General features: G+C 41.5%; 4 protein-coding genes across 4 annotated transcripts; 2 read left to right on the forward strand and 2 right to left on the reverse strand.

Annotated features, from left to right (window-relative positions):
- The first annotated feature begins 6,240 nt into the window (after positions 1-6,240).
- LOC138589569 (photoreceptor-specific nuclear receptor-like) lies at positions 6,241-15,473 on the forward strand. Its single transcript, XM_069659924.1, has 8 exons — positions 6,241-6,334; positions 7,335-7,485; positions 7,810-7,913; positions 8,938-9,228; positions 10,346-10,524; positions 10,676-10,916; positions 14,175-14,280; positions 15,341-15,473. The coding sequence occupies exons 1-8, from the start codon at positions 6,241-6,243 to the stop codon at positions 15,471-15,473; spliced, it is 1,299 nt and encodes a 432-aa protein (XP_069516025.1).
- Positions 15,474-19,315: 3,842 nt separating this feature from the next.
- LOC138589558 (receptor for retinol uptake stra6-like) lies at positions 19,316-33,769 on the forward strand. Its single transcript, XM_069659913.1, has 17 exons — positions 19,316-19,416; positions 20,848-20,914; positions 22,612-22,697; positions 22,784-22,923; positions 23,182-23,348; positions 24,224-24,331; positions 25,709-25,776; positions 26,306-26,385; positions 26,551-26,612; positions 26,710-26,872; positions 27,125-27,200; positions 28,878-29,011; positions 29,131-29,248; positions 29,348-29,449; positions 31,489-31,652; positions 31,795-31,932; positions 33,510-33,769. The coding sequence occupies exons 1-17, from the start codon at positions 19,316-19,318 to the stop codon at positions 33,767-33,769; spliced, it is 2,034 nt and encodes a 677-aa protein (XP_069516014.1).
- A 2,819-nt stretch (positions 33,770-36,588) lies between these two features.
- LOC138590151 (immunoglobulin superfamily containing leucine-rich repeat protein 2-like) lies at positions 36,589-39,995 on the reverse strand. Its single transcript, XM_069660730.1, has one exon. The coding sequence runs from the start codon at positions 39,993-39,995 to the stop codon at positions 37,851-37,853; it is 2,145 nt and encodes a 714-aa protein (XP_069516831.1). The 3' UTR covers positions 36,589-37,850.
- Positions 39,996-43,075: 3,080 nt separating this feature from the next.
- Positions 43,076-49,312, reverse strand: LOC138591770 (uncharacterized). Its single transcript, XM_069662462.1, has 9 exons — positions 49,203-49,312; positions 47,866-48,071; positions 47,299-47,464; positions 46,818-47,225; positions 46,443-46,505; positions 45,453-45,518; positions 44,714-44,781; positions 44,566-44,609; positions 43,076-43,804 (listed from the first exon to the last, which is right to left on the reverse strand). The coding sequence occupies exons 2-9, from the start codon at positions 48,067-48,069 to the stop codon at positions 43,741-43,743; spliced, it is 1,083 nt and encodes a 360-aa protein (XP_069518563.1). The 5' UTR covers positions 48,070-48,071; positions 49,203-49,312; the 3' UTR covers positions 43,076-43,740.
- Positions 49,313-71,930: the final 22,618 nt, after the last annotated feature.

The following is a 71,930-nucleotide window of genomic DNA, read 5'->3' on the forward strand; positions in this document are numbered from 1 at the left end:
TTAGTATGATAGTATGTGGTTTCGGACACACCGCGTGATTTTTGAACTACAACTTGACAATTGAATTTCACCCTGGGTTTACATGGCTGTCAGTGTACATACACATAATTAGCCAAACACTTAAAACAAGGAAAACAAGCTTGACAAATGTAACATAAACATTTAAGCAATGAGATCTTTCAAACCAACTTAGGATGTTTGTTTTACAAGAGAAACAGCTGCAGGAAAGAAATTTGTCAATGTAAATATGTAAAAATGTTTAAACCCAACCAGCATCTTCCTCTAATTATCATCAGTTTTCTAATAATTATAAATGAGGTAAACACATGAGGGTTTGCAAACAATCAGCTGCACCCTTTTTTACATCTCTCACAATATTTGAGAGGTTAATACTCATGATTTCAATAAATAATAAAGCAATAATGCTTTCACTGAGGAGGTCATTTAACTCATAAAATATTAAAAGGCAGCAGCAGCACATTATGAGTGAATTAAAGCTGCATAAAACATGAAGAAGAGATGAGTCGGTAAATCATAGACTGGATTAAATGCTGTTTGTAACGGTTTTAAGCATGAAGAAAAATCCTCAGATATATCAGATATAGACAGACACTGTAGTCTGTTATTATTCCAAGTATAACAAATGAAATATATTATCATAATACATGTAGATTAAAAGTTCAACAGGAGGAAGCAGATAAAACATATTGATGGAGGTGTATGGGTGCTTACAGAGCCTGGGTGCAATAAAATAGTTCTAAAATATGGAGGCAAGGGTTAACGAGCTACAACAGACCAAGATGTTTATATGAGGAAAAATGTGCTCCAACCAAGGCTGCCCATAAAGGAGGGAAAAAGGGTAAAGCTTCCTCTGGCCCAGCCGCTAGGGGGGCCCAGGAGGTCAGCAATCACATGGCTCATCCTAAATTTAAGCAAAGACATCTAAACTCTATTCTGAACCTAAATACTCACCAATACGCACAATCATTGATATTATTAAATCAGTGTTTGAGCATGAGCTTTTGAGGGGCTGCAACTTCAGAAATAATACCAGTACCAGGACACAATTCCAGAGCAAATACAACTATGGAAAGAAAGCTGAATCCCACACAGCTGACACGCCGCAAATACAGAAAAGATGCAAAGTAAAAAATGTTTAATATGAGCTGCAGAAAGCTAAAACATCATCTTTCTATTAGTGGAAATGTTTTCGGCTGTTGTGGCGTGTTTTCCCTTGTAGGCCACCGTACTTTACACACCAAATATTCACACTGTTGATACATGTACCTGTTAAATGTCAAATCAAAACAAAGCAGGTTACGCAATCAGTACAACCTACTGTATTCTGACAGTCTCACACACCTATTTGCTGAATTAGTCCACAAAATGGAGCAGCTGTGGTTCAGTGGTAGAGTCCGTCATCTTTCAATCAGAAGGTTGGTGGTTCGATCCCCAGCTCCCTCAGTCTACATGTCGAAGTGTCCTTGGTGAAGACACTGAACCCCAAATTGCTCCTGGTGGCAAAGCCGTCGGTGTGTGAATGTGAGTGTGAGAGGGTGAATGTGACATGTAGTGTAAAAGTGCTTTGAATGGTCGCAAGACTAGAAAAGCGCGACATAAGTGCGGTCCATGTACCATTTAAAATCGATCAATATCTAGAACATTTCAAGAGTCTGCCCCTGAAGTTTTCCAGAGTGTCCCCTTTCGCACATGCTCCTTACAGCAGGAGATTTTCCCTGTCAGACAGGGTTGGGAGGATCTCATGAAGCAGGACATGACATGAAAAATGTCAGCCCGCGCAGCTAGAAGCTCCTAGATCTCTTCATCCAGTTTGCACACATCTTTGCTGTCGATCCCTTTTCTTCAACATCGAATGTTTTTATTCATCCTGTTATGTGTCGCTCTTCTGGTTTTGCAGCGGTCGCATGATATAAACGTCGCGGTGAATGTTCCGGAGTGTTACCTGCTGCATTTACACATCGGCTCACCCCGACTTCTTGTGGACATTTTACCAGGAGGCTGGCAGGAAAAGTCGGGATGAAAGATCAGTCCGTTTGTGTTTACACATGCTACCATTCGGACAGTGTCGGGACATTTTCAGGAGTGCAGTGCATGTGTGGAAAGGGCTTTACAAATAGAATAAATATATGATGAAAATAATGTGCAAGTTTTGGTTCAAGTTTTGGTACAAGTTGTAAATCAGTGCATGTTTCCATCAACTGTCTAATGTGTTTGAAACATGAGGATTAGTACCTCTGAAACACCGAGGGATTCTCTCTGTTCCCCAAAGAGTCTGGAAAAAAAGACGGCATCCTGGAGGTCCAAAAACAGCCAACTATCACCTCATGTGTGATGTCATGAAGTGCACGCAATGATGTGTTTCTTTCTCTTTTCCGAAACATACACAACTCCATATCCACATCCGTAATCAGCGTGTAATTGGGTGAATTGAACACTGATCTCAGAGGACTAATTAACTGTTAAATCTCTGAAAGGTCAACAGTTCGTGTCGATCCGGGGTGAAGACAGCAGCCACCATATGGCTCAAGATGCCCACCAGGAGTGTGTCTTCACTGCTCTTTTAATCTTTTGAGCTAATTGTGTGTCTCCCTCCCCTCCTCCTCCTCCTCCTCCTCCTCCTCCTCCTCCTCCTCCTCATCGTCTCCTGGTGCCCAGGCAGACAAAATGTGGTCAAACTCTAATCTACTTATCGTCCCTCCACTTTGTTTTCCATCGTGAAGAGTTATCGTGTTGTCGTCCAGCCGGGACTCGCTGACATCGACATTAATTCTGCTCTCAAAGCAAAATATGTACTTAGAGTTGATGACACGGTTGTGGCTTTAAAAACTGTTGTTTTAGGTGTTTTTTTATGTACAGATTATTTAACAAATGGTCAACATGTTGCTCATTGTCAGGATTTAGTCAGGATTTAAAAAATACTGAAAGTCTACCCCATCGTTAGTCAGGATTAAAGTTGTACATTTACACACTGTATATGTGATTGAGTAAACATATAGGCCTACATATTCTCGGGTTATTGTAAAATTTAGAACCTTAATGTTGTGAAACCCACATAAAATCCTTAATATATCACAGACGATGTGATTCCTGCGTCCTCGGTGAAATGGGGTTTGGTCTGGAAGCTGTTTTTTGTGTTTTTTAGTTCATTGTTTTGGTTTTCTGGCCGACAACAGGAAGTTGTTACCAGCGAACACACTCTCATACACCTGCTCTTCACTACCTGCCCAGCACCAAACAGCAGACACAATTCAAGAACAAGAAATAGCTGAAGACGTGGAACACTTAGCGGTAAAAGAACAGTTGGTGTGGGACATTACACTGTTTACCTGTTAGGATTCATATTCCATCCTAGACTACATCATGCAAGAGGTTTTTTTAGGTACATCATCTCGCAAGTACGAACACTATAAATAGCCTTTTTTGACATTCTAAATTAGTTAAATTAATCTATTATCTATACCACTTATCCTGTTCAGGGGGGTCAAACCCAGCTGTCATTGGGCGAGAGGTGGGGTTACACCTGGACTGATCGCCAGTCAATCACAGGGCTGACACATAAGGTGCTTTTCGACAGCCGGAACCTTCCCCAGGAACTAGGAACCTTTTGAGGAACTCTGCGTTTCGACAGCAGGAACTTTCCCCAGGAACTAGGAACCTTTTGAGGAAATCTGCGCGTTTCGACAGCAGGAACTTTACCCAGGAACTAGGAACCTTTTGAGGAACTCTGCGTTTCGACAGCAGGAACTTTCCCCAGGAACTAGGAACCTTTCGAGGAACTCTGCATGTTTCGACAGCAGGAACTTTCCCCAGGAATTAGGAACCTTTTGAGGAACTCTGCATGTTTCGACAGCAGGAACTTTCCCCAGGAACTAGGAACCTTTTGAGGAACTCTGTGCGTTTTGACAGCAGGAACCAGGGTCTACATTTAGTAGTTGACTTACCCCCTGAAAAGTCCCTGCTCAGGGAGTTGGACTTTCCAAAGGTCCAGGAACTTTCAGGGCGGAGCCTGCAGTGCTGATCGTTTCTGATTGGTCGAATACTCACAGCCCTTTATTTCACCCACTAGGGTGATGTGCTATTGGAAAGAAATACATAGAAATATCTTTGTGTTTGTTATGTGATATTTATTGTGAAATTAAAAAATACAGAAAATTAGACCAGATTAATGCAGTGTGTTTTCATGAGCATATTAACTATTAACAATCATATTTATTATTATTTGGGACTTTTATTTTCCTTTAACATAACAAATCCCCCCTTTTACTTAAGACACCCTTATGAAAATGTAGAGATAGTTCAGGTGCAGCGACACGTTTCCTTATATAATAAACACAAAGAGACCTGTGGGCTGCTGCTGTGTTTTACAGTTTCTTCAGACGTCATCAGTCTGATCTGCATAATTTTCCCGGGACTTTAGGCCACTGTGGAAACGCAGACAACAATGGGCCACAGGAACCATTAACATTTACACCTAGGGCAATTTAGAGTCACTGATGTACCTAACGAGCACGACTTTGGACTGTGGGAGGAAGCCAGAGTACCTGGAGGGAACACATGCATGCACAGGGAGAACATGCAGACTCCACACAGAAAGGCCCACTACGTCTGCACCGGGATTCGAAGCAGGAAGTTACCAAAACCAGAAATATAGTTACAATTTTTTCATTAATTCTTAGAAGTTAGTTTAATTCAATTATCTTTCATTTTTGGGTTGTTTTAATGCGCATTACAGATTGATTGATGATTATTGTTGCTGCAAGTCAGCTGGATGCAATTTTTTCAGGTGATAATAAGAGTTTGGGCATGAGCTTGTTCCTCTGTGAAAGCTCCGCTGTCCACTGAAAGATCAGAGTCCTGAGCTCAGTTTTTAACACACACTACAAGCACAGAACCAACAGAAAAACAGACAAAGAGTCAGGACAGATCACAACAGCTCATGTACTGTTCAGATTACAATTGCTCACTTGGACTGTTCGACTTTGTCAAGAAACAAACGATGGAAATAAACAGAAAGTTTCAGGACCTTTAAAGGACAATTACACTGTCTATGTTTGCTTTGTTTGACACCTGCTTTGAGTTTAATATTCGACACGGATCTTCCAAGACTTTGTTCGAATCTGATTGTGGCACTTTTTTGAAGGTGGTACTCTACATTTAGCCCCAAATTGTCGCGCGTTTTTCATTTTCATTTACATGCTGCTTTTCTGCCTGGTTTTGGGTCCTCGTGTCTACAAACTGCTGCCTGTGTAAATGCCAAATGTAGGATGATTTTAGCTCCTTAATAATAAATAAGAGACCCTCCTGAATGAGCCGAATTAGTGCCGACTAAAACATCAACCATTCAAAACTCCATTACTCCCTCTGTGACCTTTTTCTGCTGTCAGTCGGAGGGAAGCGGATGATCTCTAGTTTGTCAAAAAATGAGCTAAATTGGAGTTAATGTGCAGCTCCTCTGCAAACACTGAGGGTCATTATGAACGGGAGGCAATCACACAGATCAAATATACAGCCAGGGGGAACTGGAGCTGGAATCTGGAGGGGAAATACAAATTAAAGAGGCTGGTAAATATAATAATGCGGCCTCATGTAATCATCGCTTAAATGCAGATACAGAAGAGGAGTGTTGAGTGATGGCTGACAGAGGAGATACGCGGGGACGGAGCAGGACGGGAACTGGTTTAAAGTTACAACCAGAGTTTTAGGAGTCAAAATCATCCTTCCTGTTTGTGCGTCTTCTGTTTTTGTTTGCAGACACATGAAGATGTGAGCCCGGGCAGCACCAATGTGACTGATTGATCCAGTAGATGAACAGTAAAGATTAAGAGGATGACAAATAAGCATGCTGCTTACACAGCGCGTGGGGCTAATCCTCCCCCCTCCATCCTCCCCCCGTCGGGCTCCCTTTTGAGGAGCTGCCACCGAGGAGCACCCACAGACACTGACAGACCCCAGAGAGAGGACACTCAACCTGTTGAACAAGTGTGAGCTCGAGCTGATGTCAGGACCCCGACCCATCTGCAGCTCCACACAGTAGAGGCTCCGCAGGGGGACCCAAGCCACCATCTGCCTGCTGTGATCACCGGAGGCCTCACAGCGACACATTTCTCTCTGAGAGGAACTTTTTCTGTGTTTTTTCAGGACATTTTATCTCCACAGAAGAGGACTAATAGTTTATTTTCTTTATTCGTAATCACTTCAAAGACATTTATAATAAAGAAAATGATGGAGGATCACCTGTCGAAGATCCCCATGATGTCGTCCTCGTCCCCCGCTGAGTCCTCAGTGAGCGGCGGCACAGACGACAGCAGAGGAGGTAAGAGTTTCACACGGGAGCAGCAGGTGCTCATGAAACCTGAAAGAAGGGGCACAAACTCGGCCTACAGTCAGAGAACAGCAACTTTTTGATGCTTTTAATAATATATTTTATTTTTACATTCCCATTTTGTGCCTGTTTAAATATGTAACTAAAAAATAATCTGTTAAAATTAGCAAACGCTTCTTTAACATCACACGAGCATGAGGCAAATTTCAAATATCATAAATAAATATATTTTAACATTTTTACTACATTTACAATTTTTTTTACAATGTATTCTTTATTCTTTTTTTCTTTTTTTTTCTTTTTTTGTATATATATTTTTTACTTTAAATGTTTCTTGCTTTTTACGATTTTTTCTTTTTTTTTAATGATTTTTTCCATTTGTTGTTTTACAAATTGTTCTAGTGTTTTTTTTTTACGATTTTCTTCTTTTTTTTTAACATGTTTTTCTTGGCTTTTTTCGATTATTTTTTTCTTGTTTTTTTTTGTACTTTTCTTTTCTTTTTGTTTTTTTAAGATTTTTTAAAATCTACTTTTTTCACATTAATGTTATACATGTATGTCTGTGTGGTTGATCGCATATGGTGAATGTTATATTTGCTTGAGGAGATTTACAGCAAATTTCGTGGTACAATTTGCGTCATATTCTTATTTTAATATCAATATAAATCCCCTTTTATGAAATGAAAGTTCATTAAAGTAGAAAAAAAGCCCAAATCATTGTGTATTATGCCACTGAAAGCACTGCTGTTTGAATGTATATATGAATCATTTTTTTATTTGGATTAATATCTATATTCTAGCATTGTTTGTTTCAATCTGCCTCCAGCCATTAATTGTTATCATTTCCTGATAATCCACTAAATGAGACTTCACATGTTGTAACACTGTGCAGCTCTCTGCGGGCCGAGCTGACGGTACAGATGGCAGGCACATGTATGAAACAATAACATGAATGGCACTAACCGACCTGCCCTGTGTGTTTGACTCACAGCCAAGAGTCCGGCCCCGGGGAAAGCTCTGAGCCCGGCCCTGGTGTGCAAAGTGTGCGGCGACACCAGCAGCGGGAAACACTACGGCATCTACGCCTGCAACGGCTGCAGCGGCTTCTTCAAACGCAGCGTGAGGAGGAGGCTCATCTACAGGTAAGAGGAGGCTGATAACCCACAGTGTTTCAGATGTTTAGATCCTCATTTAATAACTGTAGAATAACAGGGTCTGCCTCACATCAAAGCCAGTTAGTGTAGAGGTGCATTATGGGAGAAATTCAAAGAGTAAAGATTGCATTTGTTTTTCAGCCTTTTTACCAAATCATTCTCACACACATCATTTTTTTTAATATCAAACAAAACACTGAACATTCTGTATAATTTCTGTTCTAGAAATGATGGTAAGTGAAGTTTTTGTAACAGTTTACAGTTGTTTTTTGTGTGTACTGTTCCTTTAAAGTCTTGGTTGTGCATCAACAGGTGTCAGGCTGGTACCGGCATGTGTCCCGTGGACAAAGCTCACCGCAACCAGTGTCAGGCGTGTCGGCTGAAGAAGTGTCTGCAGGCGGGAATGAACAAGGACGGTGAGTGTAAGAACTGACACTGGGGTTACAACAGTACAAGTGTCTGTCTGTCTGTCTGTCTGTCTATCAATCAATCCATTCACACATTTGAAAACCATCCCAGAAAGTATCTTGGTTTCTTAGCTTCACAGTATACAGTTTTAAAACCAATACAGAAGTAGAAGAAACAGACTACAAATTATTTATTACTGTACTTTTCAGGTATGTGTTCTTCGCTTGGGTGTTTACTTTGCAACATAACATTTAAACACAAATACATTTATTTTCTTCTCCTTACATTTTCGAAACAGGCTTGTTACTTTAGCTTTAATGTTTAGATTATCTCTTAATATTCTGTTCTTCTACTTCGTTAAAGGGATAGTTCAGGTTTTTTGAAGTGGGGTTGTATGACGTACTTCGTACAGTAGATAACAGGGCGTCAAAAATAAAAAAATACAGCGACACTTAAACTGAAATGTTTGTTTATATGTAGGACTCTTTTAAGTGGCTAAAGAATGCGGTACTCCTGACCCCTTCTGCAGCGGTGCTTAGCTTAGCTTCTGTGTAGGAACTCAGGCTGGCTTCTCCTAACAGGGACCGTGCTGACTGTTATCTACTGTACGTAGGACACTTACTATTGATAAGCACCTCATACAGCCTCACTTCAAACAATCCAAACTATCCCTTTAAAGAATGAGTGTAGTTTTCACCTCCGCACAATTAAAGTTATTATCAGTTAAAAGAAATTTGGCTGAAAAAAGTGCCTTTTAAAGAAGACTATCTCCTGACAGACTCAAACATAAAACCGTTTTTATTTGAAGAATATTTAAAAAGCCAAATTTTTGTTAAATTAAGAAAGCTGATGAAACCATTTAAACAAGAGAAATTAGGTGAAGAAAAGAACCGGGACCTTTAGAAACAACTAATCTACCTTAAGAAAATGTCTGACTTTAGCAATAAATGAAGCAAACTGTAATTCCTTTTAGCAACATGTGATGATTCTGTGTTCGCTGACCTCGTTTCCTCCTCCTCTTCCTCCCAGCAGCAGTGCAGAACGAGCGTCAACCCCGCAGCACAGCTCAGGTGCGTCTGGACTCCATCGACGTCGACCCGGAGAAGGAGCACCTGGCCACCACACGGGAGCCCGCCTCCTCATCCTCCTCTTCCTCCGCCTCGTCTTCCTCCAGCTCTGTCATCACGTGGCCCCACATCAGCTCCTCCATGTCCATCACCTCCTCCGTGGCCCCCCAGCGCTGCGTCAGTCCTCAGAACAACCACCGCTTCATGGCCAGCCTCATGACGGCCGAGACCTGCGCCAAGCTGGAGCCTGAAGACGGTGAGCAGGGTTTAAGTGTTTGAGGGTGGAGCAGATCGGACTGAACAAAAGACACAGGAAGCAGCTTTTCAAGAGCTGGTGTCATGAACTGAATTATTTATGGTTCAGAGATCAGAGATGGTTTAACTTAATTTACTGTTACAGCACGGGAACAAAATGAAAGATATAAAGGCCGACTGTTTTTAGGAGGGAAAGATACATTTGATCTCATATTAAAGTGTTCAAGTGTTCAGCTTTTGTAGAGTTTGACGACTGTGGATTAAAGATCCAAGATGTTTATTGTCGCTCCAGTTATACAAGTACAGTTGTGTGAAATACTTACGTTCTGATTAGAAAGGGTAAAATATTAAATATAGAGACATAAAATAGAATTAAAAATATAATAATAATAAAATAAGGAAGCAGTAATGAAACAGTTACATAAAATCTAACCTCACTAACTAAGCACTAAGTTACCTACAATAACCTAAAAATAACTCAAACTAAGCCCAACAAGTTGGAGTTGACTTCCACTTCCAAATATTCAGCATACAGAGCGATTTAAAACAGACTTAACGGTCATGACTAAGGGAAGCCGAGGTGCTGTCAGACAACTTCCGTAACCTGGCAACAGTAAGCACCGGTGAGAAGCGCTCTGAGATTGAGGTCGTGGGCGCTGGTCGGCGTACGTGGACACGTGCCATTGTGCTAGCATGACATGCTAACAGGTTTAAGTTAAATGCTAGCTTAGCTATGAGTGTGAGTTACTATTTTTGTTACAACATGATATTGTATTGACGATATCCGTCACATATATCAACAAAAAGCAACTAATATATGATTTGACATTTTTTTTATAAACTTTAACAAACATTTAAAGAAAGAAACGTTTTTTTCAACTATTAGATGGTGTATCTTAAAGATGACGATATGAATCAATGTTTCACTTATTGTGAATATTTATGTCGAAGTGCTTATTATTGAAACAGTATAGTGATCCATAAAGATGAATTGTTAAACTAATCTTAGTTTGGATCCATAAACTACTTTGAGTCGAATGTGATAGCAAAACAACACCTGAACTAAGGTGCAGTCTTACCCTAAACCCTTCATCCTAACCTCGCCTTTTCTGTTTCAGTTGACGAGAACATCGACGTGACCAGCAACGAGCCGGAGCGAGCGTCCTCGGAGTACCACATGGCTCTGTACCCGTCCAGCTCCGAAAACGTGTACGAGACGTCGGCCAGGCTGCTCTTCATGTCGGTGAAGTGGACCAAGAACCTGCCTGTGTTTTCCAACCTGCCCTTCAGAGACCAGGTGAGAAACTAAGACATATTCTTATACTGACACTATATTTTTTTTAACTTAAAAATGAATAGCGATCAGTTGAAACTTATTCTTCTGTTGTTTTAAGCTAAAAACAAAGCTACATCTGTATCTTACGACTCATGTCTTCATGTCCCACCAGGTGATCCTGCTGGAGGAGGCGTGGAGCGAGCTCTTCCTGCTCTGTGCCATCCAGTGGTCTCTTCCATTCGACAGCTGCCCGCTGCTCTCTCTGCCCGACCTCTGCCCCGGCATGCAGGGCAAAACCAGCTACACCAGCCTGGACCTGCGCCTCCTGCAGGAGGTCTTCAGCCGCTTCAAGGCCCTCGCTGTCGACCCCACTGAGTTCGCCTGCCTCAAGGCCATCGTGCTCTTCAAGCCAGGTGAGGCCACAGTATTTGAATGATGATATTCTGAGAGCCCAAAGGAGGGGCTGAGATAGTGAGCTGATTAGCTTGATGAGTAATCCTTATTTTAATTCAATTTCACTTGTACACAAGAAATAAATATAACTGGTAGATTAACATAACATTTAGTGAGCCAGCCAACAAATATGGCAGCTTGGTCAGTGACCCAACACGTAGAAATATGAAGCTGTAGGTTTCCCTGTAGCTGGTGGGGGTTCAAACAGACAAGGGGCTTTCATCCAGGAGAGCGGGGTCTGATTCCTGTGTGAAACCAAAAGTCAATTAAATTTAAGTAGCGTGATGTATGTTAGTGATGTAAGTTATCTACGTAACTAGCATAAATATACTAGACAATTCCCCGTTGGGAAATCGCGAGAGTGGGCTGTGCTGCGCTGCATGTCTGTGTGCGCGTGTGTGTGTGAACCCCACGTACATTGAACATATGATAACATTTAGCTAACAGTCTAGACAGACACATTCTGTACTTATGGATAGCCTATAGCTTTGCTAACCCCTGTTGGGAAATTTCCTATGGAGATCTGTTCAGGCCGAGACTAGAATCATGCATGTGAAATTTGAAGCTGATATAACATTGTATGTAACAGGTAGTACTGGCTCTTGCCAGTAGGTGGCGCTAAGAGTATGAGCGAAAAATGATTATGTAGAACTGTTCAGTCCGACACTGTAATCATACATGGGAAATTTCAAGCTGATTGAACATTGTATATGAGAGTTACTACTGGCTCTTACCAGTAGGTGGCGCTGTGATTATGAGTGAAAAATGAATATGCAGATGTGTTCAGGGCAGTACCCTCATCAAACCTGTGAAATTTGGTGGAGATTGGACAATGTATATGAGAGTTGATACAGGCTCTGCCCAGTAGGTGGCGCTATGACTATGAGTGAGAAATGTATATGTAGATGTGTTCAGGGCAGTACCCTCATCAAACCTGTGAAATTTGGTGGAGATTGGACAATGTATATGACAGTTTATACAGGCTCTGCCCAGTAGGTGGCGCTATGACTATGAGTGAGAAATGTATATGTAGATGTGTTCAGGGCGGTACCCTCATCAAACTTGTGAAATTTGGAGCAAATCAGACAATGTATATGAGAGTTGATACAGGCTGTCACCAGTGGGTGGCGCTATAGTATTGGTAAGGAAAGGAGTGTGTAGATCTGTTCAGGGCGGGACTCTGATCAAGCATGTGAAATTTGGTGCAGACAGGATGAAGTACAGGCGAGTTATCGCAGCCTAAATGTCATGGCGAGGCATCATGGCGAAGGTTATATGCGCCGCGCCGCCAGGGTCACGCCCTCTGTTGTAACCTGAACAAGTTTTGTCACAGACCTTAATCAAGGTCTTAAGAGTTTCCTGACATGAATTTGAGGTTAACATGTTTTACCACCTTGGAGGAGGGGCTTGTAGAGTCACATATGTCACTTCCTGTTTCCAGTAGCGGGCGCTAGGCCTGATGGGAAATATTTTCATGTAATTGTGTTCAGGCTGGGACTCTTGTCATACACGTGAAATATGAAAGACCACACACACACAACTGTCCAATCAGAGTCCTCCTGTGTTGTCTGTCATCTGTATCCGAGGTGATTTGTCCAATGAGATCGATCAGCACGGAGCAGAAGGTTATATCATGGCAGAAAAAACCACACACACACAACTGTCCAATCAGAGTCCTCCTGTGTTGTCTGTCATCTGTATCCGAGGTGATTTGTCCAATGAGATGGCTGATATCTGTGCACTTGACACAGACGCCGGACGATCATACTCTGCTGCAGTCTCTCTGTCTGTGTGATTTACATTGGAGTGAATGGAGTAGTTGAGCGCTACTCTTGTCGGTTACAGGCAGATCAATCAAAAACCATAAGTCTTACTGATAAAGTAGACAGATTGGGAGAAAGAAGACAAGTGTGGCTACAACTTTGTGAAAAATCACTGTTCTACTGTGTAATTTGTGGCTGGGGTGAGTCACGGAAAGAGAGAATTTCTGAGAGTTTTTTGGAGTCTGAAGAATTAATTGGCCCAGCTGAGCTCGGTTGCCGCGGAGATGGTTGTCGTTACTCCCTAGCAACGACCAAAGCTGGTGTCTGTGGCAGCTGATCTGAGCGTGATTTCTGGCTCACATTTAGGACGTCAAACTACTGCCATTTCTTCCAAACCAAACATGATATCGGCAAAATTTCTTCACCATCAAGCCAGAAAGGCCTTAAAGAACACAGACATAAGTTTTTGTGGTCCTAGCTTCTAAAATGTGGTAATAGGAGCGAGTTAAAAACAGGTGCACTTTCGAGAATCCTGGAAAATCCTCCTCCCGATTAACATTGGAGTAAATGGAGCAGTTGAGAGCTACTCTTGTCGGTTAGGGGCAGATAAATGAAAAACCGTACATCCTACTGATAAAGTAGACACATTGGGAGAAAGAAGACAAGTGTGGCTACAACTCTGTGAAAAAATCACAGTTCTACTGTGTAATTTGTGGCTGGGGTCGCGAGAGAGAGACAGAATTTCTGAGAGTTTTTTTTGAGTCTCCGCACTCTGTCAGTTAGCTCTGCACGAACATTCCGCAATACACACCCATTATAAATCCTGAATTTTTCCAAAATAACTCACCATCTTTAAAGGGTCACCGTTCAAAAACGAAACATGGTAGGAAAAAAGTTCAAATACAACTTAAATAGACAAGACCCGTGCCTACATTTTAAAGTTTGAATGGTGTTTCTAGGTGAACGTAGGCCAGAGCAGGAGATGTTTGAAAAACGTCTCCGATTTTCGAGTTTTTTTTTCCTCGTCCCATTCATTCCAGATGGGAATTTTTTCCCAGTTTTTCGCGTCTTACGACGCGAAAAATTAATATTCTGGAGATAAAAATAATAGCACACCGAGTCCGAACGAGCCGCACGTTTTGATGTATTTTTTATTTGTGTGCGCTCAAAGCTGCGGGGCAAGAAAGAAACCGAAAATCTGGTAGGAAGAATAATAATAAAAAGAGGCGCGGTGAAGAACAATAGTGGGCTGTGCTTCGCACAGCCCACAATGGACCCCTATAGCTACGCTATAGAGGGGGCCATTGTGGGCTGTGCTGCACAGCCCACTAATTAGTACGTCTTACAACCCAAACCAAGAAATTGCCTAAATTTTACCAAACTGACCTTTTTGCAACATTAAACATTTTATTTTTCATTTGTGTGACTCACTTCTGTGTCTCCGTTCTTCTGCAGAGACTCGAGGTTTGAAGGATCCAGAACAGGTGGAGAACCTGCAGGATCAGTCTCAGGTGATGCTGGGACAACACATCCGCTCACACTACCCCAGTCAACCTGCCAGGTAACATCACAACCTTAGTGCTGCATTAATATTAAAAAATCCACTTTTAACTATTTTTACTATTTAAATCTGATTTATCTGGGATCTCCTCGATGTTCAATTTACTGACTTTAAATGAATCCTTTTTCTGTCCACCTGCCTCCGGGACTTTGTATTAAAGTGACGTAGTTCATTTTTTTTAACACTCAGAGAGATTCATAGTTTATTTCCTTCAAATGTTACAGTACAAATTCATTTCTGTGTCTTCTCCTCCAACTATTTTTTTCCCCTTTAAATGCTTTTTGGGCTTTTATAGAGACGATTACCAGAATTATTTTATGTACACGTTTAAAAGTCATAACATTGAAGTCCTGTTCAATCAAAGTGTTTATTGAAGTAAATACAAACTCTTTGTACTTCCATAGTTTAGGACTTAAGTTGACTTGAGGGGAGACTTGGAATAATTTAAGACTCAAGGTTTGACCCGTCCACTTCATACAAGTGTAGGCAAACATAGAATTGGATAGCCCAACAGTTTGCATATACAGAATTTATTTGGCCTTTGCACTGGAAGGTATTAGTTCCAGCTATTTTTGTAATAACAGTTCCAAAATGTAAAAGTTCAAATGTTTTGCCACTTTAATGGTCGGCATTAAGACCTGAAAATATTTGCTTAATATGACTCTGTATCTCGTATACACTCAAAGTCTTGCTGCAGCCTGAATCAAATACTCTAAATACCCATTATGTTTCCCGACATACAATAAAGTGACCTAAATCTAAGTGTTGTTGTCACTCACTGCATTGTACTGCTGTATATGAATGCTTGATTAGTATGCATACTGTAATATTTCCATTAAAATAGTAAGAATTTTATGAATCGGTATTGACATACTGACATGAGCATGCTTAAGTTTCGTATGCAGCATCTTACTTGCATGTGCTGTTGCAGGCTACATATGAAATTCCAACTTGCATTGGAATTTGCCATTGCACTTTTTTCTGTCAGTTGAATCTTGAACTCGTGACATCCCTGTAGCTGCAACATGCATCACGATTTCTGTTTCTTGTGTGTTTACAGGTTTGGAAAGCTGCTTCTTCTTCTTCCCTCTCTGCGTTTCGTGAACTCGGAGCGGATCGAGCTGCTGTTCTTCCACAGGACCATCGGAAACACGCCCATGGAGAAGCTGTTGTGCGACATGTTCAAGAACTAAAACCAGAAACCCCGAAGCCCATGCAGTCATCGAAAAACCTCCGGGATTTAGAAGGAGGATGTTTGCTTTACATATCAGAGATTCTGCGTGCTGTCATTTTTTTTAAAGCCACTTTATTTGTTTGTGAATGAAAATGCGATTCAGTTCTGATCACCATGCTTGCTGTCTATCTGTATCATACTTAGACTTTTATTGTGTCTAGTGTTTCATTGTTTGTGTGTTTTTGGTGAAAATTAAATCTTCATTTGTTTGTTGATAGAACTGTACGTCTCTGCTGTCATTAATGTGACTGCTTCATCATGTCGTCATGCCTTGATAAAGAAACAACACTTTCAAAACTGTTCTGTTTTTTCTCAGAAAAAGGGGTTAATCAGGCCTTCAAACTTTCCCTAATAAATAAATAGTTTAAATTTAAAGATACAAATGCGTGAAAAAGATAAAACGCATATTTAGAGAGCAGCTTTAACAGATGATGAGTTCACTGAGACATGGACTTCTGTAGCACAGAGAATCAATCAAACAGTGCCCTCTTCTGTCTGCTTAAATATACATAAAACCCTTCACACACACTCACACACACACACACACACACACACACACACTAAAAATACTAAAGGTCCCCTCATGTGAGTTGCAGTTTTTTTTAGTTCACATGATTAGTAAGAAACTTTGAAGACAGCCAATTTCTTCTTGTTCTGTATAATTACTGTAGGAATGGGCAAACATATTGAGTTAAGGGCCTGTTACGAGTCCAGTCTTTGGGTAATAAACCTGCACAGACAGGATCTGTGCTCATCATCTTCAGAGATGGATTGATAGATTCGGAGATGTGGGTCTGTATAGGGAACATGAATGATGTTGACCAGGCAGAAGGAGCACGAAGAGCATCAGACTTCCACATCAGTCCACCGCTGTTTACATCCATTTTTCAGCAACAGTCCATGTTGGTTTCTTGTAACCATCACTGACATATTTCCTAAACCTTTACCGAGTAGCTTTAGCACCTAAACTTTACTAAAACTTTACATCGGAAAACTCATGTAAGAAACATTTTCAACGGGCATTAGCGTTTTCAGACAAACGACCTTCACGTGTCTGCTACCATAAACACTCTAGAGAAAAAAACTGTTCAACAGTGGCTGCATCATTCATAGCTTGCGTAGACCACTAAGGACAAACTGAAATGAGACGGTCTGGTCTACGGAGGACTTCCTGTTTGCGTCACCAGCTGTTCCCGCCCTTACCCTTGAATCACAAAGCGCTGCTCCTGTCGCCTAGCAACAGGTAGCTAGCTGGCTGACATAGCTAACGTCGCATAACTTAACCTAACATTTTAAAGACAATTTAAAGTACCAAGGCCCCTTTGCTATTTGATTGAGTTGAAATCAAAAACCTCTACATTTAAAGTTTATTCTTGGCCGCGAAAGAGTCCGCCATCTCGTGTGAATCTCAGGGTACATTGGGCCGTGAAGGATGCACTCGACAGATCCTTCATGGCCCGGGAAAAGGAGGACGCATTTGTCAACCGTGTCTGAAGGAGCCTTCGAATTGGGACAGCCTTCGACGTGCCGATTTGACGCAGTAGGCCTTCAAATACATCCTTCGAAGGATGCAGCTCCTAGATTAGGACACAGTTTATATGGCCAAAAATCAATCTTGATCTTAATTTTACTAAATTTATGCTGCACTAGTTTCTGCAGAATATATCTAATGGATGGTTAATACTGCACTGGCCACATCTTTGGCTAATGTAATGAGGTCATAATGTTATATACGTAGGAACAGGAAAATTGCACGTTACGACTGTCACAAGTTACATATTAGGTGGATTCTCTCTACTCAAAGGACTTATGGCTCATGTTTAACTGCTATAATGTTTACCATCTTAGTTTAGGATGTTGGCAATCAGTCCAATAGTTGTTGAGATATTTTAAGTCCGGACCAAAGAGGTAGAGGGACTGACCAACCCACAGTGCCATTAATGTAGCCATGCAGCTAGCATCTAGCATTTTAAAACACACTTCCAATCTGTTACGCACTGTTCCACATATCTACAGCTTTGCAGTAGTTTGCAAATAAAGTATTTTCCACTTTGAAATGGGACATGAAATCAGACGGTAGTATTTGAAACAGGTCGTGGTCTACTTCAACCAAATGTCAGTTTGATAAGAGACGTCACTCAGTATTACTCCGCCTTCAAACACATGAAGAAGCTCAGAGGAGCCGAACTGCACGCATCAAATGCTCCTCTTACTTTCAGACGACTGTGCATGAGAATTCAAAGCTCTGCTGTTAGTGTAAGTATTTATCATTGAGCTTTAATTCAGCTGCTTCATAGGTAAGAATAGCATCCACCACATGTTGAAATAGCAGCAGTTGTGGGTCCTGCTCAAGCCTCTTGGACGTCAGAAAATCCAGGGATCAAATCAGCTGGGCCTCTGCGGCCTCTGTCATATGAGTGAGCTCACACGTCCAGATTAAGAAACTTTGAACTCACACAGCAAAGTGTGCTGCAGAAAAAGTGTCCTGTGGCTCCTTAAAGTGTTCTTTATGATGCACTTATTCAGCAGTGGAAGACTTTAAAGTCGATCCTTTTACTTAAAGTTGTAGTTCTGTGTTCTGTTTGTCCTCTGATCAGAAAATCTGCTCCAGCACTGACCGCTCTAAATGTTTTTCCATCCTGTCTTCTTTCATTATGATGAATTTAAAACAGAAGTTTGGAGTGGTGCTAAACTAAAGCTTTACCACACGTGTAAAACGATCAACATTCTCACTTTGGCCTTTGTCGAGCTCTTTCCACACAAAGGTTTCCCCTGTTTCAATCACAGGTTTTCATCTTATTATGAGATTAGTCTCTTAAGTAACAGGCGGAGGGAGGCAAACAGGTTAAAGGCACGTTGCAGGGCATAATTGACATAACTTAATCTCACACAGAGGGCTGATATTTCAACAGGAAAACACCAACGATGAAAATAAAAGTAATAAAGTAACCCAAAGCTAATGAATGGAATATTTATTTTCCTGTTGGTGTCTCACTCGATGAGCCGGCTTTACGAGCAGAACTTTTAAAATAGTCCAGAGGGATGTTCAGTGGTTTCACACACAGATTTAGGTAATCACCAGGGTTGTAATAAAAACTGTCCATGCATGTAAAGGCAGGAGATTTTGTGTACTTCATCTGGACAACTTAGAGATACTGGTGGTTTATTTTTGCAAAGATTGATCGCTCCATAAGTTACAAACTGATGTTCTAAGATACTTTCTTTCCCATTGGTTGCAAAAGTTCACAAGAAACTAAAGCAACAACTAAAGCTATCTAAACCTTTTGCTAGTTTCGACTAACTTTACACTCTCCGCTAGCAGCGCAAAGTTCTCCTTGAACTTTCGAATGCAGTTTTTCCTATTTGCATTCATTTTATATTTTTTTCATGTAAGCTGTAAGACATTATGGTATCTCATTGGTGCATTAACTGGCGTACTTGCAGATACCGTATTGTAGGTAGTATTAGATTAAATATCATATCAAGAAGAAACACTATCACTTCAAGGCGCACCAGGGGTCACTTTTTGTCAGTTTCTTCCTCCACCTCCTCTCTTATTGACTGTATTACTGAACCTCTCTCTCTCCCTCTTCTTACTCCCCTCTGTGCAGTTGTTAATCTGCAGTGTTTGAGCTCTTAGTTTGACTGGAATGTGCCGGAGCACTTGGGCCAAACTGTCCCAACACTTTACAGCAAAACCAGCAGATCACCAAACGAGGCTACCCAACGGTGGGACAATCGGGAGTCCTGTGGATCTTTAACCATCCGGCTTCACCTGTTTGACTTGACTGGACAGCTGTGATGAATCAAAGCAAGGTGGAACCTGAGCCATTTGAATATTCATACTATGACTATTCAGACTGGTACTCGAACAATGCAGAGCCAACGAAACCCCCCAAAGAGTGAGTATAAGAGTCCTTTGAAGATTCACTTTTCAAGTCAGAACTGACAAAAAAAACAAAGCACATTTCCATTCCTGATACTACTGCTGAGAAATGTTTCAATGTCAGGAGCTGTGTGGGAACACATTTGTAATAATTCAGACAGGGGGAGATTGGGTTCTTTTTGCTACGACCTTTAGGTGTTCCTCAGGGAAGCTGCCTCGGCCCTCTGCTTTTTTCATTAGACATGCTTTCTTTGGGTGATGTTTTTGGAGAACATAATTAAATTCCCCAATTATGCTGATGACACACAAATGTATACAACCAACAACTGGTTTGGCTGCAGTTAACAGGTGTATGTAGATTCATTTCTGGAATAAAACTGGGAAAAAACTGAAATTTTATTAGATGATGCGCGAATAAAAATAACAAATTCTCTACAAATTTGTTCATGGGAATTTTCTACAGGTCAAATCAGTCTCAACCATGCGTATTATTCTGGACTTAAACTGTAAATCACATTTATTTAGGGTGACAAAAGCAATTTTCTTTATCTTTTATATTGCAAAGGTTTGGCTGTTCCAATCCCAACAGAAGAAAACACTTGTTCATGCATCTATTTCATGTAGATTAGGCTATGGTTGTGCTCTTTTCATTGGTTTTCCAAAACAATCCTTTGATAAAATACAATAAATAACTCTGCTGTCAGGTTTTTCACCGTAAGCACATCTTTAGCAACCTGCGCTGGATCCCAATGTAAGGATTGATTTTCAAGTTCTTTTACTAGTTTACTACATTCTTTATGGTTTGGGATGGTTGTTTTTTAATCCATAACAGCCTCTTAGATTCTCTGCAGCGAGTTTTGTAAACACAAACAAGAACATTTCAGCCTTTCTCAACCATGCCAAAAACTATGGAACTCCTTACCCGAAGCTCTAAGAGATGCAAACTTATAATTATAATAAGTATAAAATCAAAAGTGCCTTTGACAAGCTGCCACCCATCCTTTCTTTTTTTATTGAACCGTGTCACATTTTATCTTTCTCACGCATTCCTTTGTTTTTACATCTTTAGCATATGTCATTGTTCCAAGCATATTCCTGTTTTGTTTTTTTGGTGCCTGTTTAGTTTGTTATTCATTTTTTGTTTGGTTTTGCATATTGGCGCTTGTTTTAATTTGCTTTGTTTTGTTCTCTTGTTTCTGTTTTGTAAAGCACTTTGAACTAATCCCCCTGCATGAAAAGCGCTAGATAAATAAAGTTGTTCTATTGTTATTAACGCCCAATTGCAAAATCATAGCAAAATATTTGCAGTTGCCGTTCTTGGACATTTAAATATTGCCTCACAGATATAAACAGTTTTTGTTATTAAGTAAATAGTTAAATGTATTGTGCAGTTCATCAAAGCACTGACCTTTAGATACATTTGATTGTGGTTGCCTTTTTGTCACAGAGTCATCCTACCATGTGACCCAACAGTGGACGACAAGCTCTTCAACATATCCATGCTGTCGGTATCTGTAAGTATACAAGTCAAAGAAATAACTAATTATGTCACGCGTTGTCATACAGTATATTGTATGATGCTTCCAAACGTCTGTTTCGTACAGCCTCAGTCAGAATCAGAATTAGTTTACCAAGCAGATTTGCAGCACACTGGTTTGTTAAGAGTTAGTAGGTCTCATTAAAAGTAACACAGGATAATTCCTTGAAAAAATTGACTTGTAAGTAGTTTCTAAAGAGACACAGACATTAAGAAGTCGTGGACATACTAAAAAGTTTTTCCTTATCTGAATCGAGGGTCTCAGGATAAGCTCTGCTTCAGGGAGACTTTAGTTTAATGAGGTTTGACATCATTTTGCCCTCACCCAATTATAAGTAAATACCACTTTATAATGTGTAATGGACTAAGACAGCTGGCCCACTGCAGCTGAACAGAACTAACAAGACATTGTTGTCTGAAGAATGTTCTCCGCAAAATGAGGCTCTTTATCCGAGGCTGACATGACTCATAGATTGCTCTCTCCTGACTGACCATTGCAAACTGTATAAAGCTGCTTTGTTTGTTACGGTCCTCTCTGTACTCTGTTGCCTTTGCTCCTCTTCTGTCTTCTTGCTTTAACTTTATCTTAACTGTAGCTTAACTTGCTGTTGTTCGGCTTTATTGTTTAGATTTCTGTTGCTATATTGCCGTCCTGCCTCTTCTTTGTTTGTCAAAGCAATCCACATGGGTCGTTTGTAACTACTATAGACTGTATAAATAAGCTTAGAGAGCTAGTGGAATGTAGCAGACTTGCTAGCCAGGATCTCCGGTGAGAGAGTGTTAGGTGAACGACACGTCTTCTCGTCGCTACGGTCTGCCGTAATCTCTCCAGGAAAAAGCCAACAGCAATCCTGGCTCCTGTGCATCGGCTGATGAATAAATACATGTGTGATAAACACTGAACAAGCTAACAAGCCAGGTACGAGCGCAGTATACCTGCTACTCTAGGATTTCACTCACCCAAAAAGTCAGCATCAGCTGTGTTGATGCCTGGCAGACAGCCAGCAGTCAACCTGTCACTCATAGTGACCACGCCCCTAATTATGCATAATATTAGGCTTAATACAATTAGAACAGGTGAGTTACTGTATATAAAAATTCGTTCCATGTGCCGTTGTCATGACTACAGAAATGAGCTATAGAGACCAAAACTGTTTGTTGTACCAGGCTGTAAACATGTTTATTTCTGCTGTAAAGTTGGACATTTTAACATGGAGCTCTATGGGGATTGACTCACTTTTGGAGCCAGCCTCAAGTGGACACTCGAGGAACTGCATTTTTTTTTTTTTTTTACATACTGTCACATGGACATTTTTTAAAGTCAAGAGTTATGTAGTAGATATTGGCCTATCAGATAATGATTGTCTAGACAAAATGTAATTGGGTATGTAAGTTGAGCACATTAAAGTTAAACTGTGTGACCAATTCTTGAGTTATTCTGCGCAAAAAACAATCAATTTTCCCTCGAGGTATGGGTGCAAAATAATATCTGTGAATCAGTTTTAAACCAGCCTCATTTGCAACAAACTAACTTTATGAAGTCTGTCTCAAACTTATCACTACTCTGTGCCAAAAGGTTGCCCTGGTGAAAAGACTGGAGATTTTTATTCCAATATGTATATGTGCAATAAATACATAAATGTAAGTCTTAATGGGTTTAATCTCTCCCTGTAGTTGGTGGTCATGTTAATCCTAGCAGTGCTCTCCAGGAAAAACAAATTCTGCCAAGGGTTTACCCGAGGATCCTCCAGCATCTTCAGGTGAATTTGGGAATTCTAGACATAAATGTGACTTTAAATTTTAGGACGGTCTCATAATATTGAAATGTTTCTGTTTGATCTTACAGTCCAGCCAACTTCCTGGACCAGACTCAGCACAAAGGCCTGGCCATGGCTGTTTTTGGACTGGTGTTCAGCAAGCTGTCAATGCTGGTGATCGCCCCGGACCCTCTGCCTTTCTCCAAAGACACGCCAGCGGACATTAAAGGTGGACAATTTAGTGATTTATTTGTCCTCTCGGTAAACAATGTTTAAATATTTCTAATTCTGCTGCAAAGTTATTTTAGTATAAGGCCAAATGGGGATTGACTCACTTTTGTAGCCGGCCTCTAGTGGCCACTTGAGGAACTGCAGTTTAAAAAGAAAAAAGCCCTTTTTTCAGCTCTCAGCTCTCTCTAACTGTTCAGTCAATCCTTATCAGCTTATTGTAGGTCACTTACCATGAAATGATATGTCTTTTTTCCAGAGTACATGAAGATACTTGCCATCTTCTACTACCCGCTCCTGTATTATCCTCTGTTGCTCTGTGGCACTCTGCAGCACAAAGTCGGTTATGTTTTGGGGATGCTGCTTTCCTTCTGTCACTTCGGGGTCCTGGTGTGGCAGAAGTTCGACTGTCCGAAGACTCCAGAGGTTAGACACCTTGTTAATGCCTCAGATTAGCTGTGGGCCAAATTAATTAAACTGTATAAAATCGTTACTGTCAAACACAATCAGAGCTGTTGTGGCAAAAGCTGCCTTTGTATTAACAGAGGATCTTTTGTGTCATAGTTTGTATAATCATGTTGTTAATCCCCAATCTACCTTAAATTTTCAGCACATTACATAATGTTTTAGCAAGATTCAAATATGTTTAACATTGTGATATGTAGTGATGTTTTTTTTTTTACCTACATTTGGACTCCTGGGGGCAGCATATCAAACTTTCAAGTCAACTGTCAAGTAACTTAACCTATTATTTTAAAGCTAATTAGTTTCAAGGCCCCTTTAGTTTTTCTCAAAACCTGTATCGCTAGCAATTCGATTGAGTTGAAACCAAAAACTGTATTCCTTGGTCGCTTGAGAGTCCGCCATCTTGTTTGAATTGCCGCGCAATGAATTTTGGGATATGTTAGGCCACGGATGCACCCAATGGATCCTTCATGGCCCGGGAAAAGGAGGACCCATCTGAAAGGGTCGTCAAAATTAGACAACCTTCGACACACCACCGTAACACAATCGTCCTTCAGATACGTCCTTCGAAGGATGCAGCCCCTGAACTGGGACACCGCTTTAGTCTCTCTATTGTTCGGTGGTTTTATGAGATATTTTTTGTTGCAAACATCTGCCCTGCGGTGCAGCTTTAATCTTTGGTAGACAATGAAAACTGTCGAGTCTTTCAGGTTATTTTCTGTTTGTGTTTTAGCGTCTTACACATATACATCCCACTCAGCTGAGACACACTAACCTCCAAATTTCATCCTAATTGGTGCTTAAAAGTCTCTATTTTTCCATGTTCCTCCTCACAGATCTATAAGTACTACGCTCTGCTGGCCAGTTTACCTCAGATGGGCTGCCTGGCGTATCTCTGTGTGCAGTTTCTTCTGCTGTTTGTCAAAGGACCAAAGACTGACGAGGTAAGAAATGTCAGAGTACGGACATCAACATTCAGCCTATACAAAAGTACCATTAGAACCACTGATGAAGCATTGTGCAGCACTTTATCTGCCTTATGATAAATGAGTTGATATAAACTAATCTGTGTTTGTGGTGCAGCTGAAGAAAGACACATGAATTTCAGCTATGTAAAACGTGATTACTGTAAGCAGCTTGTGCAGAAAGAGAGGGTTTATCTCAGCGTCCTTGAGCAGATTATGACGATGGAGGAAACATTAATACAACAGAGTTTTTGTTTTAACAAAAGGTTTACTTATTAAGCAAAGAACAAGATAAAAACTAATATTTAAACTTTATTTCACCTTAAAGTGATAATCCCGAAAGTTTTCATGTAAATACGGACTCAGAAGAAGATCACACAGACGGGGTAAAGGACAAAAAAGGGTATTTATTAACTGAAAGTGCACTAGATGGATCTCAGGGGCGGGTGAGTTTGAGACCAAGATTAATGCTGAAGAGGAGGGGACGTGGAGGAGGGTACTGGGTTCTGGTGGTCCGATGGTGGAGAGACGAGGGCGAGTGATACGGTTGAAGCGTGGAGAGGCTGGGCGGTGTAGCGTGTGGAGTTTGGTATGGAGGCACTGGAGGAAAAACAGAAAGGTTGCACAGGTTAGACACAATGAAAAAAGGCTGTGTGAAATCAACAATTACAAGACACGAAAGTTCTTTCACAAGAAACGATACTGATATGCCGACGTTACCAAGTGAAGAGACGGAAATCATCTGGCAGCGTAGAGAAGGAGAACCAGGAATAAATGCAGGTGATTAGTTGATCAGAAGCAGGTGCGCGCACAAACAGCTCCAGCTATCGCCCACCAAACCCAACCTCTGCAGGGGGAGAAACACAGGGGGGGCCGGTACACAAACACACAGGCAAAAAGAATACTCAAAGAAAATACCGGACCACCACAAAATGTCTGATGAAGCCTTTGTATTTGCAGAATTACAGACTGGGTGTCACAAGCAGCGCCCAGTTAGTGACACGTTTTCCATCAGCCAGCAGTGGTTGGTCTGCCAGAGAGGGTAGGCGGAGCTAAGCGGCTGCTTTTCCGCTCTCTGCAAGTGTTGCAAGTAAACAGTAATCTACTATGGCTGAACAAACAAAGAAAAGATGGATGACTACAGATACAACTTAAAAAATAAGTGAAAATCCACCACATTACCGTTTATTTTTTATTATTTTCATTAAAAACTAAGATTTTTCAAGCCCCAGCTTTTTCATTTAAACATCGATTGAAGCTCATATTGTTTATTTCAATCCACTGAATTACACAGAACACAACAAAGAATGTGTTTCACCTTAAATTAAATGATGTCCCAATGATTTTCATTCACAGGACCTTGACAGCAGCTACTACAACAACTATGTGAAGTTAATCTTCAAGAAAAAGTCCTCAGCAGCCAGGTGAGACTACATATAAGAATCAGCTTGTGTTTTTTTCCCTCAAAAAAACTTTATTTAAAACACAGGTCAGACAGAACCAGGACAACATATTTACACCAAAACCAGACGCCTCTTTATCATTGCTCCAGCGTAACAACAGGTCCTTTTGTTATACTACAGTTATTGTTAGTATACTGACTCAAACCCACCTTCAACATCCTCGCCAAAATACTCGCTAAATGTGGATTTATAGCCCCTTAGCATTGAGAAATTCACTCCAATTTGAGTAACGACACTGACCAGCCGTTTAAGCTAATTAAAGGTAGAATGTGTAACCTTTCCCGGCACGTCAAACTGGGAGGAGACCCCGGGGTAGACCCAGAGTCCGCTGGAGGGATTATATATCTCACCTGGCCTGGGAACGCCTCGGGATCCCCCAGGGGGAGCTGAAAATGTTGTTAGGGAGAGGGACGTCTGGGCTAACCTGCTTAGCCCGCTGCCACCGCGACCTGACCCCGGATAAGCGGAGGAACTGTTTTATCTATTTCAGCTCGTCAGCTGGAGACAAACAAACTCTGTTGCAGAGAATTCTGGAGGTGCCCAAGAGTTACATTTATGTACCGGAGAAAGGTGAGTGCACTCATACAAGCACAGATTTATGTGGTAATTAATGCCCATGTTTTCATCGCAATTATTTAGTGTTAATTTCACAACCACTGGGAGTTTGACGTTAGCATTAGCTTATCTAAACATGTCTGCTTCTATAGTTGAAGCACAACTTCTTCTGTCTTTCAGTGTTTTGTTTTCCACTGAAGCTGGCCGTATCAGCCTTTGTTTCCTTTGTGGCCATATATCAGGTAAGTCCACCATCGTCGTGACCTTTCACCTCTTACATTAGACACAATACGGTCACTGCTGTATTGTGTCTAAGTTCATTTTTTTTTCTCCTTCCAGACGGCGTTACTGTTAGTCGTCCTGGTGATTCCCATTCTGCACATCGTGCGTGCTGGCATCGATGAAAACATCGCCTTCCTGCTGCTCGGGTTTGGGATCATTTTGTCCGACGACAGGATGGAAGTCGTCAGAATTGTGACCTTCTATACGTGGTTGCTGGAGGGTATGTGGAGCTTCTTTATGGCTTGAATGTGAACGTTTTGGGGCGCTTGTTTATCTCAGCGTGTTGAGCAGGTGCTGCATTTACAGAGGCTACAGTCCACAACGCCCTCGGTTATCTCCCACTCTCTTCTCCCCATATTTCCTGTCTCTCTTCAGCTGTCCTGTCTAATAAAAGCAAAATGGCCCAAACAAATCTAGCCCTTTTATCGTGAAACAGCGACTAATTTTGTTTTTCTTGTCCACTTCTTATCAGTGTGCTACCTGTGCGCGTTGACCCTGTCTCTTTTCATCAGTCTCGTCATGCTCATGAAGTCCATGATTCTTCACAGGTGAGTGCAGTGAGAGGTCACAGGTTACTGAGGAATGTATTTTATTAGATTAGTTGATATTTTGCCCAGTTAGAGGCAGTGCAACAAGCTGTAAACTGGCGGTGGATTCACGTTGGGTCTCTCTCTAAAGAATATTAAAAAAGAGTACGGTCTGGACCTGCTCTGTTTGTTAAGTGTCTTGAGATAACTTTGGTTATAATTTGGGGCTATACAAAAAAAATGTCTCTTTTCAGTTTAGTACAGACTTTATTTTAAAGAAGTTTCTTGTTCTCTTTTACATTTACTGTGTTTGGTTTGAACCCAAATACCAAAGAAGCCTAGTTTTTGTTTTGGCAATTAACCGGATTCTGAATCTAATTCTTAAAAAAGGATGTTTCGTACCATCAAATGGCCTGTTAACAGTTGATATCACTAAGATAGAAGGTGAATGATCATCTATTCATCACATCTACATCTGCTACGATCAATGAAGACGCAGGACACCAGACTTGGAGGTATTGGAATAGTAACGATGTTTGTTGCAGGGAAAGGGAGATGGAGATGGGTGGATGTTGTCCAGGAGGTTGCAGAGGGAAAGGCGGTATGTCAGAATAGAATAGGATTGAATACATTTTAAAATGTACAACGAGATAAAGAGAGCAACTCCTTTAAAGTGTAACACCACAGAAAAACAAACAATCAACAAAAACAAAAATCAATGAAGGGCCTGAAAGGCCTGAAACATTGTCTACTGCATTAGCTGAAACAACGATCTGGAGATGGGTGGATGAAGAACAAGGGTACTGTCGGGGTCACGAGTAGATGGAGAGCAGGTGTGCAGGTCTGAGCAGGTGTATTGCATGAGCAGCAATCAGGAGGGAGCCGGAGAGTGTCACTGGAGGAAGCCAAACACACACACACACACACACACACACACAACATTGAAACATTAGGAATAACTGGTGGCACAATGAAGCCATAACACACAGCAGCAGGGGGACTTTAAAGTCGAGGTGAAATGAAAAATGTCATTTTAATCCTTTTAGATCACATCCCCGGTAACATTGTGCATCTATTTGACAATATAGGCCAAAAAAAATACAGTAAATCAATTACTTCGTATTCTTATATCAAAATCTGATCATTTTTTCTTCCGGTAAAACTAAATTTCACGCGTGCTCACGTAAGTTAGCACCAAACAATTTCAACCAATCAATCTGCAACATTTAGCCGCAGAGCACCAAGAACGCTCGGTCAGTTAGCTAGCTACTGCGCTGTGGAGAACGTCTGTCTACGCCCACTTCTCAACGATCAAATCAAATCCCTCTAATGATATGTCCCGCCTGCACGTCCTGTTTCACTCGGAAATACGTCACGATACGGAAGCTAGATACTCTCCAAATGCCGTTTCAGCTCGACTTTAAAAAAGGTTAACATCATGGTTAATCTGTGGTTAGATTTATATAAAAACAGTTGTGGTTTGGGTTAAATACGGTACTTCAGAAACAGATAGAGGAACTCTCCCTGTAGCTTTTGGTCTCCACCAACAGTTCAGCCAGGAGTCTCATGTTCAGCGACGTGTCGGAAATAACGACACATCAGCACTCGTTTCCTGCCCTGCTGACTCCTCTCTGTGTCTCTTGGCATACCAGGCCTTTCTTTCTGAACGTAACTTACATCTGATTTGATTTGTGTCAGGACAAACCTGAAGGGACTGTATAAAGGAGAGGTTTACAACATTTATAACACCCAGAAGACCATCCGTCCATCCAGGCCTGGTGTCGTCTGCTGGATGGGTTTGACGGGATACCAGGCTGCCATCGTCTGCGTCGGTAAAGTTCAAACACACGACAGTAAAAAGAGAAATTGAGAGTCGTTTCCTTAGATTATAACATCACAAATCTTTTAAAATGATGTTAAAAAAAGGTCTTTCTCTGTGTTGTGTTTGCAGGAATGGTCATTCAGACTCTTGTGTTTTTCATCTGCTTCTTGTTCCTCATCTTTATGGTCATCGTTCCTGTTTTTTACGGACGAAATCTCATCGCCTTTGAAATCGTGGGAAAGGCATGGTGAGTCTGCAAACATCACTCTCTCTCTTTTGTTGCTAAAAAAACAGAACAAACATAACCATCACATTCTTTTTATTTCCCGTCTTTATGACGTCTCAGGCCGGCCTGGGTCACTCTGCTGCTGGTCACTGCGCTTCAACATGTGACGGCTAAGTTTGCGTTTATAAAGAGGGAAGCTGGAACGAGAGACTTGAACAACAGGTGTGTGAATGTGCTTTCCCCTCAGTCTGAACAACACTGAACTAGCTGCATCCCTCAATATACAGTATGTTCTGTGATGTACCGTTCTGCACACAAACACAGTAATGGTGAATCTTAACGTGCAAAGGAAATTTAATGACATTCAGGCAGTTGCAGCCTTAAATAACCAGATTAAATCCCAAGAGCTCTTTGTCTGAGATCGAGACAGACCGAGTAAAAGTCTTAAGTGCTAAAAGACTGCATTTCATCCACATTGTACCACTGGAGAGAGCATTTATCATGTTTTATTTAACATCAGACCTCTGCAGTGAATTTTATTTTCCAAACATGGCTGCACCAAGCAGGCAAGAACAGACTGAAAGAAAACACTGAAAAGCTAAGCAGAAACACCAAACATTTCAAAGACAGAGAGGTTACATGACACTTTATAATCTGGTAGTCTAATCAGGGGAACGGGGAGCAGCTGAGTGAGATACACAGGTGATGGAGAGGGCAGGAAAGGTGTTTCTGCAGGACGGAGAGGACAGGAAGGAAAACAGAGCAGGCATGAATGAATATTTGGATCAGACGTATTGTGGTTTTAGTCAATCTAAAGGAGCTTCAGCAACCTAGGGAAGGTTTTACACCACTATAAAAACAGAACCTCTTGTACATAACAACCTGATTCACAGCCATATTTATCTCTGCACCTTTGCACTCTCTATTGCACCATTGCACTAATGTCTCCTGTCTAGGTCTGTATATAGTCGTTTTATATTTAGTTTTTAGCGTCTGTGTTACCTTGTCTAACCTGTCCTTGTTTTTATGTGTGTCTGTACATTGAGACAGAAAACCCAGAGTCAAATGTGCCCACATACCTCTTGTGGCCTGATTCCCCTCTTCGGTCAAAAGTTATGCCTGGCCCTAAAAGATTTTTCAAATCTTAACAGAAAATGTGAGAGAGCCGACACATGACAACTAATAATGATAGATTGAACAGTTTTGCTCCTATAGTGTGTAGAGAGCAACAATATGACCCAAACAGCACACCACACACTAACAGATTCATCCACCAACAACCAGAGTCTGACTCTCGAAACTGGAAATCTCAGGCGGTCAAACGAGACTTTAGAGTAAACAAACATGGCCGACGACAGGCTGGAAGAATTGGTGATGATAGTTTTTTGACTTTTTACTGAAAATTCAGGAAGAAAAAAGAACAAACTGTGGATGAGGTGGTGGAGACGGCGTGAACACGGACTGGACGTGTTACTTTATGTTTCAGCTTTCGTCGCCATGGCTGCGGTTGTTGTGCTTCCTGCTTCAGTCAGCTTGCTTCCCCATGGGCTATTGTTTCATTCCACGTGACGATCCACAGAGTGCGTGCTCGGCTGGCCTCGGGGTTCCCCAGGATAACTGATCGTAAATATTGAACATCTTAAATATTTACAATTTGAAATCAGTGCAGCCACACTGATCTTCTGAGCAGCTCGGGGGAAGTAAAATCACTCCTGACATCCCTCACACCACAGGAACATCTGAAGAGATCATCTTTAGAACCATCATAAAATTGGGCCTTTGCTTACGATTGTCAGCAGGGGGAATCAGACCCAAAATCGGCCCCGCTCAAGCAGATTTGCAATGTTTTGATGGTTCTAAAGATTTTCTTGCCGGCACGCGCTCTGTGGATTGCCGCATCTTTTTTCAATTTTAAGTAAAAAGTCCCAAAACTATCATTACTTATTCTTCCTGCCTGTCGGCCGCCATGTTTGTTTACTCTAAAGTCTCGTTTGACTGCCAGAGATTTAGTGAGATTTCCAGCTGTGAGAATCGGACTCTGGTTGTTGGTGGATTAATCTGTTAGTGTGTGGTGTGCTGTCATATCGTTGCTCTCCATACACTACAGGAACAAAACTGTTCAATCTATCATTATTAGTCGTCATATGTGGGCTCGCTCACATTTTCAACATCTGGACGAGGCTTAAACTGACCTCTCTTCTCTGATACGTAAAACGAAGCATGCCCCTTTAACCTGAATTTATTCATCATTGTATTTCCAGAGAGAGTCTGTTCCTCCTGACGTACCTGCTGTTCCTCATCAACACTGTGATGGGAGTGATAGTCGCGATATGGAGGGTGGTGATAACGGCTTTGTACAACATCATCCACCTGGGTCGGATCGACCTCAGTCTGCTGCACCGCACCTCCGAGTCCTACGACCCAGGTGCACTTTTATATCTCTTTTTAAAGCAGTCTTAGGACACAGATAGAAGAAGATAAAACACATCAAGCTTTAGATACAAAGATAACACCTGCAGTTTGTCCATGGATACAATCATGTTCTGTGACCTTTGACCCCCATCCAGCCTACAGTTACTACACCAACTCCCTGAGGGTGGAGGTCAGCCAGTCCCACCCGGTGATGAAGGCGTTCTGTGGGCTGCTGCTGGACTTGATGGTGGAGGGCGGAAGAGTCGGACAGAAGATAAAAGACGCAGAGGAAGGTAGAGACACACAAACAAACACCACCTATGAGTCCTCATTAAGATGTAATTTCTCTGACTTTCTTCAAATGCTTCATTTCATGACTGTGTGCAACCTCAGCTAAAAGTTAATGCAAAAAATGAAGTTAAGATTCAAATTAAATCAGATTTTTGCAGACAAAACGATTTAAAGCAAATGTGAAAGTAGAAACATGAACATTAATTCTTATTCTATTTCAAATGCTTCATATCCCTTAAATCTTTACACTCTAAGAGCTATGTCTGTTTTGTAAATTGGCTATTATGGTTTATAATTTAGAAACATTTAAATAGGCTTTATGCAAACAACGGTCCTCCATGGTTCGTGCCACCTGCACTTTTTCACCAACGTAATGTAAGACCGAGTATTAGGGCCACGTTAAAGGAAAAAAGAGAGAGAGATCAGGAGAATAAAGTTGTAATACTACGAAAATAAAGTCATGATTTTAGGCTGTGCTTGCGGTAACACAGTCTGCAGCAAAACCTGGGAGACCTTGCATGTTCTCACGAGGTACATGTCTGCTATGCTTCCATGCTATCGCATGTGTTCAATAAAAAGAGCTAAAGGTGTAATAAGCCTCCTGTGCAATCAAGTAAAACTTAATGCTCCACAAATCCTCCTCAAACAAGATGCTCCACGTTCTGCATTTTAGCGCAGGCGTCTGGCTGCTCTTCTGACATTCCCCTCCATAATAACATACAGGCTAACAAAGCCTAAAATTACAACTTTATTCTCGTAATATTACGACTTTAATCTCATAATATAATGACTTTTTTTTCAAAATATATAACAACTTTCTTCACTTACGACTTCTGGTAATACTGCGACTTTCTTCTTCTGCGACTTTATTCTCTTATGACTATTCTCGTTATAGAGGCTAAGCCAACGCTTTAAGCCACTGAGGTGCTACACCACGGGTTACTTGCTTGACGCACCTTACCCGGGTCTGATGCATGTCCGTTGCATTAAAGTCCGAGAGACAAACTTTTGCTTGCAACACTTCCGTTTATTTTCTCTTCCTTTAAGTGTCCATTAAACTCGAAAATACAAATATATGCAACAAACATCCAACACGAGTAACCGCTGCCACCAGTTACTGCAGCGTGTGTGTGTGTCTGGGTGTGTGTGGTCAAAAAATGTTTAGCTTCTGGGCGGAACACCTGACCAGACAAACAGTGGTTCCCATTTATAAGCTCCGGAGTGCTAATTGGCTCCTACACTCGTAATATTGCAACTTTTTCTTTAATGTAATATGTAATATGTAATGTAATAGTACTTACTCATAGTAATGCAACATAATGTCACAGATGAAAATACAGCATGATGATGCAAAAGTCAGAAGTCTTATATTTCAGCTTCAAAAAGAATGAGGGCTTTAGCTGTTAGACTTTTTATTTTATCAATATATAAAGGAATGAACTGTTCATGAAACAATCACTACGTTTTTGGTGAAGATTTTCAAACTATAACATCTTAAAAGCCACTTATTATAACCTGACTCGCCCCCTCGGTGGTGTGTCCCACTCTGCCCTGACAGCCTGCTCCTCCGTGCTTTCAGGGATTCAGGAGAACAGGCTGAGCCAGGCGACCAGAACTCGGAGGATTCGCTCCCGCTGGCAGCTGATGTACACGCTGGTCCACAACCCGTCCCTGCTGGGCTTCAGGAAGCACTTCCAGACGTCTCAGACCGCGGAGAGCATCCTGAACGGGACCCCCAACCACACCGCCAAGACAGGCAGCAAGAGGGAGGCCGACAAGACAGCCGCCGAGCCGGTCCAGTCCTCTGAGACCCCAGCAGACCAGAATAAAACTGACTGAGATCCCTGTTTAACATAGCGTGGTTGTCAGTACACTCCAAACATAAGCTTATCAAGCAAGTAGGCTCTGTGACGATTCTTCTGTCCGTTCTCTTTTTTATCTGCACAAAGTAACTTCTTTATGCTCGAGGTTTAACGTCACATACACCATCTTTAAGGTATTTAAGGTTTGGTAGAGATTATGATACCGTCTGTGTTTGGTTGTATACCGTCTGTCTCATTTAAAATAATGTTAGATTTTTATGCCTGGATGATCGCACTAAAATAAACTAAATCCAAAGAGTCTTTAATGTAGGTCACTTAAAGCCAACTGCACATTTGTTGCTGCTTCTGTGAAATGTCTTAGCTTGAAATGTGCTTCATCAGTTTCAGTTTTCTGTTTGATAAGTGAAGTTTAACGGAAGGTTCAAACAGAGCGGGAAGGAAGGAATATCTGCTTGTGTTTCACACGAAAGTTTGTGTTAAGTTTTGTTAGAAAAACCACAAACTGTTAACATTTGACTTTCTACTAAATTGGTAAACCAAATGCCTCAGTGTTTGGGTTCGTAACAGCCCACAGCTCGGTTACATGTAACTTCATCACCTTTTCTAGAGACTGTCTACATTAAATTTAATGCTGCTTCCTGCTGCTTGAGGTTGACCAGTGCCCGGTTTGATGACCTGTAAGCTAGCTCACGCCTGGCTTGGCTTGGCACCAGGTTTACTTGGTTGGACACCAATTACTGATGTGATTTATATTTTGCACATGTTTATCCTCCAGTTGAAAAGTCACTACAGAAGAAAATGAAAAGACAGGTACAGGTATGCTGTTAAATGTGTGACTTCACCTGAATCTCATTTAAGATTTAAATTGAAATAAATGTATAAACACATCAGAATGTGTGAAGTGTTTGAGTCCGACCACTTATTTGAAAAACAGATGGATATTTTTTAAACATCTTACCAATTCTAAATTTCATTCATTTCATTTATTTTATCTTCCAATCCAATAAAAATGTGTTTATTGAACCACCTGTAGGGCTTCTTTGTGGCTCCGTATAGTTGCATATTTACACATTAACCTTTTAGTGGACAGAGGACAAGCAATGTCAAATGTCTCATAAATTAAATTGTACCCATTTTTTGCCTAAACAAATTAATTACTGAAGAGTCAAAGAGTTGGTGATTGGTCTGCCAGAGAGGGTGGGCGGAGCTAAGCGGCTGCTTTTCCGCTCTCTGCAAGTGTTGCGAGTAAACAGTAATCTACTATGGCTGAACAAACAAAGAAAAGATGGATGACTACAGATACAACTTCAACAAGAAGTGAAAATCCAAAGAAGAAGAAACAAACTCGACGCTCAGATGAAGCAAACAGTCTGAAAAGGAAAGCGACCGTCAGCCAGGAAAATCAAGAGTTACAACCGGAGCCAACCGTGGACGTCACACATGCAGCACTGTCTGGATATCTGGGAAGTGTGCTCCCGCAGTTACCGTTTATCACCATAGGTGCCGCCAAAGAGAACGAAACTGAGATCTTCGAGATTCTAACTTTAATTTGTACAAAAAAAGTGTGAAGAGAAAAACACAGAGAGAGAAATCATCCTTTACTAAAACTTTATTGAGGCACATACGGGGAGAGTTAGTGAAGATATCTAAACACTTTGGTAAAAACATACTGCTTTCTTAGTCACAGGGGTATAAAACAGAAAACACAGACTAAAAGTTATTTGTTCGGTCGAGAATATTTACACAAGAAACAGCATACTGCGGCTCACAACATCAGGCAGCATGCAGGTCCTCTAACACAGCACTCTGGGAAATACAACAGGACGGAGACTGACCCATATACAACAGAGCTACTACTCCACATACACACTCAGAGGTGCTTTAACTGTTACACACTGCAGTAAACCTGCTGATATGATTTATCCAGATTTTACCAGCAGGACAGAGAGCTTATTTAAGACTTATTATTTTCAAAGCAATCTCACAGTATAACTGGACAGTTTAGTAGCTGCGGGACACAACGGGTGTCTCTTTTTAACATCACAAACATTTAAATTCCCGTATGAGAGAAGTGAGTTTCTGTATTTTAAAGTTATTTCACTCCTAATTCACAGCACACATTTACTGTTTTTAGTTTAAAGCTGAATATTGGCATCTTTTAGTTGCAGTTAGCCCATTTGCTACCGCCTACATCTAGTCGACAAGTTCCTAATCACCTTGCAACACATGCCACATGTGACAAAAGCTGTAGTACATTTGTTTTAACATGACTCCGCTAATAAAACAGAATATTGCTTTAAAAAGTTAGCAGCTATACCATCAACATCATATTTTCACATCACGCAAATTTAACAAATAAGCTTTGATGTTTACTGGGATGGATTAAAAACCGCGCCAAGGAGGTTTTTATTCTTTTTCTGTTTCACTGTCCATCAGGTGGGATATCCATAAACAGCACTAACAGGTGATACTGACATTTTGGTAGAACTACTCGCTGTATTTACACAGCGGCCATTTCTCCTCAGAAGTCAATCTCAGGGTGGGAATCTTATCTTCTGTTATGATGCCATACTGCTGTACAGAAGGTTAAAGGTAGTTTAAACACTGAAAATGCTACAAATCATTATTATTGAAGACTTTCTGATTGATCTGCAACTGAAGAGACATGAGTATTGAAAATCCAGAGGACCCTAAAGCTGCAATTCAAGATAAAACAAGTTTTTGCTACTGTTTAACAACAGCTAATATCGGATTTCAAGCAATTCCTAGCTAATAGTGGTTCATATTGTTAAAAGATACGCATTATTCCTAGCTAAAGTAACAGTTACAGTTATGTAAGCTAGCTAACAGGTTATGTAAGCTAGCTAACAGGTTATGTAAGTTAGCTAACGAAATGTTAGCTGGCGGAATGTTAGCTAGTTCACGTACGTGGTTTTATGGCCTGGTTTTTTACTATCCATTGCCTTTAAATCAAAACAATCAACAAGCAATGAAATTACAACATTTTTCAGGCTGCATATAATTTGCAAGCTTGCAATGCAGTACATTTTAACATCTGAGTTTCCACTCAACAGCCGCTGTGTAAATTTGGTGAATAGACCGAAGAACATGACCAGATCGAGGACTTTATGATGACGAAAGAAAGGCATTCTTTGGATGTTTATTTTTTTTAAGATAACTAGTCTGACTTTAAAAAACTGAAAAAACCTGATTCATGTACCACATGATTGTCTATCACTGAGTATGTTTTGGTGTTTTGGGGCTCCAAATTCATGTTGTTAGTAAGCTAGCTATGTTTCCCTATCTCCTGCATTGTGCTAAGCTAAGCTAAGGTAACAGGCTGCTGGAATGAAATGATTGGTCTTGATGTTCTCATTTGACTATTTGCAAAATAATTCTAAAGCTGTTCCTTTAAACACTGCTCGTGCTCTGACGAAGGCCAGATCACCAATAATATGTTAATAAAATATAAAGCATATAAATAAAATATAGCAAGATCTGCACACCAGGAAGCTCCCATAAAGGGTTTTATTTAGCACAAAGTAGTGACGTTTCGAGCCAGCATGCTCTTCTTCAGACTAATAAAATATAAAGCTGCACAGGCATTTAATACTTATATGGTGCGCCTCCGTTTTCTACTTTGGTAATAGTAATAACTGAAGGAGCCAGTTTCTTTGTCTAGTGTTGTTTTGGGGAGTGTACATGAATGAATGACATAGAAACGTCTTTGGAAGAAGGAAAATGAACCCTGATATAACCGGCTACAAGAAAAGATTTGAAACAAGGTTAACATGGCCGAAACCTGGCCTGGTTACCTGCTTTCTCTAAAACGTGGGTCTGGGAAACATCCACGGACATTCGATCGTGCCAGGCAGATGGTAGTCATTATAGTGAATGGATGTTGGCTTGCTTTGGGTGTGGTTTAAAGCAATCAAATCTATGTTCGGTCTTGTCAGATGACTGTGGGACCAAGCAGTATTTCTGGGCTCCTTTGGTGAAGCTAAAATAATTGGCACAAACTGAAAACAATCCTGTTTTACCCTATAAATTAGGGCAAAGGAAAGCTGCGATAACGTAAGGTCAGGTACAGTCAATAGTTACTGATCTGGATATTTGTAGTTGCTTATAATATTCACTGCTTCGGCTCCCAAAGGCAGCCTATCACTATATTCAGATCCTACCTCACAGTTGTCTAAATTCCCCCGGCACTGAGACAAAGTGAAGGACTCAGTCATGATGCTCTCTTCTGTATCGGCCTCTTTCTCGCCGTCTCCGCTATCCGTCTCTGTCTCCCCCTCCTCCTCGTCCAGCTGGCTGCCATTAATCTTCCTCTGGGAGTCGGTGTGAGGTGCATGGATGTTAAAGTTGACGGTGAGGTTCCTCTCCATGTGGTACTGGTCTTTGGCCTTCAGGATCAGCTTGTAGGTTTTGCTGCGGTATTTGTACACCAGGTGGAAGCAGGTTGCACCAAGGAGAGGCACGGTGGACACGGTCAGGAGGCAGATGCTGACTGAGATGATGATTAGCAGGTTGGGTACCCTCCTCCTGGTGGTGAACAGCACCTGGACCTCACAGTCCTCTCCTCGGTAGGTCAGACACAGTGAGTAGTTGGTGCCTGGGCGCAAATCGCTAAACAGGTACGTGTTGACGCCCTCTTTGATCCTCGACCACTGCACGGCTGAGTGTTTCCGATCTGCAGTGACACACAGATACAAACCATTTGATTGGAGCTTTTCTGAAAGGTCTTGACGTTCTTCACTTTCAGCGTCGAAGCTCTCAGATGAGGTGGCCGTGTCTTCCCCTTTGACGCTCTTATCTCTGGGTATGAGCAGAGGATTGAGTCGCACTGTTGCCTCAGTTTCTGACACGCCTAATGCAATGACACCAAAGTCAAATGTGTACTGCTTGATATCGTCCAAACTCCCGTTGAAGACGTGACTAGAAATGTATCTGGTGTTAGCCGTCAAGCCGCATTTGCTAGCAGCTGATGGATAACTTTTAGCCTCCTCGGAAGACTTGATATCAGCAGTTGGCGCCACAGTGGGAGCAATGTCCATGAAGTCTTTTCTCTTTAAGTCAGGGAGACGCTCAGAGTCAAAAACGGATGCTTTGCTTGTCGTCTGGTGTATAGACGGGAGTGTTTTTGTGTTAGTTGGTGTTGTAGTCATTTGTTTTGTGGGTGTAGGTTTCGGTGCAGCCACCACCTCGACGGACACTGAATCCTCCGCTCTTCCAAATTCATTTGTGGCAGAGCAGCTGTAGTTGCCGCTGTCTTTCTTCCTTAAGTGGAAAATGATAAGAGTCCCATTGTTAAAGACTTTGACAGGATTATTGGACAATAAAGAGTCATCCTTTGATTCTGCCGAGTCATCCTCAGTGAACGACAAAGCCACCTCTTGCCTTTGGCTCTTGCTGTGAATGCTCCACATGACCAGCGGCTTTGGGTTTCCAACGAATTCACAAGTCATGACCAACAAGCTGCCCTCGTGGAGAGTTGTGTTGTGAATATTCAGGTTGAATTGTATCGTGACATTTGGGCTTGTGCACCTTGATTCAGGCAGTTGTCCGATTGCTACCCCTTTCAGTTTCTCTGGGGATGCACAAATGATCAAATTCTGCTCTTGGACTGAGATAGTGGTCTTTGAGATCCAGTCTCGGAGCCAGTCGAGGGAGCAGGTGCATGCAAAAGGATTTCTATAAATCTGTAAATGGGACATGGACACCAAACCATCAAACGTCCCTTCAGCTATGGTTGTGAATTTGTTATCGTTGAGTCGGAGGGATCTTAGGTCTTTGAGGTTGGAGAAAGCGTCCCTCGGCAGGTGGAACATGTTGTTGTAGTCCATCTTCAGCAGCTGCAAGCCCGTAAGGTTCTGCAGATCCTCCCAAGGAAAGTCTACGATTTTATTGTGGCTGATGTCAAAGTTACGGAGGTGAACCAAAGGTGAGATGGTCCCCTGTTCGATGGAGACGATCTCATTGTGGGACATCCACAGCGACGTCACCCGGCTGACATTGTCGAAGCTCCCCAATGGTATCACACTGATCTTGTTGGCGGAGAGACTCAAAGTTATAACATTAGGAGGCAAACCATCCGGGACTTCAGTTAAGTCTTTGTAGGAACATTCAGCAAAATGGCGGCCGTATTTATCCGAGCAGGTGCAGAGCTCGGGGCATCCAAGTCCGGTGGCGAAGACTGTGAAGATCCACAAAGTGAAGAAGAGGATGTCTGAAGCCGCCATTTTCTGCTCCTGTAAAACAGTGTCACAGTCCATCAATCAGTGGACTTCAAGGTACATTTAATGCAAAATGAGTATTGTAGAAAGGTACAAGAAAAGCAATATAAAAGACGAACCCAGCACTGGTTTTGGCTTCAAGAAAATTAAGCATTAAAACAAAAAAAAGGAATCAAATAATTCAACTTCAGCCCTTTTTCATAGAAGACATGGCAGATAATGGTGCCCGCGGACAACGTAACTTTTCATACTTATAAAGCTACTGTGGTTTATTTTTAAGATCAATCAATTAGTTGTTTGGTTTAAAAATGTCAGGAAATAGTGAAAATGTCCATCACAGCTTCTCTCAGTCCAACGTAATGTCTCTAAATGTCAAGTGCTGTCAGTCCAAAGATATTTCATTTGTTATATTTAACAGAGACAAGCAGGAAGTCTCCATATGTGAGAGGCTGAAAACAGCATTTCTGCCATATTTGCATGAAAATGTATCCACCATTTCTTAAACAGACGATCGGCGGGTTGAGTCCTGACTGTGCATTAATCAATGTGCCGTTCGGTGCCGTGTGCAGTCTTGTTTACAAGAACCAAACAGCTTATTTACAGGTTTGGAGATTGCTTCAGCTCCTTTAACTTTACCGACACTTTCACAGCTCACATCACAACAGCTTATCACTTTGGAGCATTAAAGCAAAGATCGGATGGCGGAAGATAAGTGAGAAAATATGTATGTTGGAAATAGTCATTCCTTTAAACATTTATTTCTATATTTTATATTTACAAAAATATGTAGCAATTTTTTTTGTTTGTTAATAAGTTTATTTTTCCTGTTTTTTAAAAACAATTTATTTTAGTCTTTTCAAATGTAATTTATTAGTTTTTTCCCCTTATTTCTTTTCTGTGCTGTTTTTGTTTTTCCCTTCCTAATTTGAGAAGCAAAAGCAATCAAGAAAATGGAAATAAAATAATTAAGGCAGATTAAAAAAAACATATATATATATATATTACATTTATATCTTGTTTTAATTTCTTATTTTATATTTGAAGTTGTTCCTGTTCTTATTTATTAATTGTATTTTCACATTAAATGTATTATCTTTCCATATCTATGTTTTTGGGCACTACTATGACTATAATCCTCACACCAGGTCATTCAACTCTAACAGTAAAAATAGACTTTATGATTTTTTATCCCCAGACTTGCAGCAGTGACAGGACAGCCCCGAGACAACAGAAAGGCCCTGTGGTGTCTGGAAAAACAGACACGTCAAATTAAATAATAATAAAAATGAAAAACAACTGGTGCACAAGCAATTTCACAGCTCACCTTAACACCTTGAAGCTTTGAGGATGCACTGTCGTTGGCACACAGACACCATGTTTCATTTAAAGACGAGACAGTTAAGCTGAGTGTTGTTTCATTGCCAGAAGCTTCTAGTTTAAAACTACGCAGCTGCCTCCGGAGCATCTGTCCTTGGTGTGAGACGCAGCCGCATGTCTGCTGTTTGTTTACAGCGTCTGCTCAGCTGCACAGACGCAAACCGGCATTTATTCTTATTATCCAGCAATGTCAGTGAAATGTGACTCTACGAGATCAAAGTTCATCCCTATAAAGACATCCTGCCGCAGGGTCGCACATGAATCATTGATGAGGGAGGAAAGACGATCCCTCACCTCTCTTTTAAACTGAGTGACAAGCTTACCTGCGTTTTTCTTATTCGTATTTCTGCGCAGAAATCCGGATGAGTCAGGCGGTGTTTGCAGTCAAAGCAGCGCAGGAAACATGCCGGTCTTAAAGTTTGAAGATGAGTCCGTCTGTGTTTCTGTTTCTACATGATGAAAACACGCGTGTCCTCTGCGGTGCCTCCTGTCTGTGAATATGTGTCACACTGACAGAGTTATCTCCCTCCTCATCCCCTCATCCCCTCCTCACCGCTGTGGACAGAAAAGCATCGACGTTTTCAAAAATTATTTAAAGGGGAAACGACCTTCAAAGTGACGACCATACGAGGGCTAACTGTCACTTTATATACAGTTATTTCAGGTAATAATTGGCTCCTTTTATTAATAATACTAATATTTATGATAGTAATCATACTTACATTGTCCTTTGTATTGATAAATTATGTCAGAAGGGATTATTAACAGTAAAGTAAGTATCTCTAGAGGGAAGAGAAACAATGTAAAAGTCTGATACATCGACTCAAGTGATGTCACAGGAGTCAGCCTTGTGTGGCACTAAAGACTTCAAGTTCAAAAATTTTAAAATAAATCTGTGGATGTAGATGTAGAAAAAATATTAGCCTTACCAGTCCACCGTTGCCCACTCCTCATCTCTGCTTGAAGCTAGCGGCTAGATGCTACATTAGCTACTACTAGCATGACGCATCAGAATCTCCTGCCAAACTGTAAACAAGTGGAATTGTGGGTAAAGTAGGATCCAGCTTGTGACGAGGAAAGACAAAAACTCTGGTTAGCTTTAGCTCAGAGAATAATAGCAGTGTTTGTATTTTACAAAATAAACACTGTATATAATCCCGTTTAAAGCTGGGTTTGGGTCTGTTTTTTTTTTTTTTTTGATGTAAAATGCTTATGAATGCATATATTTTACCAGCTCTGCAAAGGCTGGTGGAAGAAAAATCAACAAAATAATCTCGACATTACATGTCATTACACAATCTTGTTATCATGTGTCAACAGGCAACAAATGGTTCTTTTACTTTCATCATCAAATCAAATTGTTGTTAGCCAAACAACTTCTTAGAGTTACTGTATGTTGTCATTAAACTAATCAACACATTCTCACAACCAACCAATCATACTGCAGCCTGGGCAGAGACCCTAAGCTTCAAAGTATGACTCTTTAAGTATCCTTCTAGTCTCACTTTTGCACGTGCATACTCGTTCAATAGAAAAATCTCAGACTGCGTTCAAGTTAGCGACAATAAATATCTAAAATCCACTCACACAAAGTTAGCAATAATAAATATCGTCCTTTGAGACTTTCAAAATAAAGACTGCTTAGAAACATTTCACACACTTCTTACAAAGAGAATATTAAAAAATGACACTATTAGTTTCTTCTCATTTCATCTGTTATTTATTCTTTCTCTGCCACTGTTGAGGGCTGTTATATATGTTCTTTCATCTTTAGTGAGAAAACATTCAAATATACAATCAATGTACAAAGTGCTCAACATAATTATATACAAAGAAACAATCATACAAATGTAAATAAACAAATAAATAACTTAAGAACAGAGCTGCAATAAATTAAGTTGCTTTTCTTTCTTCAAATCTTTTTGTCTTACGTCAACATCTCCGACTTAGACAAGCTCTTGGTGTTGGGAGCTGAGTAAACGTGTTACTCCCATGAATGTATTAAAATATATTAACTTAAAATGCATCGTGTTAGCAACATTGGCCTCCATCAAATCTTTTTATTGCACGCTGGTTACGTGTATATTTCATCTTCACTTTAAATGTAATATACAATTCATGATGCTTTCAAATCGGCAATACAACAGCATTAAACATATATAGTAACTGTGTGAAATTATTCATTAATCTTACATCAAGTTACGTCATCATTCAGACACTTTATTTAATGTCATCACCTTTCAATAACTTTAAGACTTGTTAGTAATTCTTTTTTATGGTCATAACTTCTTAATAACTTAGAAACGTGTTTGTAATTCTTTTTTAATTTCATAACTTTTCAATAACTTTTGACCTTTTTCTGAAAGATTTACTGTTAAATTTTAACAAAATAAAAGAGGTTGCTTGCAGGTTCCCAGCTGTCGTCCCAAGTTTTCCCACTGAAAAACACCAACAATGCAAACAACGGTAAGATCAATGCATCAATAACAACATTATTTTAAATAAATTAGATATTATAAAACAACAAATGAGTCACCAAGTACCTGAATTTATGAGAGATAAAATCCTTTTCATGATTAAGCCTAACTTCTGATAAAAACTGCTGTGCTTGTATCTGATTTTGTGTACCTTCATTAAAGTTTGACAGCCAGGTATAAATCCTGAATCATTACTCCACCTGTATTATTCATTACATGTGGTCAATTTGCATCCAATCTCTGAGCCCATCGGCTATAGTCTAGTAGTGAACATGTTGGGCATTCTGGTTTAGCCAGCGGTTAGCATAAACGTCTTCCAGCCAAGACTTCCTTCTCCATGCGCTGCATTGTTTACAATCCGGTTAGCAGCTTGAGAAGCGACCGTGTGTTCAGATCAAAGTGAAGTGAAAGTCTCCCCTCCAGATACGTCTGCTAAATAGGTCTGTCCTCAAGAGGAGAAGAAAACTACTTTAACATGACAAGTTTGTGGAGCGGAGGTCGGAGCCATCACTTATGATGTATTCGTTTGTCAGCTGAATTTGTCTCAAGTTAAAAAGTTTGATCTAGAGCAGATTGTTCGCTGAACTGATTTCTGTTTAAAGAGATTAATTAGAAGCTACATTGACGTCAGATGCTCTCTGTGAACAGGCACCAAAAACAAGGTTTGTTTCACATTTTTTTAAAGCACATTTTAAAAAAAAGCCAGAGTGCTGAGTTCTCACCATGAGGCGCATGGCAGCCAGCTGACCTTTACTTCTTCTTTTTCCTACACACGTGCACACAAACAAACACACACACGCACACAGATATAAAAGCAGGTTTTTTAAACCATTTCAGCAACCACTGTTTCAAACAGTTTCAACATCTTACCTCCTTCACTCTTGTGTCTGTAATTCTGTCATAGTAGAACATCTGCTGCTTTGAACAATTTCTGCAGCCTAAAAAAAAAAAAAAAGTTTATTAATATGAATTCTGATTGATCAGTCAAATGGCTCTGTTTGTTAAGCGTTTAAAATGTGCGTGGTTCACTGTGTCTACATGCACACAACCACCACCACTCTGCTGTCGGATGCCATTCTCTCTGACTTTTGGCTGACCGCCGGGGTCAGCCCAACACAAGGGTCTGTATGTGACTGACTGAGTGACTGACTGTACTTTCACAGCTGTAGAGAGAGAGAGTTGCGACATCGCAATGGCGGATCATGGAGCATATTGGATATTTGGATATACTCTGGATACTTTGTTTGGGGAGTAGGCGGGGCTGCTCCTCCGCTGTCCTCACCTACATCCACAGCGCGCACCTGCTTTCAAACACGTTGTCATCGGTCTCATAAGGACAGTCCTTGTAACACATTGCCCACCAAAGCGCACATTGACCTGATGCGGTTTGTTGTACAAGTTAAGGCGGAGATAAAAAATCCGAGCTAAAATAACCTGCAGTTCTTCTACGTCCCAGAAACAAAGAGAACATCAGCAGGCATATTCACAACTTATTCTGGACATACAGAGATAACGTTAGAAACCGGCGAGATGTTCCTTTGATTTGTGGAGTAATATTTAACACAGAAACAAAACTTACTCTTCTTTCTCTTCATTTGACTTCTCTCACCTGTCGTATTGGTGGACACAGTAGAGACGGTGGGCCTGGGAGAGGGAGGGCACTGTGCGGGCAAAGCTGTGACACAGGTGGAAGAATCAATAATATGCAATATGTAACGATTGTTTCTCAAAACCTACAACTTTGAATCAATTAAAAAAAAAAAAAACCAACAATATTACTGAACAGGATTTTTACGATAATATGTACTATAGAACTCCAGCGTCTGGGAAAAATAATAATCAAAGAGCAATTTAAGGTCTGGGACCCATTTAGAGAAAAGTTCAGGGAACTAATAAGGTAATAAGTTTGAGTGATGAGTTAACTTTCTAACACTGTTTTATGAGTCTGGGACTCTATTACCCGGTTATACTATGTTAAGTGTTGAGAAATAAAGGAGTCTGGGACTCCAGGGTCTTTGACCCAAAAGAATTCTGGGAATTCTAAAAACTAAGGAAAATTATAACTGAAGAGTTAAAATTCAAAAGAAAGTAAACTTAAGCCTAAGTAATACTGTTGCGTTGTTCCGATCTTATATTTTAAAATATGTTGTATTTCATGAATATGAAGCTTTATTGTCATTATACTGATGTGCAAGACATCAATACAACCACATTGTATTTTGCCTGTCGTCATATTTCAGTTAAGCTCTTAAGGTTCTTAATGCTCTGTTTTTAACTGCGTAAAGTGAATTGCTCTGTGAATAAATTGTATTTTATAAATGAACTATATTGTATATCGATATCTTTTTATTAAAAACCAGGATACTAAAGGACAAAAATTTTCTCCACAGTTCATATTTGTTTTAGTTGTTTTGTTTGTTTTCTATTGCTGTTTTTTTCCCATTCAATTACATATCTCTATACACACATATCTCATCTTGTTTTGTAAAGCACTTTAGGCATGAGGCCTTTTTGCATGAAAGGTTCTGTACAAGTAAATTATAATAGTTATTATTATTATTGTTTAGAATGTTTTTAACAACACGAACAAAACACAAACCTTCCTCCTTCTTGACCGGCTGAGACGTGGGCCTGGGGGACAGGGAGCGCCTTTTTGGCACACCTGTGACAGAGGTGGATGGAACAACTTTCATATCGTGCAAAGGACCTTTTAGGACAGTTACAAGTCACAATAAAGGGTTAAATTCAACCTCACATGACGGCACAATTAGTACTAACAGTATTTTATTAAGAAAAAACTAATCCACTTAATAAATTATACAGAAAAATAATAATGAATATAGACTCTGACTGACATTTAAAACAAGAATTGAAAAGATGAAATACTACTATTTAGAATATAATGATCAACAGAAACCCTCCTCCATCTTCAGACTTTTTTAGACACAAAATGTGGAGGAAAATGAAAACTTACTTTTGTTGACGTTTGGCTGAGCAGGAGACGGTGAGGGCGGTAGATGGAAACTTGGAGAAAAAGGGGCCTGCATGGGGGTGAGGGGATAGTTCTCCTCTTCAGATTTAATCAGGGGACGAGAAGAAGACGGGGAGAGGTAGGTCGAAGGGTGGGGAGAATGAGGAGGAAAAGACGTTTGGGAGGAAGACGTGGAAAGGTGTGGAAGATGAGGAGGAGAAGGGGACGGTGGGGAGGGAAAGGTGGAAGAGTATGGAAGGTGAGTAGGAGAAGAGGAGTGGGAGGGAGAGCTAGAGGGGTGAGGAACACAGGACGGATAGGAGGGAGAGGTGTTACACTCCGGAGGGGGGAGAAGACCTGAAGAAGGAGGGGAGAGAGGGGGCGCAGATTCTTCCGATAGCCTGAGAGCTTCTGAAATAACACACGTCAGCGTATCAGTCAGCACACTAACAGCACGAATCAATAACAAGAGACTTTGCCTTACCATTAAGAATGTACTCGTAGGCCCTGCTCATCGGCTCTAAAAAGGGCTTCATGGGCCCGTCTCCTTCAGGACACATGTAGGTGATCGTCTCAGCCGTCACTGTGTTCTTCTTCTTCTTCCCGATAAACAAAATAGGGTTGTAGCCCAAGGCAGCGAGCTTGCTCACCTGAAATAAACACAATAAGATGTACAAAACTAATAAACCAGATTTGGAGCACAAAGGTTTCTGAACTTTTACATCATTAATCAGGCTTCAAACAACATTCAAAATATGCGATTTTCTCTCAAAATGCAACACAAAACAATTTCATATCCAGCAAAGAATGGGTTAGGACGCAGAACAGTTTTATTGAAGCCGCAGAAAATGATTAAATTCATTGTTTCAGGGAGCCTTAAACAACCTTTGCCCTAGATCAATGAGCACACTCATCACTGAGTCAATAATATAGACTAAAGTTAGTGAATATGCACATTGTCTGAAAACAAACACCCACCCAAAACTCAACAAACAATAAATAGAGTTAAAACAAAAATTAACTTTTAACTAATCAATAATTAAAACCTTACCATTATGCGAGCCGAGGCCACAACTCTGGCACCGTTTCTGTACTTTAAGGTGTTCTGCCCCCACTTGCCTGTCCTCACTGCCTTCTCTTTTTCTTTAAACTCCTTGCTTTTCAGGAGGCAAACATAGCAGCTCACGCACGTCCTCCGGCTGGCAGGGTTGCTCGCTCCACAGTTGGGGCAGCTTCTCATCTTAGGCTTCGTCATGGCTTGAGGAGCGAAATGGATGAAAAGCAAATAAGAGTGTGAGACATTATGACCATTATATTTTTATATTTATCTTTAAAGTGGTAATCTCGAAGTTCTCAGTTTTGTTCTCTTTGGCGGCACCTATGGCGATAAACTGTAACTGCGGGAGCACACTTCCCAGATATCCAGACAGTGCTGCATGTGTGACGTCCACGGTTGGCTCCGGTTGTAACTCTTGATTTTCCTGGCTGACGGTCGCTTTCCTTTTCAGACTGTTTGCTTCATCTGAGCGTCGAGTTTGTTTCTTTTTCTTTGGATTTTCACTTCTTGTTGAAGTTGTATCTGTAGTCATCCATGTTTTCTTTGTTTGTTCAGCCATAGTAGATTACTGTTTACTGGCAACACTTGCAGAGAGTGGGAAAGCAGCTACTTAGCTCCGCCTACCCTCTCTGGCAGACCAACCACTGCTGGGTGATGGAAAACGCAAAAGTCGCAACCAGACAATCAGTCTGTAATACTGCAAATGCAAAGGCTTTCATCAGTGGGCCATACGCTCAATCACCATTGTGTTACCTCATTAAGCGATAGATAGAGACTTAACAGACATTTATTTACACGAAAATCTTCGAGATTATCACTAAAGTCAACTAAAGGAACACTCATAAACTACAACAATCATAATCCTTCGTGGTTCTGCGCAGGGATCTACCCACAAGAAAATACTACAATTACATATATATTTAAGAAAATAAACACATTTTAAAAAATACTGTAAGGCACAATTTGTAACCAGAGATGTTATTAAATTTATCTTTGCAATACCTGAATTTGCAAAGCAGTTGACACATAATTTAATACCAAAGCTATACTTAAAAAATACATAAATAACATTTCTGTATTGCCTTGCTCAGGTCAAATCTTTTGTAAAACATAAACAATTATAAACAGAGAATGAATGACAGTGAGCTTTCTTTAAATACCTAGTTTGACAGTCAGTCACAGTTTAGAATATAAATACATAAATCTAGGAATAAATAACTCTAACAGGTTTTTATAACACATCTCCCACTTGTTTCTGCTTAAGGGCGTTGGAGAGAAAATGATTTTCAACGTGAAGTTGCTTCATTTATTGTTTTTACCGGTTTAATTACCGGGCCAGTTTCTTTAGGAGAGGAGGAGGAGACTCCTGCAGATGTTTCGGCTCCCGTTAAAAAACCTCAGGAACGATGACAGATAGAGAAACCCTAACCTAGACACAAACAGTGCCTACAAACAAGGTGAGCTAACGTTAGCTTGCAGCCCCCCCTGACGTGGTGTGTCCACCATAGACCGTCGTCAGAGAAATGCAGATTTTTAACTTCAAACTGCTGATTGAGTGTAAGTCTGACTAACGTTACATTCCCCGCTAGCGCTGATTGTTAATGTTTGCTATCCTCAACACAGAAATGACCGGAAATCACTTCTTCTTTGCGCCTTTTAAACAGTAGTCACAGCCGTAATACATCTATGGTGGCAGTGCAGCACAGCTTCCTGTGAGGACTACTTTTTTTTGGAGACGAAGAAGGATTCATTTCCGGTTAAATAAGTTTGTTTTATTTGGGCGAATAAATAACGGTAAGGTTGTTTAATGCTGTTTTTTAAGCTGTTTTACGACTGTAGCTCACACTGCTATAAGCAACACACACTTTTGCTTCAATTGTAACACCGGACAGCGTTTACTCTGGGTTTAATTCCTCACAACTTGTTTTCCTTATTGAAATTGTTTAATTTGATTATAATAGACACACACAGGTAGTTTGACTTAAAATATTATATATGATGGTATGTCTGAGTAAGAATAAAAAGTAAAATATGATACAATTATTGACACTTTACCCCAAGTTTCTGCAATTGCAAATGGGAAAGGTCAGATATCTAAGATTAATTTTTTCAACACACGAGTATTTAATTCACATAAGGACACATATTTAAGATTAACTGAGGTTTCACTTCCACACAGTTCTCCAAAAACACTCAAGTTTAACAGAAAGGCAAGTCAGTTTTTCTATATTTGTACTGGCTTGTGCAATGTTTTGATGCGGCCATGCCCCCCAAAAAGCTTAAATTAAAACACCACAACAAGCTCTACAACCACTACAAACTACAAATGCAGTAGTGCATATAATATGTAATAGGCATAAAAAGACTGTCCACATCTTCCTCCACGCCTGTAATGAGCCTGGTTGTCCAGAAGGTGACACTACAATCTGTAAAGCAGGATGTTTCAGTTCAGAAGCACCAAGATCATCTAAGCAATTACTTTTACTAGAGGGCCACACGTCAGAGACCTTTAAGGGGCATGTCCATATTTAGAAACATTAATATTACCTCTTTTTAAAGCACCTGAACTTTCCATGGTACACACTTTCTTATTCTACAATTAGCTGCAACTCACACATTAAGAAAAGTAATTAAACAGACATTACTACATACTGCTATTACAAAATGTAAAGCTGTTTGTACTAACTTTAGGTTTGATGACTGACATGATCACCTGGGATTAAAGGTTCATAGTGATCAAGGCAGACTGTGATTATGTCAAATCTAAGATCTTCTTGTGCAGCCCTTCTCCTTAACTTCTCCAGCACTGATGGCCCACCAGGGGTCAGTATCTGCATGTTGTGTGAGCAAACCTTCTTCCAACCCACAGGACCAAAACTTGGGTGCTTTATACTTTTCCATAGTTATAGATAAGTGGTAAGAATAAGTACGTTCATACTTCATCCGACTACTTTTTCAACAAGTACTGTTTTCTTTGTGTTTAATTTTGCAGTAAAAATTGTTGTTTAGGTTTCCTTTTATTTTTTATTTCTTGTTGTCTCTTATATTTTATTTAATAAACATGTTCAACTCTCAAAGCTTCCAATACCAATCATGTCACGGTGACTTACAAGAAATGTTTTTTAAATTGATGAACAACTTAAATATCTTAAGCGTTGCTGATTATATCTATAACTATATATATCATTATGATGTCTTTTCGGCCATTTGAGAGCAGTGCAACAAGGTGTACAGACACCACTAACATTCGTTCCCCTGTTAAAGTTGACAGGGTGAACAGATTGGGAGTCACATTAGCATTCCTCTGGCGTTGTGTTGTTCAACATTCACTCCTCTTTCTCCGACAACTTTTGAAGAAATCATCCGTCTCTTGAGCAACTAAATGCTCCACAGTGTTAATGAGCTGTTTGGTGCTGGGCAGATTGCATGCAGTTGGTTTATCAGAGATAAAACATGGTTAATGAGACTGAACCAAAACTGTGAATATTTGGGCTGTAAAACCAGCAGAATAACCGGACAGACATCGAAACTGTCCATACAGTGGTTGGGATCTGCTAATTGATCACTCTCCATAGGTTTGTTGCTGTGTTGGACACCTTTCACATCACTATTCACTTCCCAAAACCTCCACCTCCGCACCCTTCCCATCTTGCTAGCCTTGAACTTTGTCACTGGATGTGAATCTTAAACTGCACAATATTCAAATATGAACATAATCCTCAGGAAAAGTGAGCTGCAGTTTATTATGTCGGCCATTTTTGTTTGTCTCCATCTAGACATGGGTTTATATCCAGGCTTGTAAGGATGAGATTGTAAAGCTAACGTAAGCATGCTAACGTTATCAACATGATGAGGATACTATAAAGATGAGCATGCGTGAATAATACCTTCTAACATGATCTTGTATGATGTCACAGTATTTCACAGGGAAGCTGATTGTTGGGAGGGGCAAATCAGGGATCATGGGAAAAATCAGCCTGATGCTGCTGTAGTCCGAGTCCGCCCTTAGGTCCATCCTCAAGGGAACATGAGTATTTATATAAATTCTGTTGCATTCCATCAAATAGTTGATGAAATGTTTCACTATGTGCTGTAAACATCAACCTCATTGTTGTGATACTGCTAGGCTCAAGGAGTCCCCACAGTCAGTAACGTTCATCCTCTGGGGACCCTGAATATCTGGCTTTCAGGTACTTCATGCACCACTGCTGGCATCTAGCGTTTTCAGGGTTGTTTTTCTCCACTTTTCATGGACCTTTTGCGGTTTTGGATTTTGATTCTTGCCCGCTCACTTCTGGACTTCATCACTGACCGAAAGCCTTTTCTTTTTTTGTCGTAAAACTGGATTCATGCAGTCACCAGTTTGAATTTGGTTCCTCGTGGTATGATCGTTTATCAAATGTTGTTTTACCATAAAATATAACCCGAAGTCCCTCCAGATTTTCACAATACTTTTAGCCTTTCAGTTGCTCTTCACTTGTGCGGCAGAATAATTGGCTGGCGAAGTTGAAACGCAGCAGAAAAACATGATTTTAGTTTCCCCAATCTGAGCATCACGTCAGAGGAAAACGGCCCCCATGTGAATATGGTAAATGTAGAGACCTCACCTGTACCTACCTTTTCCCCTGTGTGCTCCATCCATTTCCCCGAGTAACTTACACCCCTCAATGTGATTTTGAGCAGTAATGTGTTTCTATTGCTCCTCCTGTGATGCCCTGCGGTATCTCTGCTCCGCTGTACGGAGAGCTTGGAGGGCTTTGGAGAGCCTCATTTACCTCCATAATCTGCCTCAGTCGCCGACATGCTAGCGCGGTGTAATGCACTCAAACACACACAATAGGGAGATAGAATAAGTCCAAAAGAGAGTCCTTGTATACGGCTGAGTTGAGAAGAGAATTAACATAGTGAGGACGCTGCATTATGCAAATGTGTTATGGTTCCTCTCTCTGACAGTGCTGGTAAATTGGATGATGTTTTATGATGATGTAAGAGTGAGTTAAGGCACGATGGATCAGTGCGTTTAATACCTCTTTGATATGTGTCCTCCTCCTCCTCGACTCGTCCCCGCTCAGAGACGCCGAAATTTTCGCCAGCTTGCCTCCGCGACGCCTCCCACAAGCGGTTATGATTCTTGGCGTCGGGGGCTCGGAGAGTCAATAAGACAATAACACAGTGTTGGATTAGTCTGCGGATGAGCTGGGGACTGTGCTGACGGCAGGAGCTGAGAGTGTTAAACCTTACCGAGGGGATAAAAGGATTGGAAATGTGTTTTGGCTGCTGAGTGGCTCACCCGGCAGTCATTTTATTTAGTTAAAAAATAAAAGAGATGGGGACTTTTCTCGGTGATGAGGAGAAGTGCGGATAAAGGGATCATAAGCAAGGTCAGACGCTGAGAAATAAACAAGAATTAATCCTGTTACAGCGGCTAAGGTTGAGTGAAATAAGGGAGTATAGCCGTAACACACACACACACACACACACGCTGGACGTGGCCTTGGCTTTGTTCTGAAGCTCTTAGCCGTTTGTCTAGTGTTACACAGGCTCCATTTACTCCTGATTGCCTGTGACTGGTGACCTCTGAACCCAATCCACACAGGTGCTGCAGGACGAACCATCAATACTGGCAGCAGGTTGTTTTTGCCTGTGGGCTGCTGGATAAATGATGCCCTTGGTGGACACACACACACACATTCAAAAGAGAAACACACACACTCATACAAAGACAAAAAGAGAATCTTGTAGCAGTCGTTTTACTGCAAATCACACCTACTTGACATCATGACTCAACATCCATTGATTTAAAATCATTTGCATATGATATAAACACCTCCTGACAGTTACTTCTTTCATCACTGTGGACACCAAGTCTACAGAAGAGTGGCAATAGACATGTTTTCTGTTCTAAGTTGTCATAAAGTAAATGTTTATTGCACCATTTAATCTGTTAGAGAATAAGGAGGCCATGGACGTTCAGATTTGTTGCATATTAGCCTCGCTATCTATGCAGTTATGCCAAAAGGTACGATATAATGCAATCTCTTACAATGGAGAAAGAGACCGAGAGCTACCGGACTAAAGGGTTCAAAACAATGACTGTATATATAGATGGACAATGTGTCTCCATCTGCTCCCATTGTACGTTATTGATGCCAAAAAAGCCCCTGTGATAGACGCTGCCATCTTGCGATGGTGACGTCATATTGAGCCAGAGACTGTGCATTAGAGATCGGCAAGTGAAGCAGCTGTAGCCACTTCCGCTAACCCAAACACACACTTAACTTACCGAAAAAACAGCAAGGATCCCGCACGCCGGCGTGTTTAACAGCAGAACAGCTTCTCTGTGTTGGTCTGAGGTTAACGTTCACAGGTATGGAAACTTCAATGACTTTAGTGATTGTTTTAGTTACGTTTCCACTCGCGGATCGTCCTCCGCTCTGCTCACCCGGAACTGATCGGCTGCAGGAGCCGAATTTGTCAACAGAGCTGTCAATCATCATTTTGACAGCATCAATTAACTAATTAAAAATAAACACTTGGATGTAAATCAACATAATAAGAACTAACTATAATGACAGAAACCATGTTTGAGAAAAATGTATCGGGCGTGTATTTTGATTTTATAGTTTGACTCGTGTCCCATCTGTTAACATGGAGGAGGCGGGCTTTATGACCTATACTGCAGCCAGTCAGCAGGGGGCGCCCGAAATGTTTTGGCTTCACTTTTAGGGAGCTGTCATGTCGTCCATCTTTTTATACAGTCTATGGTTCAAAATGTGACCCAAGTCCAACCTAAGTTATCATTTTTAAGTTTCGGCTAATCTCTTTGCTGATCTTGTCCTGTACATGCATTTAAGTAGTTTGGTAGTATGGTCTGGTTTCCTTTTGTTGGTCATATAGTGGCATCACTATTAAAATGAGTCTGTTTCCTAATGAGTTAAAAACTCCTTACAGTCTGTTTCATAAAATGGGAAATGGAGTCGAGAGTAAACAAGCTGGCAGATGTTTTGACGACGAGGGTTCGCCTGGTTTACGGTATGTGAACAGTGGTCGTGTTAGATTTGAGTAAACTCCCCCTGTTGAATCCACTTACTATACGAGTATTGGCTGGCCCACACTAAAAGATTTTTAAAATCTTAACAGATGTTGAGAATGTGAGAGAGCCGACACATGACGACTAATAATGATTGAACAGTTTTGCTCCTGTAGTGTGTGGAGAGCAACGATACGACCCAAACAGCACACCACACACTCGCAGATTAATCCACCAACAACCAGAATCCGACTGTCAACACTGCAAATCTCACTAAATCTCTCGCCATCAAATGAGACTTTAGAGTAAACAAACATGGCGGACGACGGGCAGGAAGAACTGGCGATGATAGTTTTTGGACTTTTTACTGAAAATTCAGGAAGAAAAAAGAACAAACTGTGGATGAAGTGGTGGAGACGGCGTGAACACGGGCTGGACATGTTGCTTTATGCTTCACGTTTGCCTTTGTCGCCATGGCTGCGGTTGTTGCGCTTCCTGCTTCAGTCAGCTTGCTTCCCCATTGGCTATTGTTTCTTTCCACTTGGCGATTCACAGAGTGCGTGCTCGGCTGTCCTCGGGGTTCCACCCACACAACAGGATGTAGATCCTTTCGGATCGTAAATATTGAACATGTTTAATATTTAGGATTTGAAATCGGTGTGGAAACAACGTTCTTCCGAGGTCATCTCACCACAGGAACACCTGGGGAGATCATCTTCAGAACCATCAAAAAATCAGGACTTTGCTTATATTTGTCTGAAGGGGGAACTGGGCCCAAAATCGTCTTGAATATCTTGTAGTTTGTACCCCGCATTAGTAAACAGTGTACAACATAGCAGTGTACTGTCAGAAGTAAGTTAAAGGAAATTAATCAGCAATATTTTCTCTCTTTCTCTTGTTTTCCTAGTTAATTTAATTGTTCAGCAAACAATGATCGGTGCAATGTGTCTAGTAGTTGATTTTTATTGCTTTGACATCAGAGTGTCCTTGAACGCACCTTCAAAGAGATGCAGATGTGATGGTTTATCTGCTGTTTGTCAAGAAAGTTTCAAGTGTCAGAAGTTGATTTGGATCCGTGAACATTTGAATTCTGTTTCTTTCAAGAGAGCTGGTTTCTTTATTCTTTTTTTCTTTTTTAATGTTTTGTTATTGTTAAAAAAACAATAAAACTTTTATACCCACAGCCATCAGACTTTTTAATTCTTCAGTAAATGGTAGATGAGATGCCAGACAAGTGAATTTCCCTTTGGGGATCAACAAAGTCATTGTTATTGTTATTGTTATTGTTATATGAGCGTGGTCATAGGGCTTCCTGTCAAACACTGGTTTCCTTCCTCTTCTCCAGGAAATAATGACCAAAATCACGACACTGTACGAAAGTTATTATCCCATTATAATCACAATCCTGTCCTTAAATTGTATATTGTTTTTAAATGATACCAAAGTGAATTTCCAATAAAATTAATGTATTCAAAATGGGGCTGTCAAAGTTAGCGCGATAATAACAAGTTAACGCAAATTCCTTTTAACGCCACTATTTATTTTGATGTGCGTTCTATTATTATGACCCTCCGCTCGCCCTGTAGTTTAGGAAATCAGGAAGTGATGCAGCGGTAATGTTGTGGATAGAAAGCAGAAACAAACCTCTGTGAACAGAAATGAAGAAAAGGGTCTTTTAAATGGCAGGTTCAGCCTCAAAGCCCTGCTAGATGTTTCTCTGGACGAGACAACAGTTATTTGTATTTACTGTCCATGTGAACGGAGTTACCACCGGAGTCCGTCCAGTCTTAAATACCACCCGCTGGCTGAGCACACAGCTGATGCAGAGATTGTTTAACACGTTTTTAAATGATTAAACTTTGACTAAAATGATGTTATTTTTATCTTCTGCTGCAGACTCGATGACTTATTACTGAGGAATGTTACATTCAGGTCAACATGCCGTCTGTTGTTGCTTGTTGGGCTTCACTTTGCCATGTTATGCTTTCAGCAGATCTTTTGAGCATGCAGCACCTTTGAGGTTATTCTGTAGAATATTCTGGACAGTATTTGTTTGGAAAAATATCTCTTTAAGGTACATTAACAACAGGTAAAAATGTGTGATTAATTTGCGATTAATCGTGAGTTAACTATGGACAACCAGGCGATTAATCGTGATTAAATATTTTAATCGATTGACGGCCCTAATCCAAAACGACAGAACAGATGAAAAACCCACTTATGTAAAAGAAAGAAATGCAAATGTGATGTAGATGCATACAGAAGTCTTCAGCACGTGAACATATACGGTATACTGATCTGGACTCTACACATTCTCACTCTCTCTTTCACACACACACACACACACACACACACACACACACACACACACTCACACATTCATCTATTCAGGGTGATGAATCATGGCCTCGTGGCAGGAGGCCTTGATTTTGGGACATCATCCAATATCAGGCCTTGGGGAGAAAGAAGAGACGATACTCACTCATAGATATAAATATATAAACACACACACAATCCACCTAACCCCTCCTCCATCCTTTTCTCCCTCCTTCTCCTCCCCCTCTCCATCCCCGCTGTCTGAAAGCCTTGTTACAGATACAGCAGATTTAGTTGGGGGGCCAGGCGCCCAGGGACGGCACACACCGCCCCCTCCCCTCCAACCCTCCCATCACACAGGGAGTAAATGTATTCATCTCATCCTCTCCGGCCAGAGAGGTCACAGCCTTATCTCGCCCTCTGCTGTAGCGCTGTCAGCTCACCAGCCACAAACCATAACTTCTAACTGCTGGCAAGAGCGCCGTGCGGTTGGAGAAGGCCAGCGAGGAAGGCAGGGAGGCAGAGACAAAGAGGAAGAAGGACAAAAGAGGAAGAAAAGGTCTTATAAACTACCAACAGGATCTCTGTATTAGCTGAGGAAACTCCACCTGTCTATAGGTATTTACTGGGAAGACTACAATTTTTCCATGTCCCATAAAGTATGCAGTAGTTACTCCACTTTTCAAGCTGCTGAACCGAGCTTTGTGTAGCACAACCCCTATCCAGTCAATTTGCTGGGAAGTGTATTAAGAGTGATTTAACTTCTCCTGATCTGCTCGCACATTTAAAATTCTAAATATTAAACATGTTCAATATTTATGATCTGTTGTGTGGGGGGAACTCCGAGGACAGCCGAGCACGCACTCTGTGGATCGTCACGTGGAGCCAAACGATTGTGAAACAAGCTGACTGAAGAAGGAAGCCCAACAACCGCAACCATGGCGACCAAAGCAAACGTGAAGCATACATGTACATGCACAGCCCGTGTTCGCGCCGTCTCCACCACTTCTTCCTGAAAGTCAAAAAACTATCATCGCCAATTCTTCCTGCCCGCTGTCCGCCACGTTTGTTTACTATGAAGTCTTGCTTAAGCGCCAGAGATTTCCTTTTGTTGACAGTTGGACTCTGGTTGTTGGTGAATGAATCTGTTAGTGTGTGGTGTGCTGTTAGGGTCATATCATTGCTCTCCACACACTACAGGAGCAAAACTGTTTAATCTGTCACTATTTATCACATAAACTGTATAAAAAGATGGACGACATGACAGCTCCCTAAAAGTGAAGCCAAACCCTCTCTATCGCCCCCTGCTGACTGGCTGCAGTATAGGTCATAAAGCCCGCCTCCTCCATGTTAACAGATGGGACATGAGTCAAACGATAAAATCAAAATACATACATGTTTCTCAAACATGGTTTCTGTCATTTTAGTTCTTATCATGCTGATTTACGTCCAAGTGTTCATTTTTCTGACAAGTTTATTTTTAATTAGTTATTCGATGCTATAAAAATGATGATTGACAGCTCTGTTGACCAATCCGGCTCCTGCAGCCAATCAGTTCCGGATTAGCAGAGTGGAGGACGAACGGCGAGTGGAAACTTAACAAAAATGATCAATACAGTTATTGAAGTTTCCATATCTGTAAACGTTAACCTCAGACCAACACAAAGAAGCTGTTCTGCTGTTAAAAATGCCGGCGTGCGGGATCCTTGCTGTTTTTTCGGTAAGTTAAGTGTGTGTTTGGGATAGCGGACGTGGGCTATTTTGGCATCACTTGCAATGGGAGCAGATGGAGACGCGTCATCCATACAGTCATTGATTTGTGGGCTCTCACATTTTCGACATCTGTTAAGATTTTGAACATCTTTTAGTGTGGGCCTAGCCTTAAAAACTCAGTAGGTAGAGCAGACGCCCCATGCACAGAGGCTAAGTCCATCAGCTGTGGGTTTGACACCTGCAGTCCTTTGGTGCACGTCATCCCTTTTCTCTCTTCTCCATCTTTCCTGTCAATATTCAGCTGTCCTATCTAATAAAGGAAAAAGCAAACAAAATCTGCCACAAGATGTTACTAAAGAGCCAAATCTATGTAGAGCGCCTTTAAAGACATTTCAAGGAAATTCTTTAAACAAGCACAACTGCAGCGCAGAATCACCAGTTTGGAGTCTTGAAGCCTGAAAATGAGTGTCAATGACTTGTTGGAGTGTGGCAGAGAATTTAAAGAGGGATACAGATCATGTGAAGAGGGGGAGGGGAGCGCGGGTGAAAAACGGCAGGGTGCTGGTGGTGGTGGTTTTACATGCAGCACCCCTCCCCTCGACGGGAAGTGTTTTACAATGCAGCCGTCGGATGTAGAGGAAGGCGCTTCCACCAGAGTCCAGTTAATTAACCACATCAGTTTCTTAATGTGATCAGTTTTAATTAAAATGGAATTTAATCGTGGTAGTAACAGGAGGGTAGCGGCGGTGACAGACGGGGGAGGGGTGTGAGGAGGTTACGCCACAGTAGGCAGGTTGCTTAAATGTGTGTATGTGTGTGCATGTTTGTGTGTGTGTGTGTTTCACGGGGAGCTGCTGCAGCCCCGGTTTCCCTCACTTCAGATTTGTGGGTGTCTAATTAATATGGATGGAGCATTAAGCCTTTTGGACTCTGGTGCCTCTCATTTCATGACTATTAATGATTTTAATGAACTGGGCTAATAAGGCCGTTTTTCTCCGCTGAGCTCTGGAAGGGCTATCCGACACACGCCAGGGTCAGGAGGACGGGCTCCCGCGGCCTCCACATGGGAAATTAAAACAGCACTCACAAACCCATTAATGCTACGTCGTCCGTGCGCTCATCAGACGCTCGAACACTGAGAGCAGCGTGTGAAAAACTGTTCATCATGAAGGAGGACAGCGCAGGTCGGCCGTTAGAGGAGGCGCGGCACAAGGTGATGAGTGGAATAGAAATGAACGGTGAATGAAAACCAAAGCATTAAAAACATCAGCTTTACTTTGTTAAGGTCATCCCTTTTCAAACATACAATAGGTGTCAGTTACCTGCATGCTCTGGCTTATTCAGACATCAAAGGCTTGTTACGCAAAGAGCAACAATTATCCCTTCCTAAGTCCCGCCTCTTTACGCTCTGTGCTCCAGTAACAGCTGAGCGCCCGATGCCTTTATCCTACCTGAGCATGACAGAGGAAGAGGCCTTTGTGTCAATATGTTGCATAGACTGTATAAAAAGATGGACGACATGACGGCTCCCTACAAGTGAAGCCAAATCATCTCTATCGCCCCCTGCTGACTGGCTGCAGTATATGTCATAAAGCCCACCTCCTCCATGTAAAACGAGCAGTTCCTCCCTGGAAAAAGCCGCTGTCTGTCAAAGCTGGTGTCCTCTGTAATCGATAGAAGCAATGATATTTGAAATTGGCGCCATAGCTGTGAAGAAAGTTGTACAAACAGCTCGTGGTTTCGCCCATTCTACATTCCTACAACACCCAGCATGCATTGCGCCCCTCCCTGTGAAAGGAGACGCTGGAGTAAAATAATAAGGTTTTTGCTGCCAGCAATGGCTCAGAGCAGGGGCGGATCCAGACTTTTTTGACTGGGGTGGCCCAACTGGGGCACTGACTTATGCAGGGGTGGCATGAAGTATGTATCCACACACGCAAATGAATAGCATTTAATTAACCCTTCCTTCTAAGCTTAATTCTTTAAGGACTCAAACAGAAGATGTGTGGTCAGAGTAACAACTTAAAGTACTAAAGGAAAGGTGCCACATTGAAATGGAAAGAAAGCAGCCTGTTGCCACACAGCCCAAATAATTGATTTTAACACAAGTCCCGCCTCTGACAAGGCAAATAGCCGATCCTAGTTTAGGATTTTGGGGTGGCTAATCAGATTTCAAGGGGGGCCCAGGCCACCCCTCTGGATCCACCCCTGAACAGGAAGTCATGAGTTACAGTTTAACAAAGCCTACTTTCACTCGTCTAGGCTTTCAGGTGTCCTACATGTACTTTCAGGTTTGTGGAGGCTTAATGCAGGAAATGTTTGATTTTATTTCACAACCTTTATTATCACAGCAGACTCCAATATTTCACCGTCACCCCTGGATTCATTTCGTAAGATAAAAGACTTTCCATAACCGTTCGTAACAGGTTTTTATTGAAATCACTGAGACTTTAGAGTTTTTAAAGTATCTTTTGGGGGAAATTTGTCGCAGCTTTTTAAAGAAAAGATCTGTTGATGAGGCAAGTCCAGCCTCAACAGATGATGTCCAATGTCCGAGTGCAAGTAAATGCAACACAAGATGATGGCATGACGCTCCTCCTTGCACCTTGACACTGGACGCGGGGCTGCCTGTCGGAAACTGGGACTCTTTGTAACGGCTCCATACTGGCTCCAAGCATCGGGGAAAGTGTGACTGTCCAGGGCGAGTGTAACCCCTGATTTTACATATAATAATGTCAAACTATTATTTAGTTTGGTGTTTGTTTTTTATTGCCATGAGGCTCAAACGTTTGCATGATGAGTTATTTAGATAGAAAATAATATTAAATGCTTAAATAAGACACAATGACTATAAATCCAACGGAGATGCTGTTTCACCTGCAGCACAGTCTGGGGTGCATCTCTTTTCAGTCAGTTTCTGTTGTCTCATTTGTGCAGGTTAAGCGTCTTCAAAAGAGGCCTCTGGTCAGGTGTTAAAGGCAGGATGTGACTTCACCAATTTGTACAAAGAAAGTAAAACAAAGTCAGCAGGAGGATGAGAGAGCTGTCAGTCAAGCACGTTTTGTTCACGCCCCCACAGACCTGAGAGGAGGTCCAACAAGGAAACATAAAAACACCTGAAGATTTTATACACAAATGATATCAGCTTTTTATTAAATGTGAAGCATTATTATTGATTCAATTACCAAACAGTGAAATAACTTGTTACAATGACCAGCACACAGTCAAACAGTTCAAAAGCATTTATTTCTTCACTTATTTTGAATCAAAGTCTTTTTCAATTGTTAATTCACTTTTTATTTGTTCTTCTCTGACCAGATTAAGGGGCAATTTAAAGTGTCCGACTGACCTACAAGCTGCTTGTTTTTATGACTGTGGGAGGAAACGGAAGCGCCCGGTGGAAACCCACGCATGCACGGGGAGGACAAGCAAACTCCACACAGACAGGAAGTGGTTCTGCTGTGAGGCCGCGGTGCTAACCACCGAGCCGCCGTGCTGCCCTCAGAAGCTCTGTGAAGGTTTGTGCAGCACGGTTATCGTGCCCCAATGCCCACATGTCAATGGCCTCTGAAAATGGTAGGCCCAAATGAATCTCTGGAGCTCTGTGGAAGAACGAATCACAATGAGCTACACCGTCATATTTTAGGATTCAAAATACACACAGAGAGAACATCTCACAAATCGAATGAATTAATTGAAAATCATCATTTATCTGGTTCTTACCTGTAGTAAGTTTGCAGACCAATTCCCGACGTGGCTTGAGATCTTTCCAAGGCCAAGCGGAAGTCTATCAGCTTGACTTTGAAAGGTCGTGTCTGATCCACCAGCAAGATATGGTCTGGTTTAATGTCTGCATGGATCACCCCAACGCTCTCCAGTGCGTTAAGCGCTGTGGCCAGCTGCAAGCACAAAGTCAGAAATATTTTCAGAGACTGAACCACGTTTTACAGACCTGTACTTTCCAATGATGGTGCTGTATTCATACCTGTTTGGTGATGATCCTAACTTCATTTAACGTCATAGGTCCAGTATCGCTGCAGGCAAGGTAGTCCCCTAAGGAGATATCTAAGTCCTCAAAGACGAGCGCTGGTCCAAGTGTTATGTCGCAACAGTCGTAGAACTTGACAATGTTGCAGTCGTCCATGTCTTTGTCCATCAACTGTCTCAGTATGGTGACCTTAAGGGGCAATGATAAGTTTTTAAAGTAAGTCATTATGTTTACAATTATAAATATCAGGAAAAACAATGGCTGCTTATAACATTTTGAAAGCCATGACATCATGTTGTTTCACGTCCTCCAAATGACAGAGAGGTCGATCATCAGTGACCCCTACAACCACAAAATAATCATCAAATCCCTTTTTTCTGTGTCAGTCTACACAAAGTTTAAATTAATGTATTTCGATTATCAGGTGATGTAGTTTAGTAGAGAAATGGTGGCGTTCACGGAAACCAGAGACCAGTTTTAGTCCAGTGTGAGACCAAAAGTCAAAGTTCAATTATTCTAACTGATGTAAGTTACATCATGTCCCTTACTTGTCCTGACTTCCTACTTTTAAAGTCTCCTCAAAGTCCCAAATGTTAACTTAAACCACATCAGAGTCAGCATCTCCAAGTCTGACACCATGGTTCTCTGACTGAAATGGTGGATTGCTTCCTCTGGGTGGGGATTAAGTAGATTAAGAAAAGATTGAGGTTTTGGCTCGAATGATACTAAAAATATACGTCAAATTGAAAAACAGTTTGTAATTTGTGCTGACCGACAAAAACAAAAGATTTGTGTCCGTGTGCACTATTATCCGTATCATAGGCGTCTAGAACTTTTACTGATTCCAGAACTCTTCATGACGAGATCAGAGCTGCCCATTCTACAGTCCATTGTTGTCACGGCAACATGTGTTTAAATGTAAACACGATGCACCGAGGCCTGTGTTCTGAGTGCAGTCAGAGTGAAACAGCTTTCACTTTAATATAATTGTGGAAAAGATGCACGCGTTAGCTTAGCGTTGATGGGTATAGTGGTGCGTCCTAAAATGTAAAACCAGACCTACAGAAACATCCAGTTTACATGAAATACACGTCAATAACCCTCGAGAGCGAACCCACTGATTCATGAAGTCCACTGACATTGTTTCAATTAGTGATGAGAGCAGGGCTTCACTGCAGCTGAACCTGTCTCACTTCACATTTTAGCACAGAACATAAAGACAGTTTATAAAGACATCAGTGTGATTAAACACAGCCTTGATTTCAGACACAAGAGGACAAAAGCAGCTCGTCTGTCGGCTGAAATCACAACTGTAGCGAGCAGACTGTATCAGCTGTAGCTTAGCATCTTTAAGACCACTAAGACCAGTAAGTAGAGTTTTTGAGTATTTCCATGTTGGTGGACCATTTCTATTGCAGTGTTTAGAAAGGTTAAGACCTTTACATCAGACTAACTGTGACTGTTTGTACACAGGAAGCATACAACCGATGATGGAACCGTTCCACCTCCCACAGCCCCTCCATCCCGGGTGATCCAGGTCCGGCCTGCAGCAGCCGAGAACATGCTGCAGCTGGAAGATGAGGAGAGAGCCGACGGGTAAGGGACTTTTACTTTCTGAACTGCTTCTACTTAAACATCAGAGAACTTCTACCATCTCTGTGTTTATGTGTTCATGACAATCACAGGAACAAAACTCTAACTGCGCGTGTGTGTTTAGTTTGCAGGACGGGCCCAACGAGATGTTCAAGGTCTCATGTGACACATCACCAACTCAATCACCAGCGTGGGTTTCCACCGGGGGCTCCGGTTTCCTCCCACAGTCATAAAAACAAGCAGCTTGTAGGTCAATCGGACACTTTAAATTGCCCTTTAATCTGGTCAGAGAAGAACAAATAAAAAGTGAATTAACAATTGAAAAATAATTTAAACTCTGTGTTGTGACTTTGATTCAAAATAAGTAAAGAAATAAATGCTTTTGAACTGATTGACTGTGTGCTGGTCATTGTAACAAGTTATTTCACTGTTTGGTAATTGAATCAATAATAATGCTTCATATTTAATAAAAAGCTGATATCATTTGTGTATAAAATCTTCAGGTGTTTTTATGTTTCCTTGTTGGACCTCCTCTCAGGTCTGTGGGGGCGTGAACAAAACGTGCTTGACTGACAGCTCTCTCATCCTTCTGCTGACTTTGTTTTACTTTCTTTGTACAAATTGGTGAAGTCACATCCTGCCTTTAACACCTGACCAGAGGCCTCTTTTGAAGACGCTTAACCTGCACAAATGAGACAACAGAAACTGACTGAAAAGAGATGCACCCCAGACTGTGCTGCAGGTGAAACAGCATCTCTGTTGGATTTATAGTCACGTCGTCTTATTTAAGCATTTAATATTATTTTCTATCTAAATAACTCATCATGCAGACATTTGAGCCTCATGGCAATAAAAAACCAAACACCAGCGCCAACAGCCGTCTGCAGAGAGCTGGTGGAAACTGCAGTGGCGTATTTATAAGAGGTGTCACGCTCAGACTTTCCAACCATCATGGGAACAATTCCACCTCTGTGTGACCTAGGAATCACAATCCTGTGTAAATAATAGTTTGACATTATTATATGTAAAATCAGGGGTTACACTCGCCCCGGACAGTCACACTTTCCCCGATGCTTGGAGCCAGTATGGAGCCGTTACAAAGAGTCCCAGTTTCCGACAGGCAGCCCCGTGTCCAGTGTCAAGGTGCAAGGAGGAGCGTCATGCCATCATCTTGTGTTGCATTTACTTGCGCTTGGACATTGGAGTTTCACTCTTCTGAATTTCCAACCAGCCTCAAATACATGCATATATAAGTTTGTTTTGGATGATGTTTAATGTGATCATTCAAAATTGGGGTGGCAGCTGGGGTGGCAAGGCATTTTTCAAGGGTGGCAGCTGCCACCCCATGCCACCCTGGTAGATCCGCCCCTGGCTCAGAGTGGCGCAGAATTCGAAATACGACGAGAATATACCTAAAAACTCTTCAGGTCTGCAGTCTACATTTCAAACCTGACGATTTTGAACGAGGTATGACATCGGAGGCGGGCGTCCTTGATTGAGGACGTGTAGATTAGCGAGCTCCCTTGCCTGGTTTTCCAGGGCCCATTGGAGAAGCGGATAGCGTCCTCCAGAGGCACAGAGAGAAACTGCATTTTTTCCTACCACATTGGCTTTAGCTCCACATAATAGCATGATAGGACTGAGGTTGAAAATCTGGCGAACTGGCCCCTCACACTATAAAATCAAAATACACATCAAATACATTTTTCTAAAACAAAAGAGTGTTGACTGATGGTCTTGCCATCCTCTGTATTTTTGTGGTAAGTGCAGAATTGACTCATAAAGGTGGAACAAGACGCGCCTTTAATCTTCTGAGCATTTTAAACCTCGTCTTCCTGCAGCTTTTAAGTGTTGTGTCCCAAACTACTCGGGCTTTAAGATGTTCGATTTTTAGTGAGTCTTTTACATTAAAATGATTGGATGCCTCTCAGAAATGAGATCAACAAGTGCAGTTGCCAGCATTCGTTACAGAATACGTGTATTTTTCATCAAATTATTAGTAACTGCTGCCAGAAATCAAGATAGAAACACAATCTGATGTGTTTTATGAATAAGAGGCCGTTTAATGTAGGCAGGGAAAAAGCAACCTTGATGCATGATGCATTTTCTGCTCGAGCTTCAGTCCAGTGATTCCACTCCGGAGAGCTTCTGTCCTGTCCTGCGGGAATGAACGTGTCTCATCTCATTTAAGTTCATCGAATCAACGCGGAAAACGGTGAAATACAATAAAGTCGCTGCGCTGCAGAGGCGGCTTCGGATGAAATGAAACGCAGTGTGTGAATGAGGAGTGTGTTTGTGTTGCTGTGAATAACACGGTAAATTTTAGTGGTTTTCCTTCCTTTATGTTTGCCTTCGTGACGTGAGAAACTTTGCTGTGCTGACTTTCAATAACAGCTTCAAGGTCTTGTTTCCGATGCATGAAAGCTCCTCACCTTTGCTGCCCACACTGTACACTATCCCTGACCGCTGCTCTTTGCAACACTTTCCCCACATCAGAAATCCTCTCCTCTCTGATAGACAGGCATTGATTATTGCTGTACTGCTGCGACAAACAAAGCTGTTGAACTGGAGCCCACTTGACTCCGTCCTCCTCCATCCTTTCTTTCTCCTCGCCGGCTGGGTCACATCATGGCGGAGTTGCTGGCCTTGTGTGAGGAAATTTACAGCCCGATGTAGCCCATCTGTTATGTAGCGAGCGCACGGTGTTCAGGCTCCTTCACCTTCTGGAACGCGCTGCTTTGTATTGTAAATGTGCCATTAGCATTCATGAAGGTATTTACATGCATTCACAGGCCGCGCTGCTGCTGGTATTTATATCATCGCAAAAGTTATGGCGTTCTACCAAGTTCTGATGGCTCCTCTTAAAGGGACAATTCACCAAATAACTAAGAGCTTAATGATGATCAGTTCTGGCACCTTTATTTGTGTACAAGAACTAATCCCACGCTAAAAATATACTTCACTACAAGTTAAACTCCTGCATTCAAAAGCCGACAATAATGCCTTATAATCTTTAAGAGAGTTACATGTTATATTCGTTCATTCGTTCATCCGGGTTGGGTAAGTGTGATTGGTGTTGGCCCAGAACGACGCAGCAATCAGAGGAGAGCTATGCTGACCTCCCCTTAAAGGCTGAATGAGTTCAGCACGCCACTGTGCCTCACGTTTCTGTAGTCTCCCTATTGTTAGGATCCACAGATGCTCGATTGGATTGAGATCTGGGGAATTTGGAACAGTCAACACCGTCGTCGTGTTCCTCAAACCATTCCTGGACCAAGTGTGCAGTGTGGCAGGGCGCATTATCCAGCTGAAAGAGGCCACTGCCATTAGGGAATACTGTTTCCATGAAGGGGTTGGTCTGCAACACGCGCCCGGGCATTCACATGATGTAAAAAAGTGCTTCATCATACAATGCTGCCTTCTTCCATCGCTCCGTGGTCCAGTTCTGATGCTCACGGGCCCATTGCAGGTGCTTTCAGCGGTATGCAGCACACTGTGATGCTCTGTGTGTTCTGACACCTTTCTATCAGAACCAGCATTCACTTATTCAGCAGTGTGCGCTACAGTAGCTCTGCTGTTGGAACGGGCCACACGGTGTGATGACTTTTTTGGGTACTTCAACCGACAATTTATTATTATTGTTTTTTTTTATTATATTTAAGCCACCACAAGGAAACCTCAGTTCCTTTCTCAGACCAAGAAGTACCCAGGTTATACAATTAATTCAACAGAAGTAAGAGTCGAACCAAGCAACGCAGTTTAGCACTAAAATACATTGAACAGAAGCAAAGCAAAAACAATTCAGGCAAAATAACACGTCTTTTTTCAAACAAAAATGAACACTACAGTAACACCACAGTTTATAGCTCCAAATATCCACCAAGAGTGAGCCCTCCTGCCAACTCACTCTGGCACTCCGTTAGCTCCCACAAGACACCGAGTGAGACCTTTCACTGGTCCTAGACACTCTTTGGCAGAAAAGCAAACAAACTCTTCCGACGCAGTCAGAGTTGCTTCAGGTACCAGGCCGTGAAGGTCATCCTCCAGGGAGAATCCAGAGATGGGGCAATCAACAAGGATGAGATCCAGATCCGAGGGATTAATACAACCGTGGATTTTAACTGGGCTTAAGGCTGGAGCAGCCACAGACGCTCACCGATGCCGACCTACTGTGAATCGCCATCTTGGATTAGTGCGTCACCATTTTTATCAATCGCTGGTCACCGAGCCTTTTGGCTAGAAAGTGAATTGCTTCCAAGCACGGATGGACCACCTTGGCTCATCGAGCACATCAGTGAGCCTTGGCCGCCCATGACCCTGTCGCCAGTTCACTGGTTTTCCTTCCTTGGACTGCTTTTGGTACTGACCACTGCAGAACGGGAACACCCCACAAGAGCTGCAGGTTTGGAGATGCTCTGACCCGGTCGTCTAGCCATCACAGTTTGGCGCTTGTCAAAGTCGCTCACATCCTCACACTTGCCCATTTTTCCTGCTTCCAACATCAACTTCAGGACAAAACGTTCACTTGCTGCCGAACATATCCCACCCACTGACAGGTGCCACTGTAACGAGATAATCAATGCTTTTCACTCGACCTGTCAGTGGTCATAATGTTGTGGCTGATCAGTGTTGTTCAGACTTTCCAACACTAAATGATGACTGTAGATTTTAAACCTCCTCCAGATTGTTCCTCTCTTTGGGGGAACAGGGTCAAACGTTTGACAATTAACATCAAAAACTCGACGATTGACAATATTACAGCCGCCTGACACCGCTGAACTCTAATATCTGCCTGGCACGGAGAACGAATGGGCATAATAATAGTCATGAAACATTATGGGGAGATAAATGAGTGTGGCCCGCTGGCATTTAGCTGATGCTCCTCTGTATGCTGCAGACGTGCCTCCTCTGCTTCAGGCCTTTAGTGGCTGATATTCTGCTCGGGAGCAACACAGCTAATGCGGCTGTGGTTGCTTTTTACTGCCACATCTATTACAGCCTCTAACCATCTCATTTGTCCTCCTGACCAAACAACAATGGCGGCTGGATGAGGGTTTAGCAGGTCGAGGTGGCTTTAAAGTCCAGTATAAGGAAGTATGAGCATACAGTGAGTATTTCATTTGGTCATTACTGGGCCCCTCTCTGACAAAGTCATTATTTTTAGTCACCATTAAAGGCTTATTGCCTCTTTTTTAATTAAGCAAGTTTCTTAATTAGATGTGCTGCATTCAGGGCCTGTCGAGGTAATGAAGTAAAGGCTCAGGTTTATGGAGGGAGAGTGGATAAAGAGAGGGAGAACGTGTGTGTGTGTGTGTGTGTGTGTGTGTAAAGGGGGCTGGCGGGTTTCTGCCGCAGAGAGTGATGGTGTTTGTTCGCTTATTGTGTTTCTCAGTGATGAATGCGTTTGCAAGGCGAATAGAGGAGACGGAGGGGAAAAAAGCGTCGCCACGAGGCAAATAGTTTCTTCATATTAGTCACCATTGACATCTTATTTTAGAGCGGCTTGATCTAGTTAGCGCTGCTGCAGTCAGACGCTCGCCTGCCAAACATTAGCCTCATCTGTGCGACACATCACACACTGCCTCACAATGAGGACGTGCCCTGAACGGCAACAACCCGCCGTCACAAATGCAGGGACAGAACCTATCCGTTTGTGCGAGATGTTTTGTGCGCTTGCATCTTTTAGCAGGGTAATTCACGGTGCTCGCGTCAATACATCATAGGCCTCTCTAAATTGAGCTTTGAAACACAAAGGGAAGGGCAAACAAGATGGACACAGAAATCAATCTCCCGCCTGATAACACAGAGTGAACGCACACGCTGCCGCTCAGAAAATTGACAAGGAGTCGGCGCACGGCAGTATCTGTCTATCTGCCTGTGATGTCCTCCGAAAACAATCGTCTTTGACACGCCGTACACAAAGCGCAAGGCAGCCGCAGATAAGGCTATTTAGTCCTGAGAATGCCGTACATGAATTGCCTCGCAGAAATTGAAAGAAGAAAAAGAAGAAAAGACAATCAATGTGGACATTTGAGAGAAAATATGTCACGCTGAAAACCATCAGAGCAAATAAAAAATGCACCTATTCTCTGAGTTTTTTTTCTCTGTTGTGTGCAGCAACTTTAATTTAAGCTTTAAAACTCACATTAAACAGGAAGCAAAGAAACCACCCTGCATGTGTGTCTGTGCGCAGAGAGAGAGGGGATGGCATGGTGTGAGAGCACAGTGGCCATGTTTGTGTTGCTGTTGTGCAGACTTTATCTCAGCCCTGCCTCAGAGCTACTATTGATCTGAAGCACATTAGTTCTGCACTGGGGGACTAAACGAGGCCTACAGAGCTCTGCCACAATCACGCAGCGAGCTAAAGATAGGCTTTTGACTGCAGACCTCTGCAGAAAGGCTGGAGCTCAAACACATAGGACAGAGGGAAACTGCAGCTTTTTAACCCAGGTCGGATTTTCATACAGATCTGATGAACTTGTCACACATTTAACATCTGCATCTGTCAGAGGTTCAGGTTTTATGGTTTAGTCCGAAACAGTGAAAAACAAATATTAAAACACCAGGATGATGAAGATTTTTACCAGGACAGAAAACAATGAAAGTACCAAACTCTCCAATTTGCCATCGTACATGTAACTCTTGTAAATCAGGAACAAAAGAGGCAGTATTGTGAATGTCACGATTTAAGGCTGAACCCAGATGCAGACTGAAAACAGGTACGGTGTTTTATTCTGAAAAGCTAGCAGGGGATGCTGAGAGGGTAGCTGGTTGGGGTCCTGGGCTGGGGAAAAGGGGCAGGCTGGCAAAATGGAGGTCCTGGAGACAGGGAGAACAGGTGGAAGTCAAGGCAGCAGGCAGGAAAACAAACAGGTAAGTTGCACAGGCAGATAAAAAGGCTAAACTAGTGCTGGACATGCGGCACATAAACAAACAGTGTATGGCACAACGATCCTGTCAGCGCAGGGTTCCTGTAGGCTGTGGTGATTGCTTGGTGGCAGGCAGGGGTGCTGATTGGAGATCCAGGGCAGGTGTGCAGAGAGTAAAAGAGAAGGGCCCAATCCCAACCTCCACCCTAAAGCCTGAACAGAGAGTGAGAGTTTGAGAACTGCATAAAAATGAGGAATGGGACGCACTATCGTGGCATCACACGTTGCCTGAAAACAAGACGGACCATTAAATCTAATAAGTAAAAAAGCCGACCTGCAGCATGTTTGTGTGTCTTACAGTGTTTACATATTTTAAAGTCAGCTTCATTTAACAAACTATCAAAACTCAGAAAGGCATTAATGTTAATCATTTGCAAACATTTAATTATCACATACAGATAAACGTATTTGCATTTGTTATTTTGTTTGTTCAAACTTTATTGAATAATAATTCAATGTATGACCATTTGTTTACATTTAGTCGGGGGCT

This window comes from Semicossyphus pulcher, unplaced genomic scaffold (assembly GCF_022749685.1).
Source record: "Semicossyphus pulcher isolate SPU_LCO1_2020_fin unplaced genomic scaffold, fSemPul1.0.p SCAF_1, whole genome shotgun sequence".
Taxonomy (NCBI): domain Eukaryota; kingdom Metazoa; phylum Chordata; class Actinopteri; order Labriformes; family Labridae; genus Semicossyphus; species Semicossyphus pulcher.

Coding starts and splice junctions, on each gene's coding strand:
- LOC138590151 (XM_069660730.1), bottom strand. CDS start 39,995: ATGGCGGCTTCAGACATCCTCTTCTTCACTTTGTGGATCTTCACAGTC.
- LOC138591770 (XM_069662462.1), bottom strand. CDS start 48,069: ATGACGAAGCCTAAGATGAGAAGCTGCCCCAACTGTGGAGCGAGCAAC. Junction 46,506..46,817: donor TCAGCCAAACGTCAACAAAA/GTAAGTTTTCAT, acceptor CCTCTGTCACAG/GTGTGCCAAAAAGGCGCTCC. Junction 44,610..44,713: donor CAGACACAAGAGTGAAGGAG/GTAAGATGTTGA, acceptor GCACGTGTGTAG/GAAAAAGAAGAAGTAAAGGT.
- LOC138589558 (XM_069659913.1), top strand. CDS start 19,316: ATGAATCAAAGCAAGGTGGAACCTGAGCCATTTGAATATTCATACTAT. Junction 22,924..23,181: donor CACGCCAGCGGACATTAAAG/GTGGACAATTTA, acceptor TCTTTTTTCCAG/AGTACATGAAGATACTTGCC. Junction 26,613..26,709: donor CCTTTGTGGCCATATATCAG/GTAAGTCCACCA, acceptor TTCTCCTTCCAG/ACGGCGTTACTGTTAGTCGT.
- LOC138589569 (XM_069659924.1), top strand. CDS start 6,241: ATGATGGAGGATCACCTGTCGAAGATCCCCATGATGTCGTCCTCGTCC. Junction 6,335..7,334: donor CACAGACGACAGCAGAGGAG/GTAAGAGTTTCA, acceptor TTTGACTCACAG/CCAAGAGTCCGGCCCCGGGG. Junction 9,229..10,345: donor CAAGCTGGAGCCTGAAGACG/GTGAGCAGGGTT, acceptor TTTCTGTTTCAG/TTGACGAGAACATCGACGTG.